The 72,089-nt window shown below is 26.1% G+C and overlaps 5 protein-coding genes and 2 long non-coding RNA genes across 11 annotated transcripts in view; 4 read left to right on the forward strand and 3 right to left on the reverse strand.

The window, feature by feature from the left end:
- Positions 1 to 1,403: 1,403 nt before the first annotated feature.
- On the reverse strand, positions 1,404 to 3,710 carry LOC126550314 (eukaryotic translation initiation factor 2A-like). Its single transcript, XM_050201586.1, has 6 exons — positions 3,558 to 3,710; positions 3,308 to 3,478; positions 2,886 to 3,221; positions 2,214 to 2,300; positions 1,865 to 2,034; positions 1,404 to 1,793 (listed from the first exon to the last, which is right to left on the reverse strand). Exons 2-6 carry the CDS (start codon positions 3,405 to 3,407, stop codon positions 1,668 to 1,670), a joined length of 819 nt encoding a protein of 272 aa, XP_050057543.1. The 5' UTR covers positions 3,408 to 3,478; positions 3,558 to 3,710; the 3' UTR covers positions 1,404 to 1,667.
- Positions 3,711 to 7,835: 4,125 nt separating this feature from the next.
- On the forward strand, positions 7,836 to 9,903 carry LOC114130688 (uncharacterized). 2 transcript variants are annotated; one of them, XM_027995716.2, is made up of 2 exons: positions 7,836 to 8,070; positions 8,632 to 9,903. In XM_027995716.2, the coding sequence occupies exon 2, from the start codon at positions 8,986 to 8,988 to the stop codon at positions 9,601 to 9,603; it is 618 nt and encodes a 205-aa protein (XP_027851517.1). In that variant the 5' UTR covers positions 7,836 to 8,070; positions 8,632 to 8,985; the 3' UTR covers positions 9,604 to 9,903. The 2 variants fall into 2 exon arrangements, with proteins under 2 accessions (XP_027851517.1, XP_050057374.1); XM_050201417.1 differs by having other exon boundaries at positions 8,636 to 9,903.
- A 23,694-nt stretch (positions 9,904 to 33,597) lies between these two features.
- LOC114130715 (uncharacterized) lies at positions 33,598 to 41,477 on the forward strand. 2 transcript variants are annotated; one of them, XR_007604058.1, is made up of 4 exons: positions 33,598 to 33,679; positions 38,711 to 38,778; positions 38,844 to 38,877; positions 39,615 to 41,477. It is a non-coding gene; the product is annotated as an uncharacterized LOC114130715 (long non-coding RNA). The 2 variants fall into 2 exon arrangements; XR_007604057.1 differs by lacking the exon at positions 33,598 to 33,679 and having other exon boundaries at positions 38,651 to 38,778.
- Positions 33,724 to 35,759, forward strand: LOC114130717 (uncharacterized). The gene is made up of 2 exons (XR_003592942.2): positions 33,724 to 33,831; positions 35,431 to 35,759. It is a non-coding gene; the product is annotated as an uncharacterized LOC114130717 (long non-coding RNA).
- A 14,112-nt stretch (positions 41,478 to 55,589) lies between the features above and the next one.
- Positions 55,590 to 60,448, reverse strand: LOC114130695 (maternal protein exuperantia). Its single transcript, XM_027995721.2, has 6 exons — positions 60,077 to 60,448; positions 58,391 to 58,667; positions 57,768 to 57,919; positions 57,517 to 57,700; positions 56,404 to 56,712; positions 55,590 to 56,316 (listed from the first exon to the last, which is right to left on the reverse strand). Exons 2-6 carry the CDS (start codon positions 58,661 to 58,663, stop codon positions 55,993 to 55,995), a joined length of 1,242 nt encoding a protein of 413 aa, XP_027851522.1. The 5' UTR covers positions 58,664 to 58,667; positions 60,077 to 60,448; the 3' UTR covers positions 55,590 to 55,992.
- A 1,586-nt stretch (positions 60,449 to 62,034) lies between these two features.
- LOC114130697 (40S ribosomal protein SA) lies at positions 62,035 to 65,677 on the reverse strand. 3 transcript variants are annotated; one of them, XM_027995725.2, is made up of 7 exons: positions 65,512 to 65,677; positions 64,861 to 64,997; positions 64,598 to 64,803; positions 62,758 to 62,916; positions 62,538 to 62,666; positions 62,245 to 62,466; positions 62,035 to 62,177 (listed from the first exon to the last, which is right to left on the reverse strand). In XM_027995725.2, the coding sequence occupies exons 2-7, from the start codon at positions 64,991 to 64,993 to the stop codon at positions 62,091 to 62,093; spliced, it is 936 nt and encodes a 311-aa protein (XP_027851526.1). In that variant the 5' UTR covers positions 64,994 to 64,997; positions 65,512 to 65,677; the 3' UTR covers positions 62,035 to 62,090. The 3 variants fall into 3 exon arrangements, with proteins under 3 accessions (XP_027851526.1, XP_027851525.1, XP_050055304.1); XM_027995724.2 differs by having other exon boundaries at positions 64,861 to 65,000; XM_050199347.1 differs by lacking the exon at positions 65,512 to 65,677 and adding an exon at positions 65,105 to 65,123.
- Positions 65,678 to 67,366: 1,689 nt separating this feature from the next.
- The window catches only part of LOC114130707 (SUN domain-containing protein 2-like), a 5,956-nt gene continuing 1,233 nt past the window's right edge, over positions 67,367 to 72,089 (forward strand). The window contains exons 1-10 of the mRNA XM_027995736.2: positions 67,367 to 67,534; positions 67,838 to 67,971; positions 68,038 to 68,222; positions 68,307 to 68,522; positions 69,232 to 69,429; positions 69,536 to 69,750; positions 69,833 to 70,093; positions 70,175 to 70,334; positions 70,479 to 70,649; positions 70,730 to 70,842. Coding sequence (XP_027851537.2) covers positions 67,871 to 67,971; positions 68,038 to 68,222; positions 68,307 to 68,522; positions 69,232 to 69,429; positions 69,536 to 69,750; positions 69,833 to 70,093; positions 70,175 to 70,334; positions 70,479 to 70,649; positions 70,730 to 70,842 — 1,620 coding nt within the window. The 5' untranslated portion in view covers positions 67,367 to 67,534; positions 67,838 to 67,870. The remainder of the gene's footprint in view (positions 67,535 to 67,837; positions 67,972 to 68,037; positions 68,223 to 68,306; positions 68,523 to 69,231; positions 69,430 to 69,535; positions 69,751 to 69,832; positions 70,094 to 70,174; positions 70,335 to 70,478; positions 70,650 to 70,729; positions 70,843 to 72,089) is intronic.

Raw genomic sequence — 72,089 nt, forward strand, 5'->3', positions numbered from 1 at the left:
CATGAGACATATAAATGCACTTATATAAATATTTCTTTTTCATTGCAACTAATCACAATCAATAAATTAATATTGTAAAAATAAGTATAATACGATTGTATCAATTAAACAATTGGTATTATATGTTGACTAGGTATTTACTTGCTACATAATTACAGGACACGAACATGCTCTCCGGATACTTAAATTTCTTGAACGAACTTAATGTTTCATTTACGTTTGGTTCTTTTAGTGAATTCGCTGTTGAAGAACAATACCGTCGTTTGCGCCAGGTCCATTTGAAAAATGACCGAGACAACATCCAAACATTGTTTTTTAAAATCATATTTTTATTTATAGTAATAGTACATAACTGCAGTTATAAAATAATTCTAATTGGCAGTTTAATTTAAATTTTAAAATCAATAAGTGACTAATAATAAGAGAGTAACAACTAACCAAATGTGCTCGTTAGTTATTTTTATCTCTGAATAGATGAAATTTAATCTATTCTGTGATATTATCAACACTATGTTATCAATAAGAAAATTTGGTTGAGTGATAAGCATTCCCTATTATCGTGCTATTATTAATATTATTATGTCCACTGTCTAGCCATCATCAAGATGATTTATAATTGTAGGCTATAGCCACAGATATATCTGTGGCTATAGCCAACCTCCAGTTAGAAGCTTTTTAGTTTTTTCTTAAATTATACATATTGAAATAAAATACAAATTTTTATAATTTATTAATATTGTTTATAATTGTAAATGATATTATAACATTTTTAATGCTTATATTCAACATTAAATATAGATTTCATTTTTTTAATAATTGATTAAATATTCATTCTTTAATACTAATTAATACTTTTTTCAAAATTCATCTCCTATCTATCAAGAGGGGTTAAAGTTAGTTAAAATAGGAAATGTTATTTCTTAGTCAGATTATTTTTAAAGTGCCTACATACCATTCTACATACTTTGAAATAGTTATTAAAATTGTATAATATAATATTGTAGACTGTAGTAGTATATTCCTATATTAAAATAATATAATTAATTACTCAAATAATATAATACATCTTAAGTTTTAAAATTCTAACAACTTCTAACCTAAAATTAAACTTTAAGGCGGTCGGTGCCAGTCATTTATTTAGGAGTACAATTTAGGCAATTCAATTCACATATTGTATCGGCGGCGCTTGGACCGTGCACATGTGTGTGTGTAAGTTTATATTAATGTGAGTAACCTAATAATTCTCACTCACCGAGCGGTTATCGGAATATCATAATGTGTATGTGTCTATATGATATATTATAAAATATCTTATTAGTCCACGCATTACTCTTTCATAGATGATAGATGTTAAGGATTGGAAAGGTCCCATCTACTGTTATTTAAGTAACTATTTTTTCAAATATAATTCGAAATTCTTTTTATATACTTATTTTGTAAATCTAAACATTACAGAACTACATTACTAGTAGTCATAAGCGTAGAATGATGGGGGCTAAGGTGGCTATAGCCTCTCCATATAATTTCATCACGCTATACATATGAGTACAGTACTATACAATATATTATTAGAGAGAATATTGTAGAAAATGAATAATTTATAATATTAAACGTAATAAATTAAATATTACATTTGATATTTTTTTTTTTATTAAATATATTTTTCTTTACAACTGTAATTGTTTAAGTTCAGCCAATAAACAATTTTCAAGCTTTAATCTTGCCATTTGGTTATTATCCAATTCTTTACCAGACGATTGTAAAGTTTTAAAACGATTGATACTTTTTAAATCCTGTAAGACAACAAATATAAAAGTACTATTTAATAATTAACAAATGATTGAATAACAATTATAAAACATACAGATTGAATTTTTTTAATCCTTAATAGTTTTTCGTTATCTTTGGGTTCCTCAATTGTTTTAACAGCACTCTGTTTATTATTGCTTAAATCGTCTACATCTTGCGACTGTTTTGCTTGTCGTTTAGCTTCACGCTTCTTTTTCATTTTTAAATATGCTTTTGATTGGTTTTCTAATAAATGTTTCAAATATTTTGTAGGTCATTATTGTTTTGGAAAATAAAATAAATTATAATTATAATGTACAAAATTTTCAAATTCTAATTTTGATTAAACAATGCTTTGAATTATTATATGAAATCCAAAAATTAAGCCATGTACTTTAACAAAATTACAGTTAACAAAATCATACTTGTTTCTAGAGACGAATCTTCATGTAAGCTAGTGGGTTTAAAATCAGTGTTTCGAGCATGTGGTGGTCGATAAACTTGTTTAGATGCTATAAATTATAAAACCAAAAAGAAATTAGATTTAATATTGAAATTAATTAATTGAGGTCTACATGGACTGAAAATTTGCAGCCCAGACTGCCCAATAATTTTTTTTTTTTTTGACAGCCTGGTAAAGTCTGAGTACAATTTTTCATTAGCAAGCCTGGCCCTTTGTAAAGGATAGTTTTTTCTTTTTTTTAATTGTTTAGATAGATACTGTTTTTCTGTATTATTATTATTATTTATTTTTTAAATTATTTAATTATTATATTTCAATACTATTATTGAATTCTTAACCAAAATGGGCCAACATCAGTTTTAATTCGTAATTGAATATGATGTTTAAAAAAACATGGTTTCAGTAAGAATTTAAAATTTTTTATACAGAATTTCGGCCTAGTCCATATCTAATTAAGAAATAAAAGATTTGGTCCAGTTTGGTTTAAATTTAGGAAATGTCCAGTCCAGTCCTAGCAGTAATATTTTTGAGAAAAAGGTCTGGCTTGAATTTTTTATAATCCGGCTTAGCCCATGCAAATCTTTAAACTATATAAATATTTAGCAATATAGTAAGAACAATTAAAATAACTTACCAATTGGTTGACTAGAAGCAATACCTTCAACAGCTTTGTAAACTATGTTGGGTGTTTTAAAAGTACCTTGAGGATAATTTTGCCAAACAACTTGATACAATTCATCTTTTCCCCAAGGTTTTTCATGTAGTAATGCACCACTATAGTGCCAAATTTTGTAGCCATTACTTACTTTAAGTCGTGGTGCAGTTGTAGCTGTTACAAAATGTTGACCATCCGGAGACCATTGAAGAAATGTAGTATCTGGTATTTCCATTTTTTTAATCTTTTTCTTTCCATTTATATCCCATAATTCAGCATTTCCTTGCACATTACCAAACCCAGCCAAGAGAAGAAGTGTTAATAGAGTTAAAGAAAATGATAAGAGCAACAGCATTCTTATTTAAAAATGTAAAAATTATATTTTAATATTTAAAGGATATTATTCCCAAATGGATTGTAGTAAACGGCATTAAAAGTTCCAGTTCCAAATTCCATTACAGCATCACATTTTAAATTATATAAAGTTGCTTTTGATGGCATAAAACCATAAATAACACAGAATTCATTGGAAGATGGACTCCAAGCAGCATTATATAAAGGTCCTTCTTTATCTAAATTGTAGAAAATAATAAATTTTTAGACACATTGAAATTTAAAATGTATTTAAATATATAATATTAAATTACTTACTCACTATAACCTGAGAAGTGTCTCCTTTTGAAGTTATTTTATTTTGAGGAGTAAAGGTGTCTTGTAAATGATAAAAATAGGTTTAAATAACAACAGGAAGGGCGAGCTTTATAATCGCAAAATAAAATTTTAAATTAATTTGTATAGTAGATATGGAGGCTAGAGACACCAGTTGATTGCCGTTTTCATATGTTTCTTATTTAACATAATTTTTCAATGTATTGATTGTTGCATGAATTTAAAAAATAATTTCGCGTGTTTATGAGCATGGCGTATTTTATATTAGTTATGATATCATTTTGAAAATTTTATCTTTTGCTAGTGTAAGGCTGGAAATACGTATTTCTGATCGTTTGGTGTATTTTTAATTTGTAAGAGGAATGAATGGTGATTGTCAAAATTAGAATTGAATAATCACAAGAACAACAAGCTTTATATTATATTTACAAAATATACACTTTGAATAAGTTAATTTATACAATAGAAATAGGGGCTAGTGGCTAGATAATATTCCGGTTCAGTTACGTGGCAAAGTGACAATTTTCCAGAGGAAATGAAAAATATACCAAGAGGTGGGATGGCTAACATAAATTGATATAATTAATGCATAATAATATAATACAACTAATTATAATTCAGATTAGTGTTGATTACTGATTGAGTACCAATAGTATCATATATATTACATTTACAATTAGAGGGCTAACTAAAAAACCACCCAATCCACTTTTTAAAAAAAATTGCTTATGAAATCATCGTTTGCCATGATGCCACTGCACATGTTGTTTCCCGTCATCGGGTATTTTTCATTTTACGTAATTTTTTAGGGGTAATATTGTTATACGAATTTTAAAATTTAGTTCTTCAATTAGAGGACTGATTTGATAACTGCTGTACAACAGAATGGTACCCACTTACCTACTTTTTATTTAGATTATCATAACTCATAATTTAATATGAAAAGGATTCAAAATATGAAAATATTATGAATAGTTTTTTTTAACTTTACTACGTTTATTTAACCTTACGTTTATTATACTCTATAATTTATTTAATGGTTGTATATTTATAAATTGTTGACCAAAAATAAATCATGAAAAGTAAAGTGACTATTTTTTCAAATGTTTAAATCGTTTGTATGATTTAATTTTAATTTTTAACCTATAAAAAATATAGTCATAATTATTATTATTATTTCATTTGAGTATTTTTGATGTATTAATAATATGAGTAATTGAAAGTATAATCTTAAACTTACCAACATCTTTTTAACTGACCAGGATGCAATAATCAATGATAGAGTTACCGATATCATTGAGAATATTTAACTGGCTTTGTGCAATTTGATGATGTCGATCAAGGAGCGGCTGTGGAAATCCCTAATTAGGTGCTCTTTAAGGACTCGGAAGTGGAAAATGTGTTCGAAAACCTGGTTAGCTGGTTAAAATAGTTTTCAAGCAGATTTCAAAAGTGTCTAGAAAAATCATAAAAAAGTGAAGGAAAAACGATAATTTTTACGCAAGATACCTAGTTTTCGACAAAATCGATTTTTTTATATAGTTGTATTACAAAAACTAATCACTGTAAATACTTTAATTTTTCATCAAATGTTTATTTTAGCGTTATCTGTACAAGATTGAATTTTCAAAATACTCTGGCTTTTTTTGAGCGATTTATAGACACTAAAATTTTCGGTTTTTTTTTGTTTTTTGAAATATTAAAAAAATTTGGATACCCAAAAGAACTTAAAAATTTAATACAATAATAATACAATCTTATAAGTTGTCCTTATTGCAGTTAAACATAATCAAAAATTGATAGTTATAGTTATAATTTATTATTATAATTATAGTTTATAATTAAGCGTTTCAAGTTCAGATTATTACGAAATATGTCAAAATCGTGAAAATTTACAAGTAATTTTGTAGTTGAAAATTCATAAATTTTTTAGTGTTTAGAATGGCTAAGGATAAAAATCCAATACAAAGTTTCCATTAGGTTTTTTCTTTAGATACAAAGAAAACTCGATCATCATTATAGAAAAAAAATGTTATGAGCGTCTGAATTTTAAATTTTTACGTAATCACACGTAACGATAACGATTTATTTTCAAACGATTTTAAATATTTGTTATTATTCAAAAAGTATAAGCAGGGGTTACTTGAAATTTTCATCAGTTATTTTAAGGCGATTTATAAGCATTTGAAATATTCGTTTTTTTTTTTTTATAAATGTCAATACCTTTTTTTTTGGCCTAGTCAAAATACTTGAAAATTTAATACTAAGTTTCTCATGAGTTAATCTTATAGTGATTCAAAAATTATAAAAATACATAGACACATTTTTTTTTTTTTTTATTAGAGTTTGAAGTTCAAACAAAATATTTATCTATTTTAAAATTTTACGAAATCAAATATGCACGCGTAAAATATAACGATTTACTATCAAATAGTTTTAAATTTTTTTATAGTTCAAAAATTAATAGTCGTAGAAACTTGAAACATATACTAGTTGCTTAAATTGACATTTTCTGTACATAATTTAGATCATAAAAACAACTACTTTTTCACCACCCAGTGGAAAATGTATCCTAAGTTGACAAATCATCTTAAAATATTAGTTTATTTTTTTTTGTTTCTATCAATATTTTTTAAATTCTATTTTCATAAGTTAAAAATCGCTAATCGGTACCTATCTTGGATGTTAATACGTTATTTATTTTCACCATTGGTGAAAAAAGTGAAAAAAGAATCTTCTACACAGTAACGTACCTATTTTACCTATACGTAACGCCGTGTTATAATTCATAAAGATGCAGCGTCTCAACGATGATATTATATAGGTTCAATGTAACCCCCTGATCTAGTCTAAAGATTAAAAAATAAAAATATTGTTAAGAGATCGTGAGTTATGATATCTATAATATAATGGACATAAAAAATATAATCATTGATGAATAGACAAATAGAATTTTTAAATGTACTCAAGGATTTTGTTTTAAGTTTTTTAGACAGGTCTTTATGTAATTTGTCTTGTGGTGAAATTCTTTTCAAATGAGACGTACCTTATTTTATTGTAAATTCTTTTTCTTTAAATTTTAATGTTTAAATAAATCGAAATTCTAACAAGAAGTTTCTGAAACCTTCAGTTATTATTTGTGATAATAAGTTAGATTAGGAGATATGGCGACTGTAATAATTTAAAAACTATAGTAATTAACTCTTTATTTATTAAAATTGATTAGTGTTAGAGTATAATTATAAGTATACTGAACGAAATATGTATAAAATATTTCTTTTTAAAACTTCATCATATTATTATGTCATTGTAAAAAAACACAGAGGTCGATTCGTCGAGGAAGACCGTTCACCGCGAAATATGCGTTACCAATGTTATCATAATCATAATAAAATCTATTAAATTATAATATTATTTAATTTATAGTATAACTTTATTGTTGTTTTTAATTATTGCGATATGCTTGCCCCGAAGCAAATGATACTTCGTTGTCTCATTGATGCCATTAATTTGAAATCGCGATCGTAACCGTATAAACATTATCAAACAACGCATCCAAACGAATCCTGATTTGAACGTAAGGCAATAGCGGTTTTTGTTGGTGATTTTTTTTCCAGTTCGATTTTAATTTTAATTAGTTTCTCTGTTTTATCCGTTGTATTAACGAGCTATAACTATATCACAGATTTTTTAACGGACAGAAATTCAAATACTAAATGTAACCAAAACGGTCATGTTTTTTTCTCCATCGATTACGGTTTACGGTTACATGAAAATCTGATTGGAAAAACTTGAATTTAAAACTAAATTAGTGAAATTAATTAGGGTCTCTAGATTTTTTGTTCGGCATTTTTTTGAACGTATTTGTATTTCGAATACGGCTTTACAAGATTACAAACAGAATGTTTTTTTTATGGTCAGGTTAATAGATTTTTTGAAAATTCATCGTCTTTATACAGTCTTTATGCATGGTCCGTAAAACTATATAAACTACCAAACGTTGAATCTTGCACACAGTTCGCCGCATTGCAGCAGTAGACCACCTTTCAACAAAAACAACAAACTTAATTACAATAATAATTTACGATACCTAATCTACCTAATAATTCTACGTATAAACCTACACGTTAAATAGTAAAACTAGTTATTTAAATTATTGTACATCGTCAATTTAATATTGACTTGACCTTGTGTCCGACGATAATAGATTTCCCCACCAGCCAGCCTAGTGTTTTTCAGAACATAGTATTAATTTATACTTGCATATAGGTATTTTATGTTGTACGCAGACGCATTCCGGCATTCGTGTACTTATTGCGCTGAAAACAAATTTTAAATAAAATGTAATCAGTAGCCACATTTGAGCTCACTGTTATGTTTGACTATAAATATGAGTACCTTCATAAGTGTTAGTTTAATATAGCCAAGTTGTATATTAGAGCAAATATCGACAATATCATACACCTAGATGAACTTTTGAGGATACAATTTAACTGTAAGTATTTATTGGAATTATCCTTTTAGCGTATTATATAATTTAATATTAGTTTATGTGCTCTCTATATTTTATTTTCAAAAATCAAATCAAATCTAACAGGGAATATAACTGTCAGAGCTAAAATGTAATAATTTGTTATATTATAATTTTAATCATAATAAATATCTAAATATAATCTAATACGAATATAAAAAATAAGGTAAAGTAAACTAAGATCCATACACAATTTTAACTTTTTTTTTGTATTTTATTATATGATTTGCAATTTATGATTGTTATTTAATTTCAAATTTTTATTAAATTAAACATCTTAAAAAACTCAATTATATAACATATTTATGTTTATTATTGTTTAATATTTGATTATCTTTATTTCTTAATTGATAAACCGCAAGTCTGAAAATATTATAATTTGGACTAAACTTCAAAATATTTACGTTATTTAATTTAAACGAAAAATAAATAAAAAAATGTGCAATTATTAATTATATTATACTAAAAGAGTGTAATAAATTGATTTATTAATAAAAAAGTTTAATTTGGAAAAAATTATTTCAGAAAGTTTTGAAGCGGATGACATAAAAACCAAGACTCGAATCGATTGCTGAACAAGGAGACCGAAAGCAAGATTTGGATATAAATTAATACGCATACAGTATTCAACCGAAAATAACATTGATAAGATATAATAAAATGTAAAAAATATCTGTGAAAGGAAAATTTTTGTTCAAGTATTGCGGTTGAGTTATATTTTTTTGTTTATAGATTCAGTGAATCGCACTTGATACATAGCCAGAGCTCATTACCAATAATTAACTATAGGATTATACATGTTTTTGTAGCAATAATAAAAACAATAAAACAATCATACCTCTTTAAATAAAAACTCAATTTAAAAATTACGTATTAATAATGATTTTTATAAATTATTCATTTTTGGCATTAATTTTTATTAATTTTCTGTTTTATGTCAGGTCGGAAAGTTGTAATTATATTTCAAATTTCTTCACGAAGAAAACTGTATTCGTTTTTAATACAGAGGAATCAGTAGAGTTTCTTCCAACTGAATTTAAAACTCAAAGTTTTGGATGGTTTTCATTGGACTTTGGAAATAATACTGTATACCCTAATCTTATTACATACAAAAATAATGATGTTGAAACACTCTCAGACTCTGATTTGAAAATTAATAATGACGATATGATGAAAGCCCTTCATAAAAGCCTCATTAATAATGAACGTTTACACGACGTAATAAGCGTTTTTCCTACTAGATATGTGGTTAGAATAGCAGGTTCCACAAATGTAAGGGTCTTCACATTTAAATTTGGCGTTGATGTTGAAATTGATCATTCAAAATGTGAAATAGATAAAATTCGATTTATAAAATCAGTGATAAAAGGAATGATTTGTAAAACTATTTTTGCGTCTGGCACAAGGTATAACATTAAGTGTGATACTATCACATTAAATTTACTGCCTATTGATGAAAGTGGTAAACTTGAAGTAGAAAAAACGTGTAAGAAATAATTTTTGTTTTTTGCTGTAAGGCTTGCTGTAAAAATATGAATTAACATACATTTATGATTTATCGTATACAGTTTTTGATTAATCATGCAAACAGCTAAATGTTATGATTATATATTTTATTGTAAAAAATGAAATTGTTCGTATTTCATAGTCAAAAATATTACCTAAATAAATGAAAGAGTGATTGATGCTAATATGTGAGACGATATATTTATGAACGTATAATAATATTATGTAATTACATAAAATGTAATATTGTATCAATTTAAATAATTATAAATAATTATTTGTCACTAAAAACTGTATTTTTTTATGTGAAATAGTAGTACAGAATGTTAAAAATATTTCTTGAAATAAAAAGTTGTACACATCTATTTTTGTGCACGGTAACAGTTATCAGTATTCTAAAACGTACTAATGACACCTAACAAATACTGATAAATAATATAATCTTATTATTATTTTACGATATGTCATACTTATACCATCATAAGTATTTTTTTAAAACAGTTACTCGAATTATCGTATTATACTATTATCTATCTATATATATATGTATGTGTGTATATATATATATATATATATATTTATAAATGTATGTTGTTTATATTATCAATAATACCTATACACTGACCAAGTGATGAAGAATATAATTAATGTACAATTAAATATGTGATATTAAATTATTTAATTGATAGTAAATACTTTATTTTCAAGATCATTGATTGAAATTAGAAGGTACATACACTCAAAGGATAAAAACTTCAAATTAATTAATTTTATTAAGGTTACATTAGGTTTAAGATATATAATTTAAGATTAAGATCCTTTAAATATTATTCGTCACTAAAACGTTATTTTTGTAAAAACTGTAGTTTTATTTTATATATGCCTTAACTTAAGAATAGATTACAGGACCCAGCGATATAATTATTGAAGTAAGAGGAGTATAAGGGTACTTGTACCTCACCTCGTGTGACGTTGCTTGGGCGGAGAAAAGTGACTGAAATTACACTAAAGAATAAATGAAACTATATTTTTAATTTGTATTTTAAATAAAATTAGTTTGGATTTTATTGTTTATTATTTTCTGAATAACTAGTTACAAAAAAGTTTTAAAGTTTAATACTATTTGACAATCAATATATCTACACTTAATTTTCAACTGATTTTATTTACAAACAATTTTTTTTTCAAACGATTAATTTTACTCAGTTATAAATCCTATGATATTCTGCTTACCTTTTTTCTATTTTTAACACTAACTCAGAAATAATTGTGTTATATTCAAAGCTACTTTCGTAATATAATGTTATATTATATTGTAATAATTAACAACATTTGTATCATATTAAAAAAATTTAAAGTTAATAAAAAAAGCGTCTGTTCACTAACTTCCGAATACTCACCTAGGTCACCAAAATTTCTATTTCGCTATTCCAAAATTCAGAGGTGTATTATTATTTAATTTTTTTATGATATAATTATTTTAATAGTTTAATAATACAATTTAAATTAAATAAATATAAAATGCATAGGTATGCGTAACATACATACAATTCAATTTGGTTTGAAAAATTGGTTTTTGAACGAGTTTGCAGTTATCGTTATACTATACTGTACGCTTTTTGTAGTCGACTTAATATTATTTTTAAACAAAATAGGAACTGTGTTAACAGATCAATTAGGTTATATCATCGTTTTTAATATGGAATGACTTAAACTGATTTAAAATTGTCAAACGAAAATCACTTTTTACAATCTTGTTTTTATTTTATTTACACCATAAAAAAGTCGGTTTTCTAAATACAAAAAATTATTTTTATAAATGTTTTATAATAATTCTTATTAGATTCGTGCCTATTATCGAAGCGATGAATACACAATTATTTATAATTTTTCAACAATGTGTGTGTTTTTTTGTCTGTCATCAACTTTTTAACTGTAAACATTTTTTATAAAATAGAAATGATACTTTTTTAATACTTTTAAGGGTCGATGTATAATGATAGCGATGTTTTGAAATTATACTCAAAAACTTATATTAGTGTAAGTAAAAAGGACTTTCATTAAGACGTCCATAGAAGTTTTGTTAACGATTTTAGAACAGTTTGTCATAAAAACAAGTGACTTCACAAATACACAGCCGATTTAATTAAATTTGGAGATGACTGATAAAATAAATTTTCTAAATTAAAAGTTTAAATTCTATATAATATTTCGCAGCCTCTATGAAAACTCCAATAACAATATTATGTTTATGTTACAAGAAATAAAAACAACAGTCAACATTTCGTGAAAAATGTATAAGTATTTATTGTACGCACACATTCCAAATTTGAAAGGTATTCGTCAGTCTTCATTTATCAATTATTTATCCCTAAAAAATAAAGAATCGATCATTATATTTAAGATTAATCTTTCATACAACTGAATATAATATTTTGAGCTGTTGTTACTCTACAGTTTAATGACTCAACAAAAAAAACTTAGAAACATATTAATTCATTCATCACAACAATAATTATAATTTATAATGTACCTATCACACATCAGCATACATATTTTATATTAAACCCCGAAAACTTGTTATTAAATGATTGTAAATTATTAACTTAATATAGGTATCTATATAATCTTTATGTCTTGACCTCGTATCTTAAAATAATATTTTTCGCCACCAGGCAAATCTGACACAACCTGAACATAAATAATATAATATATACTTGTGAAGAGTATTTTATAGTGTACTGTGTATGTGATGACTACCGAGTTGTTATTTTTCAAAATAACCATTAAAAAACATAATGTAAGTAATGCTATGAAGACGCAAATATAATTTTTTTCAAAAACACATTTATTCGTTGATATAATTATAAGTTTGACGTACCTATATTATACATAGTTTTTATTTCCTCATTCCCAACTGAACCTGTTCGATCAATTAGGATTATAATTTACAATATAATATGCGAATTATCTAAAAAGCGGATTTATTTATAAAGAATGAGCTGTTGGTTCATAAATAAAGATAGTCGATGTATTTATAGGTACATTATTGTTTTTATTTTGTTTGTATTTTAACAGGAATCCCATTGGTTTGTTCGGACTGAATGGGGATTTAATCAAATGTATAAGTGTTAATAGGTAATATAATATATTGTTATAAGTTATAACGTTTCGGCTACACAATAGGGCCGTGTTATAAACTCAACAGGTTATATATATTCACTTGCCACACAGTGTTTTATTTTATTTTTGTATTTTATAATAGTTCGAGAATGCTATGTAGTTTATTTATTTTTTTAAATTTAAGTTAATATCATGTATTACCAATATATGCTATTTCATTAATGTTTTTGAGATAGAACAAAATTTTCGTTATGCAGAGTGATATATTTAAGGTTAAATACGTATCATTTCGAAAAAAATTAACTTTTCTAATTTTTTTGTTCTTGAAAGTCTTGAAATTTAATAAAAATTGCCAATAATTAATATTCTTAGTATTTTAATTAATTTTTTTTGTGGTACAGACGTATAAACTTTGGTTTTTTAAACAGTAACACTAATATATTTTTTTATCAACTAAATTTCATAAAATTGTTAATTTATAAGAATTTTTACAGAACTTTCTGTTTAAATTTTTGCTTTATATTTAATTGTTTTTAAGATATAATTGAATCAAAGCACGATTATACATAGTAGTTTTTTGTGTGTATAAAATTATCGTTGTTATCTCACAGTCAATTATTCAAATTGTTGAATCAGATTAATGTACTATAAAAAAATAGCACTGTGGAGTAGTAGGAATAATTATAATTCATTTGTTATAACAAACATATTTAAAAAAAAAAAAAAAGAAAGGTAGAATTTAATAAGAATAATTAAATAACATTAATCATTAAGTTTTAATTTAAAAATAAAAATGTATACTTATTTTGCAACATATACTTAAATTATGCAACAGTATAGTACACTATAGATAGTAAATATTTATTCAAAACATGGTATTCATGCAGAAATTTAAACTCTAAATATTATTTTCACGCTTACATGTAAAATTAAAATATCACGTATACAAACACGTGTTTAATACCAAAATTTCATGCACATTAAATTGGTCACTTTAGCTATTCGCTGAATAATAGTATATGGTATAATTAATATAACTGGTCTATAATTTTAATATAATATTTAATTCGGATATCTGGTACCACTCACAATGATATGTGTGGAAAACAAAAATGCAAAAATTATTTTTTTAATTATTATTTCTTTATTACTCTTAACATATTCTATGTGAAAATAGTATAACAAAATATTCTGGTACAATATACCAAATATATTGTTAAAATTATAGATTTATTTATACATTTATGGTATGTAAGTTTACAATCAAATAAATAAACAATATATAATATATACTTTCAGACGCCGATCATCAAGTTTTTAGATTAAGGTTCTATAATTTAACAATTGAGTTATTAAATTGAACACTATTTTATATAATTACAATTTATACATATTTACATCATCTTAATCCTAATAACGTTATTCCAAGATAGAAAATATGTTTTCTATAATCTTATGGGTGCCAGGAATTCAGTGTGTATCGAAGAAGTGTAGTTGTAGATCATCAAGACTTTTATACAACTCAAAATGTCATGAAAGTTATCATGTATCTTGTTGCGACAAATAATTTATAATATATTAATAATTAGTGTTGGCCAACGATATATTTTTAATAATCGATATCGTCTTATTTTTTTCGATATCGTGTCGCGATATCGAAAAAATCTCGATATCGATATCGATTTGCGTATATTTATAATATTCAGTTTCGTCTTTACCCTATGGGCATGTGGGGTATGTGCCCAGGGCCCCCAGCCAAATCGAAATTACAATTTTAAATTGTAGGCTGTAACGTATTAATATTTAATACGACCATCTATAAAAAAATAATTCTAAATTTTGCAGTAAAATAGTTTTTAATTAATAAAGTAATCATATTAAATAACTTTTGATGTTTATATTCAACTTTTGTAGGCCTACTAAAAGGGCCTCTTAAGCTCCGGGTGCCCATGGGCCCCTGCAAAACTTAAGACAGCTCTGATAATATTATTAATTATATGTATATTAATTACTACTACTAATAATTATTAATAATAATTTATTATGTATTATAATGTAAATATAAATGTAGAAAATTAGGTTGTAATAAAAATGTTCACTCATTTTGTTTAACACAAAAATAAATTTAATAACAAAATAAAATGAATATGACGTATCACAGCAAGCAAACAATCAGAACTGAATTTTTAATTAAGATTAAATTGCTTGGTATGATGAACTATTTCTTTGAAATTTATCACAATATGCCATTAATAATAATATTATATTAATTAAGAGTTAATAATAAATAATTTATTAATATAAATTGATATAGTTAATCTTTAGAGTTTATATTAGGTAGATACTAAATAAGAGTTCCTTTTTGAATTTATTAATCTATTTTTTTTTTTACAAAATCTCAACATTCACCAGTGAATGTCTACATATCTATAAGCAGAAATTGATATTCACCAAATGTCGACATTCTCCTTAACATATATATTATATTATTATTATATTTCAATGTTGAAGGTTTCAAAAATGAAATTATCAAAGTGTACTCAACATTTTTGTGCGTTTAACTACCAATTTAAATTATTATAAATGGTTTAAAATTAAATTATTGTTTCAAAATTAAATGAGCATATAAGATACTTCTACACTGAACGTTATGTATAATAATTGAGAAAAATTAAGGTTTGTATTTAAACTTTAAACACGCCAGAATTCATAATAGTGTTCATTTTAATTTTATATATAGTTCATATAAAAGTTTTTTTCTTCGTATTACTGTTAGATTAGAATCGTTAAAATCCCTAAGTCATTATTGCAAAATAATAATAATTACGACGAGCGCTGCGCGACGCGCACCCGGCGAATTTCACGGCGCCTGCGCTCTTAAGCACTAGTGGTACGTCGTTTGGGAACACCTACTGCAGCATACATAAGTGTAATACGTATATACAATATTATAATATTCATGCAAAAAAATTCTTCTCCTCACAATCCACTCAATTCAGTAGTTAGTTTTGAAATACAGCGTTGCGTTCAGTGCTGTTATTAAACACAGAGGAACTTTATTTTGACGATATTAGATTGGACAATCATAAAATAATTACGAGTGGATTACGTTTTAATTTAATTTTTCTTTTTCATAACCAAACTTTTTATATTGAATATATAATATCAAACAAACCAAACGTGAGTACAAATTCGTTCTACTCTTAAATTGTCAACGTTTGTTGGATTTACAACCCAACGTCGAGAATTTTTAAAGACGTGAACCAACCGTAAGTATAACATAATATAATACAACTTAAAATACTGTAATTAATACTCAATTATCAGCGCAGGATAGACTATAATCAAAATCATTCGTTTCATGACGTTAAATTCTAATTTATGCAGGTTTTAAATTGAAATATCTAAACAAAAATATAAAATAAAACGTGTTTCTGTAATAGCTGGCATACAATAAATATTAATAACCATGATTTTTATAAAATGTTTAGTTGCCTTTGCGTCATTCATTATTATCAATAATATGTTCTCGGTTGGGTCGGAAGACTGTTCTTATATTTCAAACTATTTTAAAAACAAAGACATATTTGTTCTAAATGAAGCAGATACAGTTGAATTTCTTCCCACTCAATACAGTTATGTAGATTCCGGGTGGGACGATGTGTGTTTTAATACTACGAGTTGTAGTTTATACGGTAATGAGATTAAGTATAAAAATAATAGAATAAGATCGCTTTCTGACACCGAACTTGAAATTAGCGATGAAGACTTTAATAAGTCCATTTATAAAAGTTTCAATAACAACGAAATCTTAAATGATGTAATAAGTGTGTTTACCAATAGATATGTCGTTAGGACGCGCTCGACAAAGGTTTTAGTGTATTCGATACACTATGGCATTTCGTTTGATATCATCAGTCCAAACTGTACAAATTATCTAATCAAGTATCAAATGTCAAAAATAAATGGGTTAGTTTGCAAAATCAGTTTCGTATCGGGTGTGAGATCTCGAGTTAAATGTGAGGATATAGCATTATATTTAAATCCTATTGACGAAAACGGTAACATTGATTGCGAGACGAAATGTCAAACATAAATACATATTTCCCCTTAAAATAAGGGCGTAAACCAATAATAATAAATGCATTACCATTAATTCTTATCTTACGGGTTTTAACGAATTAATATTTTACTACCTTAATTATTATTTTATAAATTATAACTAAATGTAACTATAAATTATATGAACATTTTTAAATTTTTATTTGAAGTTTTTTTTCAGACATTGCTCAATTATTGTATGGACATTTAGACGTAATTTGTTATGATTCACTAATTTTCTATGCGTAAATTTAATTTTTAATAATTCCGCATAGAAATAGCTTTGATAATTGTTTTATATGTTCTTACAACGAATAATAAACTAAATAATAACAAATATATAAATAAAATAAGGAGTAGCGGATCTAAGATTTTTTTAAAGGGGGGTCGTTCCTATCGCTCAATTTCATTTCAATTCACCATTTAACATAAGAACCGAAGGTAAAATACGCGTTATAAAATACACGATTTCTAGCAACTGAAAATAAAATATTTTACATTTTAATTATTGTGAATAATGTATTCAATAACTAGTGTGAAAATAATCTATTTTGTGTTTATTATTATACCCAATAATACCACTCATGACCGCATTACACAGTATAATTAATGCACGTTTACCAAAGATGTAATTTACAGTGTATTAGACCTATTATTAGATCTACGATCTACTATAACATTTATAATATTAAATATTCAAGGAAATTTGTTACATCGTTATTTATTTATGATTCTAAGCAAACGGAATCCATAAGAGGATGTTTATTATTTTTGAGAATATATATTTTATACATGGCTATTTTTTGTAATTTTGACGGTTCGTGGCCTGTGGGTTCAATCATTGATTATAAAATAGATAAATGGTTCAAGTTATTATACACAAGTCGCAACACCATACTCTGAACGCAATTTATTAATTTTGGTTCCGCATTCAACGTTTGTATATATAATCAATCACTAGAAGAAAAAAGAATAAATGATATTACATATTATTATAATTATTTTCTTATGAAGTAGTTTTATTATTTTTATTAGAAATAATATCATAATACATAATAATAGCATATTGTTATAATATTATATACAATTACAAATTTCCCAGTAAATACAATCCCAATTAATTTCGCATAACCATTCGCATAAATCTTGAAACCAATACATCATAGTGGTCTAATATTGTATTGTATATGTAAAATGGTAAACGTTAAAGCTAAAATACAATGATTAGCAAATAATAATAACAAGTCATTATTACCTCTACAATCAAATATTAAAAATAAATATTTTCAGTTATTTAAAACAAAAATTGCTTCCTACTGTGTGTTTGTTTAAATCAATACAATATTTAAAATTTAACGAGTATATTAATCAAAATTTTCAATGCACAACTTCTTTCCAAAGTTAGATCTATGCCTGATTTGAAAATGGATTAAAATATTTTTAATTATTTATAATATGAAAATTTACAATCTGTACAATAAGAAAATCTGATGGAGGTGAGGAATCAGTAGTCCCGATGTGTAAATTAAGAAATCGCCCCCCCCCCCCCCCCCAATGGTGGCAACTCGGATTATAAAAGTCAAGAAACATAATATTATATCTTGTTATTGTTTTACATTAAATTTATACTTGCAAAAAATCTTATATTATTTGTAGGAATGTTCAGATTAAACATTTTTTTTAAATATGACATTATTTTTACCGAATAGATACTTGTATAAAATTATAGTCCTTAAATTGAACCTTGTTGAAAACTTTAAAAATTAGAACATAAAATAGCTATGGATATTTTTTTTTTGTGTGTATGAACCGACGGCGCCGCATGAACTGCTTTCGCATTACTTCTGCGGTGCTATGGACATTTTATATTTTTTTTTTAAATTAATGTTATTTTAAAAATATAAAACAATTATTGTTTTAATTATTTTGATTTTTTGATAAGCATTTATTGTACTGAGTCTCACACCACTTTCTATTTTAGTGTTATTTTATTTTTAGTTTAAATTAAAATTTTTTTTTTTATATTAAGGCTTCAATAACAATGATTATTATTAGTCTATGAAATGTATTATATTATTATTAATATTGTAGTTAAAACATAGTACACTGTTAAACACTGTAAAATCGTCATTAGTACTATACCCATGCTACTATTATTGTTATCTATTTTCCAAATTTTTAAGATATTTAATTTCTGTTAACATTAAGTTTAGACGACTATCTATCAGAGAAACTTAAATAAAAAAAAAATTGTTGAGTACTTACAAATTGTAATCAAACTCATATTTGTATAAAATAATTACCATTAAGTAGTCGACATCTTTATTTGTAGTTCAAATTATTAACCTCTGACATAATACATATTTATTATATTAAAATAGTTGTTATGTAGTTAACTTTATGATAATGATCTTATTATTATTCAAATTGTTCAATATTATTATGATAGCAAGAGAAAAAAAAATATTGTTATGATAAAATATTAATATAATGTGTAAAATTATTTAATTATCAAACATTTATGTTCTAAATAAATTATTGTATGACAAGAAAAACTCCACATTTCATCAATTCAATATCTAACACTTAATAAAACCTAATAGGACGTGACCGTGTACTTGAATGCTTAATATTATAATAAGCAAGTATTATACTTGACAAAATGTGTGCCATTTCAAAATTAATGAAGAATAAATAAATGTATATACGTTATTAAACTCTTTAACAAGATTATAAGAAGATTGTGAACAAATAATAATAATAATATAAAATAGAAGAAAAAATTTAAGTCAACCGAAGTACCGAACAGCCTTCAAAAACTAAAGAAAAGCTAATTTAATATTCATACACTTCTTATAAGAATAAGTATATTCATGAATCTTAAACTCCACTTGCACAAAATTTAAATGTCATTAGTTCAATATTTAAACCATTGATGTGAAACACTCGTGGCCGAATTATAGGTTGTGACCAGTGACTAAATTGAAAAGTTTAATGCTATAATTATTAAACTTAACAGAAATTTGTTCGCTTTATAACTTAAATCTATGTAATAAATAAATACATACATGATACAAGTAATAAAATGTTTTGGCACTAACATAAGAAGAATGTATCATATACAAAACAAAAATGTGTAAACTACCTATTAACTAGAAGAAAAAACGTACGTAGTAATTGAATGATCTTCTAAAATTCAATTGTCGATTGAATCTACAACAACAGAATATTGTGAAAGTAAACTATCAATATCACTCCTATTTGATTCTATAAGTGTAAAAATATGAATTACAGTCAGTTGAAACATCAAGCACAATGCAAAGCTCACAATCATCTTATCTTCAAAGAAAATTACGTTAAATAATACAATTGTGTAATCAAATAATTGTTTGAATAATTTTTTGTTTTATATACCTATTTTATAAGTTTAATATAAGTTTAGCTATTATAAACTAAAATTTAAATACATTACTATACTATTATTTGTTTTAAAATAAAATGATTGAACATTTTGCTAATTGAAATACTGTATTGTGTTAGTATTCTATAATTACGTATATAAATTATTTAGAAATAAATCCTTTAAGTTTTACTTGATTGATGAGTAAAATCTAATTGTGCTAATTACACAGTTTCATACTGTTATAACTTCCTAATTACTTTATAATAATATAATTGTAACGTCAACTCACTCGAGGCAACGAAGCATTTTTTATTTAACATAGAAGACTTCCACAAAGGATAATGGCTCAGCTACTGTGTATGGCTTTGATCTAGCCACCTAGGGTTACTAAGACTATATAACATTTCTTACATACTATTTATATATATATATATATATATATATTATATAATATATATAATATACTATGTACAAACTATATCATTGATTAATATAAAATTACACATTAAACACTTTTTACACGTCCGAATTATTAATTAGTATAGAAAAATGACACACAGCATCCAGTTCAACATTAATCATCAATACGAGCGAACTCAGCAACACTTATCAACAGCCATCTCCAAAACAGTAAAGTATTAATTTAGTATAATAATTATTTTAGATATATAAACCAAGCATATATAATTATTATTGATAACCTCATACACAGTGCTTTAACCACCATCGTTGGAAAACTTATCTTTAAGAAATAGAAAATATCCTCTGAATAACTACTATCATAACAAAGTTTCTTCAACCACATTACATCTGAAATAAGACAAAATAGCATTAAGTATAAATACATATTGTCAGAAATAAAAGGGTTTGTTTGCGCGAGTAGATTTTAATCCAAAGTCAGGAGTTATTTCAATTGACGAAATTGGTTAAATTTATTACGATAACAGACTTATAATTTACAATTAAAAAATATTACCTTGATAATAAACTTATATATGTGTAATATCATCCAATTATACTATGTTAATCAATATTTAGTATTACTTTATAGTTATTTTACAATATTTCCGTATAATGACTATGTATTAAATTGTCTTATACAGTTATAATGTAGGTACTAAAAGATACTATAATATAGTAAAAATATTATATACCATATTATATATTATAATATTATACTATATTATGGTTTATTAAATTTTACGATAATTTAAATACATTATTTAAATAAAATATAAATATTATTATTATTATAAGAGAAAACTTTGTTATCATCAAAAGTCGTGTATCTCTGTAAATAATGAAAATAAATCTATTATTAAAATAATTATATTAGGTATTTTTTATAAATTAAAAACCCAACTATTTTCGAAAAATACCAAAAAATGTATTAATCCGTTACACGACATCCCACGTAAAAAATAGGTATTTATCATAATATGTACGTATGTGTTGTATAGCGACTTGTTCGTTGGTGGTTTGGGTAACGGCTGGGTACGTATTTTCGCACATTTATGGTAGGAGACAGTCGTAATTATATATTATTATGATTGGTTTTCTGAATTTGAAATTAAATTAATGAAATTAATTATAGTTTCTAGATTTTCGTTCGGCATTTTCTTGAAACACATTTGAATATGACTTTACACATTACAAGATTACAAACAGGACCTTCTGTTTAAATTATAGCAGCCGCTCAGTATACACACCAGCCATCGACTATGTCTTTTTCTTTAAATTTTAGTAACTCGAAATATTATATTCCCATTGGTCTATGAAAAAATTATCAAGAAATATTAAAAATTTAGTATCATTTGTGTAAAATTATAGGCATACTCGTAGGTACTCTCTTTTATAGCAATGCATATATCAAAGACAGTTTTTGAGTGAACCAAATTTGAAGAAAATAATCTTATATTTTCTATTGTCAGGCATTGATAGGTTTTTTGAAAATTCATCATCTTTTAGTCTTTATAGTCTTACAGAACTATGTAAACTAAACGTCAAATTTTACACAGTTCACCGTACTGTAGCAGTTGACCATCTATCAAGAAAAACAACACTCTTCGTCACAATAATAATATTTAAGATACTTAGCCTACCTAATACTTCTACATATAAATGTACATGTTAAGTGACCAAAACCTGTTATTGTAATTATTGTACATCATCAACGTAATATTGATATACCTATAATGATAGCCGGTAGGTATAGCGATACCTAAAAATAATAAATATAGGTATTTATGTAGGTAAGTATATTTAGGTGTGTGTATATGTATACAATTTATACCTATATATCTACCTAGTATACACTTATTGTACAATTATTAATTTAACACTATTTATTTTTAATTTTTTATAGCACATGATTCAATGGTAAAATAAATTATAGTTTTAAATTTAAAATCAATATATTTTCGGTACTTTTAGATTCTGAGCGTAGCATTACGGATGAATGAATTAATTTTACAATGCTGTATAACGTGTAATGTGCACACATTTAAATTCGAAAAATACTTCGTTTACTACTTTGAGGGTCGTTTTTAATAGAAAATTTTATTCAGTTTGTACTTTGAAGAGGTCAAAAATTCCCAATACTTTTTTTTATTATCGAGGAAAATAAAAATAATTTCATTATGTTTACCTATATATAATTTTATATTAACGATAACATTTTAAAAAATGTTCATTTTATGTATAAGTTTTGAAAAATGAATATTAGATTTCTCATAAATGATTCATATTAAAACTTTAAAATAAAAAAAAAAATGTATACTGTAGAGTGACATTTATTTTACCAATGTGTTATACTTTATACTATTATATACAACATGAAAATCAGAAAACTGATTATCGGCGGTTATCGTTATCGGTGGGTTTGGTTATTATTTATCGGCGGATATTATTTATCGTATCAAATAACGTGTCAAGTAACAATAAGCATCTCCTGCTGTCGAGTGAAAGACTGGTGTTGAAACAAAAATGCATACAAAAAAATAAAATAATGAATAGGACAAAAATAAGATAGAAAACAATTATATACAATAATATTACATTTATTCGAAATATCGAGAATTTCAAGTTATCAAAGTTCGAGTTACCTAGAGTCCACTGTATTTGGAATTTTTAGTGTGTATTTTTTATACATTTTGAATTTTTTGTATATATATATTTTACCTGTCTTTGGTGCATAAATACATACATATTTATCACTCTTTAGTGCATTAAATTCACAACCATAGTTTTAAGTAGTAACTTATTAACTACTTGCTACAATTATTATGTATGTCGTTTTTTTTTATATTATTTTAAATGTAAATAAAAATAACTTACTATATTTTTACAATATCTGATAGCTGGGTATCAAAAATTACCAATGAAAAACTGTTTGTAAATGTTGTTAATAATATATTATGTTGTACCTATGCACTTTAATTTTATTTTCCCAATATAAATAACAAATATGTAAGAGATTATTTATCTATTATTTTATGTATTTTTCTTTTTTAAAAAAACCACATACGTCATCATTTTAGCTATATCATATAGACCTATAGCTATTATTATCTAGTATTTATTTCCCAGAACTTCCTGCATATTAGGTACGTGAATTGGTCTAAAATCCTTGAGGTTAGTTCTGAAACATGGCAACATAGCTAATTAAATACAACACGATTTTTTAGTACCTATTTGTATTTCATACCTATAATATATGAAATATAATTCAGATAATATACTCGTATTATTACATAGTGCCTAATAACACTGTTTATAATTTAAAATATATGGATATTGTACATCGTTAGTATAAGACGTTGGATTACTTTAAATAAAAATGTCCAACTTTTTTTGACATTTTCATTATGCTACGATATTTTAATTATAATAAAAATATTCAAGGTACGAAAAATCATACTCTTCATTTTATTTAATTTTATTGAACTTAGTATTTAGTAAATTTAATAATAACATATAGCTTACACTACAATACGAGCACACACAATTATTTTCAGCGAATTAAAAAAAAAAAACAGTATTTATCGATTAATTTTTATCAAGAAATATATTACATAGAGAATAATTGACAATTGACATAATGATTTCTGTAAAATATCTTTATAAGATATAAGTACTTAATATATAAAAATGATATATTGGCATCACCATAGTTTTATTGAAGTTATTAATAAATTGTATTAAAATTAAAATATAGATAATTAAGTATTGCTAAAAAGGTTTACTTCACTGATCATGACACAAAAGACTTAATTTCATCCGCATATATGATATATATATATATATATATATCCTATAGGTATTTATAATTATGAATTAATTTTAATTTTACAATAATAGCATTTAATGTAAATTTTATGTATTATTCCCAAACTCAAAAATGTATACTTTCTTTTCTAAAAATAAGTACATATTGTATAATAGACTTATTTTTTTTCGTAAAAAAAAAGAAAAATTTATAACAGTAAAATACCACAATGATAAACACAGAATCTTTGAAAATAATTAAATACCTATAGTCTAAAATCAATAAATAAAAAAAACACTTACTATGTAACTAATATTATATGACTTCGGTTAAAAAAAAAACGCATTTCCTGGATTCTATATATTACATATAGAAAACTGAACATATATTTAAATTAAATAATATACGTAGGTATAGAAAGGAGAGTAATCAATTTTAATAATTTACATTATGATACCAGTTACCTATTTGTGTCAATGATGCCAAATCAAAACTCACGACTACCCAAATTATAATTACACAAAACATCCTCCTCCTGTACCTACATATTATGGAACCGTTAAGATAATATGTGAATTATTTTATTTTCTCTATATACGCTCGACTGAAACAACATAATATACATTGTATCAATAAATAAACTTTAGATAGAACAATATATTAATGTATATTATATATATATATATACAGTTTTCAAGGAAACTGGTTGATAGAAGGTAATGAAAAATAAATACGTATATATCTTAAAAAATTCTGCAAATATTATCATTAGTAATTACAACGATAAATCAATTCGGAAGAACCCAACTACGTCATAACTCACTAACAGTTATAACCACTTTGGCACTTTACATACTGTTTCCGCATTCCATAAACTTGCTTTTTATCGTCAGAAAACAAAAAAACACTACATTTATCAAATAATAATATAAATCGTTACTTCTGTTTTCTGTATACACGAATGTAAATAATAATTTGTAATTATAATAATGTTGCAGCGTGTAGATAAATTTTGATACAATTTACTATAAAACCTTGCCGTTACTAAAAATCGTTATGTAAAGATATAAATTTAGTAAATTTAGTTAAACTTCTTTAATTTAATTCAGTACTTAATTAGTCATGACGTCTTTGTATTGATGAATTTTTAGACAAAACTCAATACACGAGCTAAGGAAGTACATTTAAAACTATAAAAAAGACACATCGGTGAAGCTGAATAAACAAATACAATTAAAATATCTTAATCATAATGGTATTGTTTTTCTCAACATTGTCAAGTCCAGCATACTCCATAATCATTATTAATTAATGTAAGACTTCTAGTAAACAAAATGAACGTCCTCTTAAACGACTTCAAACTGCGAAACCGAGGAAAATGAAACAACTTATGTAGATACAAAACTACAACACTGATTCCAAGTGAGACAGATTAAGCTAAAATCTTAAGGGGTAATAAATACGTAAAATAATGTTTATGATGTATATTGTATATGCATATTTTGTGGAAATCGCAATAATATTATCACCACGATCCGCACCTCATAATATAAATCTACAGGTTCATGGGTACCAATTCATTTATGCCATTATAAAAATTGTTTATAGCATACGAAATTATTATTATTTTATACGTATTTATATTATGATAATATCAATAGAATTCGCATATTAATATAAATATGTACATGGTGAATATATCGTGAGAAATTTGATTAGTTTTTGCAGCTCGTACGATGACGAAACATGAACCAACCGGTTATGATAAACAGAGAAGATCATAATAATGGATTAATATCGTTGTTGTCTTAATTTGAATGAATCCTATATAATATACAATATACATGGCACATGCCATATAGCGACACAGCGCCGACGCATCGACCGCAGTTGTCACGCCCAAGTCTACGTGTATACACCTACCCTGAAGTCGATTGGAGAACGGCACGCTTAAAGTTTTGTTATAAATACGAGTACAGAGTATACACTTATCTTAGTGTCTCGATTAGAATAGCGTAACACATACATCTGATACAGTGTTGGAACTTTAACTTTGTGCGTGTTCGTTTTTTTATGAATTGAGACTTCTGTTTACGTGTGTCGTGTACAATATTCCATAGTGATCATAAGTACGGCGATCAAGGACGGAGGAGTGCGATTTAATATATAACATCGTAAATCGTTTTAATAAAATACATCTTGACGTGCGTATCACGCAAATAAAATACAGTGGAAATATTATAAAAAAGGTAACTACGAAGTATTATTTTCCGTTTCGGCGTACTTTGATTTCGACAACGCATACATAATATTACATAATAAAAATAAAATATAGTATTATCATAAATCATGGCTTTTATGGACAAATGGATTTCGTTTTTTATTGTATTTTTAATCAACTGCATACTGTCCGTCAAGTCTGAAAACTGTGATAGTCTCATAAGTTTGTTCACTAACAACAAATTGTATATTCTAAACTCAACGGAATTAGTATCGTTTTACCCAATCGATTTCAAATTCATACTGACCGACTATGGTGGCGTCACTTGCTCGACCGGTAACTGCTCTACGACAAACGAAGTAATGTACAAGAACAAACGAATATTATCGCTTGAAAATACAGATTTGGCAATAAGTGACGAAGAATTATCCGTAGCTATTTATAGCAGTATGACCACTAACACGCAGTTGAACGATATTATAAGCGTATTCCCCAACAGATTTGTCATGAAATCTCGCACCGAAAAAAATGCCTTTTTAGTTTACTCTACAGTGTTTGGTCTTAATATAGATATCACAAATCCGGGATGCGATAAAACAAAGTTTAAATACAGGTCAAAAATAGCGAAAATAAGAGGAGTTGTGTGCAAGGTTCGTTTCCTAACTGGCATCAGATATAGCCTTGATTGTGGTGACATTACGTTATATTTAAATGCGGTAAATGAGGAAAGTGTGCTTGACCACGAAACAAAATGCGAAAATTAAAAATATTATAACTTATTTTTCATTATTATTTCAATTTTCATCGACGAAAATATACAGATATGTTGATGTCAGCAATATAATCAAATTTAAGACAAATCTTAGTTGTTATATTTAATATATGTTCGATATTTTTTCATAAACAACATAAAATGTACTTTATGTACTAATTGCATTAAGTAAGTAATACGTTAAGTTATAAGTAAAAGTAAGCTGTACATATTATTCAACATCATTATAATTGTAACGAAAAAAAAACAATAATTAATTAAAAATAAATATAGTTAATTATGTAAAATCGGTATTTATATTGAAATGAGTATTGTTATACGACTATAAAATAAGCTTCAAATTGTTAATAACAAGCAATTGGAATCTAATATAGATGAGAAATGATTATATTTAAAGCTATAATTGTATAACTATAATTTGATAGACATTACTTGTTTGCATGAATATCGGAATCATGGATGAAATAATAATATTATTATCTTTACACAAGTAAAACTACCTACGTTACAATTTTGAACTAATTCGAACTGTACAAGAAAATCTACGACGCCATAACGATGCAAACTAATTCATGCTTCAAAATATTACGTATCAGTATAAAATAATGAATAACGACGAATAAATGTAAATTATGAAGGAATACCATTCAAATTAATCAAATCGATTAACCAATATTCAATGTATGTCTGGAATATAATAAAAATGAAATAAAAATCACAAATAAACCGTCAGTGGTGAATAATAAAAATATACAGATAACACCACATAACCTATTTAGGTTAATTGTACAAAGACATTAATTCCAATTATTCAAATTTTCGAACAAAAGCCACTGGTTGCATAATTCTCTCATTGTACGCAAGAGATATATGATATGAACCTATTTATTTATTATTTTTCGTTAGTAAAATTAGTATATGATATGTATTATAACTTAAGTTTATATTTTATGTATTGTATTATTGTCATTTAAACATTATATAATTAATTTTTTTTGCTAATTTATTTTTTGTTATTCTATACAAATAACTTAACTATAAACTTTATTTTAAATACCTATATAGTATATAAGATGTTTAACTGATCGATGGTAAATATTTATATGAATAATATAAAATAAAGAAACCATAGCCACCTAAAAACAGATAGGTAATTTAATCATTTAAAAATACTGTGTAAAAATTGTGTTTATAAAAGAAGTTATTTGTAAACAAAAATTCAAAATTTGAAAGCAACCTTTTCTTTTATTATTTACCATTAAATGATGAAAGATAAATCGTTTTACTTAAAATTCAAAAATCATGTTACAATCGATTATGAGCTACTAAATTCAACGGTACAGAAATTTCATTGGTAAGATTTTACAAAATCCCAATTATTAATTTATCAATAAAAACTAAAATGTTCATCACAATATTAATCACGATGTTCCTGCCTATCAGTACTATTAAACGCTAAAGACATTGTTATTTAAATGACTGTTAATTATTAATATGATAAAATGATACATAATATTAATTTGATCTTATGTCTTAGGTCTTACAATATACATAATCTTCCCATCAGACGTATTTTTTTTACTATAATTTATACTTTTAGATATTTTTGTCAAATACTGATTAATTATTATTGCATAGAATTGCAGAAAATACATCATAAAAATAAGGTAAATCACACTGAAAATATTTTTGTAAACACAAATTTCTTCCTTTTTTATACAGTTAATATTTCTCCGTTAATCACTTATTTATTTTAATATGCACAAGGTGTAACATATTTTATTACAAAGGATACCGGCCGAATGATTAATATACCTGAAAATTACAAATACCAAAGTGAGTAACGCTCTGCTGTTTAGTAGGTTATTATAATTTATGTATTCGATTTGAATCCAATAAGATGTATAATATTATTATTGTACACGAAAAACGATTCTAAACAGAGATGATTTGTCAGCCTAGCATATAATTTCCAGTGGTTGGTAAAAAGGTGGTTTATGTTTTAATGTTCCGAATACATAAAAATTTAAGTTATTGTATAATTATTGTTAGCCAAACTTATGGAAAATCTTGTATTACATTTCAAACTTTTAGTTACAAATTTTTATGAATTATACCTACAAAATAATTTGAAAATATTTATGATTTTGACGAATTTTTATTAATATTTGAACTTTAAATGCTAATACCAATAATATTATATGTATGTGTTCTAATAATTTTTGAATCAATATAAGACTAACTTATGACGAAAATTTTAATAAATTTTCAAGTATTTTGACTCAACCAAAAAATGTTAAGCGATATTAATGAAAAAAAATTAAACAAAAACGAATATTTCAAATGCCTATAAGTAGCATTAAAATAAGTAAAATATTTTGAATATTAAATTATGTAAAGAAAATGCCAATTTAAAGAACTGATGAAATTTTCAAATATATATGACTTATATTTTTTTTATAATAACATAATATATTAAAAATCGTTATCGTTACCTAACCTAATCTCGTGAAAATTTAAAATTCAAACACACTCAACATTTTTCCTATAATGATGTTTCGAGTTTTCTTTATAGCTATTTGAAGGAAAACTTAATGTTCAAGTTTTTAACTCTTAGATATAAACACAACATTTTTTATGATTTTTCAACTACAAAATAACTTGCGAATTTTCACGATTTAATCATATTTCGTACAAAAAAAACAAACACACATCATTGTAAAATTAATAAATTCAACAATTCATTCAGAATCTAAAATTAATATTTAATATTACAACACTGATTCCAAGTGAGACAGATTAAGCTAAAATCTTAAGGGGTAATAAATACGTAAAATAATGTTTATGATGTATATTGTATATGCATATTTTGTGGAAATCGCAATAATATTATCACCACGATCCGCACCTCATAATATAAATCTACAGGTTCATGGGTACCAATTCATTTATGCCATTATAAAAATTGTTTATAGCATACGAAATTATTATTATTTTATACGTATTTATATTATGATAATATCAATAGAATTCGCATATTAATATAAATATGTACATGGTGAATATATCGTGAGAAATTTGATTAGTTTTTGCAGCTCGTACGATGACGAAACATGAACCAACCGGTTATGATAAACAGAGAAGATCATAATAATGGATTAATATCGTTGTTGTCTTAATTTGAATGAATCCTATATAATATACAATATACATGGCACATGCCATATAGCGACACAGCGCCGACGCATCGACCGCAGTTGTCACGCCCAAGTCTACGTGTATACACCTACCCTGAAGTCGATTGGAGAACGGCACGCTTAAAGTTTTGTTATAAATACGAGTACAGAGTATACACTTATCTTAGTGTCTCGATTAGAATAGCGTAACACATACATCTGATACAGTGTCGGAACTTAAACTTTGCACGTTTACGTGTGTCGTGTAAAATATGTCAATATTCCATATAATGGTCATAGGTACCGCGATCAAGGACGGTTTGCGATTTAATATATAATATCTTAAGTCGTTTTAATAAAAAATATCTTGACGTGCGTAACACGCAAATGAAATATAGTGGAAATATTATAAAAAAGGTAATTACGAAGTATTATTTTCTGTTTCGGTGAACTTTGGTTTCGATAACGCATACATAATATAAAATAGTAGAAATCTAATATAGTATTATCATAAATCATGAATTTTATAGACAAATGAGTCTCATAATCAATTTTTTTTGAATTTTTAGACCAAGTTTAGTATTGAGTTGCAACCAAAATGCTTTTAACTCGATACTTAATTATTAATAAAAACGTAAAAAAGTGCAAAAAATTTATAAATCGAATATATTGGCTATTTAAACAAAATATTACAAAATACGTAATTTTCAAAGTGCTATAACTTAAAAACTAATGATTTGCCCCAATTTATTTTTGCACCATCGTTTTTAGAATGTCAAAATACATGGGTTTCAAAAAAACAATTATCAAAAATTAGGGGGTCCGGTAAAATAGAAAAGTTCCTGATTCTATTATTTTTAAATGCCATAAATGAAGATAGTGCGCTTGATATCGAAACAAAATGTGATGATTAAAAATATTATACTATATTTTTCATGATTATTTCACTTTTGATCGACGAAAATATTCAGATATGGTGATGTCCAAAATGTAATCAAACTTGAAACAAGTCCTAGTTATTAAATTTAAAATGTATTCGATAATTTTTTATAATCATAAAATGTATTAATTATATTATTAGGTAAGTTATACGATATTTTATAAGGAAATGTGTACTGTGTATAGGTATATTCAATATCATTATAATTGTAATGAAAAAAAAAAACAATAGTTTATTAAAAATTAAACATAGTGAGTAATTTATGTATAATTCGTTAAAAATTAGTTAAGATTCTGCTTACATGGAAATCGCATTCATGGACAAAATTATAATATTATTATAACAACACAAGTAAAACTATGCATAATTTGTTTAATTAATCGTACAACTGTACAAGAAAGTCTACGATGCCGTGACGACGCAAACTATAAACACATGCATCAAAATATTATGTATCAAAATAAAATAATGAATAACGACGAATAAATGTAAATTAGAAAAGAATACCGTTAAAATTAAATAAATCGATTTACCAATATTTAAGTAATATCTGGAGTATAATAAAAATGAAATAAAAATCACAAATAAACCGTCAGTATGGTGAATAAAAAAAATATGTAGATAACACCACATAACCTATTTAGGACAACTGTACAAAGACATTAATTCTAATTATTCAAATTATTATTGCATAGAATTGCAGAAAACACATCATAAAAATAAAGGTAAGTCACATTGAAAATACTTTTGTAAACGCAAATTTCATCCATTTTTACAGCTCATATTCATCCGTTAACCACTTATTTATTTTAAAACGCACGAGGTTCAACATACTTTATTACGAATGATACAGCCTGAATGATTAATAAACTAGAAAATTCTGAAAAAAAATATTTTATATGAAATAGCAGCTGTCAATTGATCAATTTCACTTATGGGTAGTCGATAAGAACTATTGGATGCATTCCAGATTTATTTGACTGCAAATACAAATTCGACATGTTTACGTTCAGATACATCATTATTTTTTTCTTATCTTTAGTTAATTCCGGTGATTCTTAAAGACTAGGTATGCTATTCGATGGATCGTAAAATATTACAAATGAAACAAAAATAATTTAATAATATTTAAAATAACAAATATCAGAATTTGAATAAATGAATAACTAAAGATAAAAAAACGATGGCCATGGTTAGGAAATTACTTTGTAGATAGGTATATAATAAGAAGTATTACTTACGACGCCCACTTATCACATAATATTATACTTAAATTTAATGTGATTATAGAATTTTAGTGTATTAGTGTTAATATATGGGTCTATTATATTTCATTGTAAAATAAGTAGAATAAAATATGTCGTTTACATGTTATATTGTTGGAGTAAGTATAATATTATAATGCACTATACTATTACTTGATATTTATTTGATACAACATCTCATAATCATTCTACCTACCAAAAGCTGACATAATCATAAATGTTGTTCATTACAATTAATAGCATACCTAATATTATTATAGTTATTACGGTTTGTACATTAAGAATATTGTTTGTTAATGGTATGTATATACGATGTATAAAAACAAATGCAATCATTACAAATAAATTAGCATTGGTCGGGCAGTAGTAGGTACATATTAATTATACATTATATAATTCGTGTAAGGTATTTACAAAAACACAATGATATATGAAAGTAAGTATACGATAATAATTGTAATATATAGTTGAACTACCTATTATTATAGTTGCCAACACAATTTTTCCGGATTTATTTTCTCATGTAGTCATGCACATAATTATAATTTTAGGAAAATTCTCTGCATACCAGATCTATATTTGATGTATCCAAACAATTTGCAATAGTAAATAATTGTTACTATGTAAAATATTCAACAAAATTTAAAATGAGAAATTAATTGATTAAAATTAATATTTTGGAATTCACGGGGTTTATTATAGTTTAAGTACATAGAAATAGAATTATACTATACTAACGCTTGAAAATAATTGAATAAGAAAAAAGTGGAAGGACTGGAAGTACTGACTGCTATGCAAGGTCGATTATAAATATGAATAGAATCATTATAATGTTTAGTGTCCGTTTAGTAGCCGTACTACTTGCAACATAGAAGTATGCGTAATCTGCTTACAATTTAATTCTTTAATATTTTTAGCCAAAACTATTCAAGTACTGACATATGATTTCATGTAAGTATTTATTATAATATAGTACACACATATATTTCCAAATAATGCCAACAGAAAACAGATAAAAATATATAGTAGATGTAAAACAGAATAAATTTAATACAGAAATGTATAATTAAGTTTAAATTTTGATATTTTTATTTATAAAATATTATCGTTCGTCACTATCGTAAATCATAATTAGCTCTTAGCATTTAATTTAGCTAAGTGAATTCGTACATACCTACATCGGTTTTAAATATTTTCAAATAGGTAGTTTGTACCTACAAAAAAAAAATATTTTTTATTATTTTAAACTGTTTAGGTATTATTAGTATTGATAATGGTTTTAATAAATTATTTTTATTCGACTTTATTTTTTATTAATTTCTTGTTATCCGTTGGATCACAAAGTTGCAATTCTGTTACAGAATTTTTAAAAAATAATAAATTTTTTCTTTTAAATACACCGGAATTTGTTGTATTTCTTCCAACTAAATATAGTTATGAAAATTTTACGGATTCTGATTGGGCGGAAGATAATTGTTTGGGTATATTGGAGGAGTGTACTACACAAAATTATGTTAGTTATAAAGGTGAAGATCTAACATCACTATCAGAAACTGATTTAAAAATTACCAATGATGAATTAACTGATGCCATTCACGACAGTTTTCTTAAAAGTAAACAAATACCCGAAGTAATAAGCGTTTTTTCTGATAGATATGCTATTAGAACGCGATCCAAAAAAGTTCAAGTATTTTCAATTAATTTTGGCACTGAAATTAACTATAGAAATCCAAATTGTACCTATACATCTCGTACCGAGGTATCGTTAATTGATGGAATGATTTGCAAGACTAATTTTATCTCCGGTATAAGATATGGTCTTCAATGTGGTAATATTAAATTAAGTTTGAGACCTCTTGACGAAGATGGTAACCTCGAATTTGAATACAAATGTAAGCCACAATAGTTAACACTTATATTAATTTCTGAATAATAAGTTATGTTAATCAAACTACATTTCCGGATTTTTTCAGTATTTATTTTCAATTTTTATTAGCTAATTTTATACAACCTGAAACTAAATTAGATATTTCACCACCCAAATTATAAAAACTGTATTTTGTATAATAATGGACTGTAGTATTAGGTATTATTATATAGGTAATTACGTTTAAGAATCAATATGTCCGCATAATAGATTGTTTACCTATTCTTATAGTCTTGTCTAATTATTATAATATTTTACCCTTTTAATTTTGTAGCATCAAAATTATTATGTATAGAACCCATTAATGTAACTATTTTAAGGTCAGTGTCACGAGCACACTGAAACTTCAGTCCAAGTCGGTAATTATTATTTAATACCATGAAGCATGACGTGTGCGGAAAAATCTTTGTTAGAATTTATATTCTTAATCCTTTCTTTCTATTCCTTACCCTCAACGCGTTAGCTGTACCTGCATTTCCTGTATAATTCTTCAGCACGATGACTGCACTTTTAGCCTTGCACTTGATTAACCCTTTGTATTTTTTGAACTCGCTATGAAAACAATGGCTGATATCGCGACTTGAAGCCTTAAAGTGTCGCATTTTTTTACATACTCTGAACAGGCATAGATCTTATACTACATCAGGCATCAAGTCTCTTGCAATCTCGCAATAGACCTTCATTGAAAACCATATTGTCCACGTCAAATCATTTTCAAATGTTGGTTTTCTACTCTGCTGTAATAATTACATAGACGATGAAGATGAGCAAACGGTGTGCTAGAACAATGCCGAAGAAAAATTTCATTCCACTGCTATCAAAACTGCATCACCACCAGCGTTATTGTTATGTATATTGTTCTTTCTTGTACCAGTTTAAACTACATGATCGTTGGACAAACATATTTTTATATTTAAGTATAAATATATTCATGTTATATTGTATAATATAATATTGACAGTTTCCTATCCCTCTTGAAATTCAATTTCAACTATCTAATTCAACTCATATTTTTATTTTATCCATACCTACATATTAACTACAAGAAGCATAAATTTATCTAAGTAACGAGTTAAAAGATGAAGTGCCCGGTAACTCACATGTGGGACCGAGGCGTCACGTCGGCAACGTCCAAACACTACGCTTTATTTAATGAATAGTAATCATTATGATTGTTACTTATTACAATAGTAACAAAAAAAACAAATCAAAAAAAGTTATATATATATATTTCAATTGTTTTACAGCGGCGGCCGGAACTTAGAAAAAACATTATTGCAATATAGTAGTATAGTTAATAAAAATATATTTAATCCACATTTATCTTATCCTTAATCACGCTGTCGTTTGTATTAAATAGATAAAAAAAATGTATTATTTTATAAATCAGATTTAGGAAATATTTATATTTGTATTTTATATGTTTGTCATACTCTATTTAATAATATGTGATTAGTGATTACCTAAAAATTATTTTATTTTTATTTATACCTAATATACATTATTATATATATTTATTTCCATAGTAACAAGGATAACATTTTTAAAACAACTATATTATTTTTTATACATTGTATATTTACCAAAAACGTAATGTTTGCCTAAAAATGATTTAATATTTGTATTTTATTTACAGCAATATATTTTAACATGATTACCCATAACAAAGTTTTTTTATTATTTCATTCACGAATGAAATAATAAAATAATAAATTATTTTTGCTATGTGCCTAATGCCTATATTTAAATATTATGTGTTGTATACTTAACCAACTTGCCTCTATTGACATCACGCTACTTGGCTTTATTCGCTAATTAAATCGTGCTCTTATTAACCAATAGGCATACAGTATGGCCTAAAAAGGAGGCTAATATTCATAAACTATTTTATATCATTATATAAATTATATTTTTTATAGGTATATGCATTATAATATATATTACCTATGTATAATTATATATATTTTTTTTATAAATACTCACTGCGTTTGGTATATACCAAATTGCGTATATATACTGAAAATAAAAACTAATTATAAATTATAACTTATAAGTCTGCTATATACAAGATGTATTAATTTTATCCAATTAAAATGAATAGTAATTATATAAGATATTAATTATGTATAATTGTTTATGCTGTTGATACTTTTAATTTTAAAGTTGTGCATTTGGATATGTTTGTAATAAGAGTATAAGACTGATTCATAAATTTAGTTTTTTTCCAACATATCTATTTTTAATTTTTTTAAATTTTAAAATTTTATATTTAAAACTCAAAATTTGAAAGCATCCTATTCCTTTATTATTAACTCCTAAATAATGAAAGATCGTCTTGCTTAAAAATCAAAAAAAAATCCCTGTTACAATCGATTATCGACTATTCAATTCAACTTTATGAAAATTTGATTTGTAGTAAGATTTTACAAAATATCAAATATTAATTTATCAATACAAGAACTACAATGTTCGTCACAATATTAATCATGATGTTCCTGCTTATCAGCTCTATTAAACACCAAAGACATAAATATTTAAATGACTGTTAATCATTAATATGATAAAATAATACATAATATTTATTTGATCTTATGTCTTACGATACAAACACTTCCAGACGTATTTTTTGTACTATAATTTATACTTGTAGATATTTATATCAAATCTTTCTTACCTAGTTATTATTTCGCAGAATTGCAGAAAACACATTAATAAAATAAGGTAAGCAATACTAAAAATGTTTTTTACAACACAAATCTCGTCCATTTTCTACAGCTCATATTCGTCTGTTAACCACTTATTTTTTATTGAAATCTGCTATATGCAACATATTTTATTAAGAAGGATACCATCCGAATGATTAATATACCTAAAAATTACAAATAATAAATAAACAATAAATATTGAATATTACAAATAAAACAAAAATAATGGGTTTTAAGTATATTTTAAAATTACAAATATCAAATTTTGAATAAATGTATTACAAAAGAAAAAAAAGGATGACTATGGTTAGTAAATCACTTTGTAAATAATTAGAAGCACAACTTACTACGCCCACTAATCACATTATATTATACTTCAATTTAATGTGATTATAGACTTTTAGCGAAGAAGTGTCCCTATAGGTTTATTAAGTTTCATTGTAAAATAAGTAGAATAAAATATGCCGTGTATACATAATACATTGTTGGAGTAAGTATAACATTATAACGCATTATAACATTTATTTGGTACATCTCATAATTGTTCTACCTACCAAAAACTGACCTAATCATAAATATTATTCATAAGTCATAACAATTAACAGACAACAGTATAATTATATTATTATAGTTATTACGATTCGTATACAGTACGAATATTGGTTGCTAATGTACGAGTATAATATAACGATTGACGGTATGTATAATATACCATCTACCAAATACGATATACCTATAAAAACAAATAAATTAGCATAGATCATCCAGTAATAAGTACATTTTAATTACATATTATATTATTCGTATAAGGTATTTACAAAAACATATAGATTAATGTTATATGAAAGTAAGTATATGATAATAATTGAAATATATAATTGAACGATTATTATAGTGGCCAACACAATTTTTCGGATTTATTCTCTCATGTAGTCGTGCACATTTTAATTTTAGGAAAATTCTCTGCATACCAGATCTATATTTGATATATCCAAACAATTTGCAATAGTAAATAATTGTTACTATGTAAAATATTCAACAAAATTTAAAATGAAAAATCAATCAATTAAAAATGAATATATTAGAATTCACTGGGTTTTTTTTTAGTTTAAGTATATAGAATTACACTATGCTAACGCTTGAAAATAATTAAATAAGAAAAAAGTGGAAGGACTGGAAGTACTGACTGCTATGCAAGGTCAAATATAAATATGGATTGAATCATTATAAAGTTTAGTGTCCGTTTAGTAGCCGTACTATTTCAACGTAAGTGTGCGTATTTTGCTTACAATTTAATATTTAATATAATATTTCTTTGATTATATTTCTAGCAAAAACTGTTCAAGCACTAACATATGGTTTAATGTAAGTATTTATAATAATATAGTTCACATATATATATATATATATAAATGTATATATATTTCCAAAAAATACTAACAGAAAACAGATGAAAATACAGGAAAAATACAGTAAAATATATTGAATTAAATACAGAAATGTTTAATTAAGTTTAAATTTTTATACTAGTATTTATAAACTATAATCGTTCATCATTATTATAATTAATAATTAGCTCTTTAGCAATTTATTTAGGTAAGAAAGTTCGTATATACATGGGTTTTAAAAATTTTCAAATAGAAGTTACCGCTACCAAAAAGAAATATATATAGGTATATTTTTTAATTTGAACTAAGTATTTAGGTATTATAAGTATTGATAATGATTTTAACAAATTATTTTTATTCAACTTTAGTTTTTATTAATTTATTGTTATCCGTTGGATCACAAAGTTGCAGTTCTGTTACAGAATTCTTAAAAAATAATAAACTTTTTCTTTTAAATTCACCAGAATTGATTGTATTTCTTCCAACTAAACATACTTATGTTAATTTTACGGATTCTGATTGGGCGGAAGATAATTGTTTGGGTATATTGGAGGAGTGTACTACACAAAATTGGGTTACTTATAAAGGCGTAGAGTCAACATCACTATCGGAAACTGATTTAAAAATTACCGATGATGAATTAACTGATGCCATTCACGACAGTTTTTTCAAAAGTAAACAAATACCCGAAGTAATAAGCGTTTTTTCTGATAGATATACTATTAGAACGCGATCCAAAAAAGTTCAGGTATTTTCAATTCAATTTGGCGCTGAAGTAAACTATAGAAATCCAAATTGTACCTATACATCTCGTATCGAGTTATCGGAAATTGACGGATTGATTTGCAAGACTAATTTTATCTCCGGCATAAGATATGGTCTTCAATGTGGTAATATTAAATTACGTCTGAGACCTCTTGACGAAGATGGTCACCTCGAATATGAATACAAATGTAAGCCACAATAGTTTACACTTATTTCTGAATAATAAGTTATGTTAATCAAACTACATTTCCGGATTTTTTCAGTATTTATTTTCAATTTTTATTAGCTAATTTTATATAACCTTAAACCAAATTAAATATAAAATAATGGGCTGCAGTATTATTATTACATAGGAAAATAAGTTTAAGAATCAATGTGTCCCACATGTTATATTATTTACTTGTATAGTCTTGTCTAGTTGTCAAGTAATTATAATATTTTATACTCTTTATTTATTATCGTTTTCAAGCAACATTTTATGTCAAAATTACATTATATATAGCACTCATAACTCTTGAAAGGTCGGTGTCACTTGCACACTGAGATTTGAGTCCAACTCGGTAATTAATATTTAATACTATTTGTTCTTAAGTCACACTTGCATAGCTTAATTTGACGTAAAATTGTATTCTTCCACGCGACGACTGCACTTGACCCTCTTTTCAACTCGCTATGAAAACAACGGCTGATATCGCGACATGAAGCATTAAATTGTCGCATTTATTTACGTACTCTAACCAAGTATAGATTTTATGCTCCATCAGGCATCAAGTCTCTTGCAGTTTCGCAATAGCGTTAAAAACCACATTGTCAATTCCAAATCATTTTCAAATATTGGTATTCTACTCTGTTGTAATAATTACATAGACGATGAAGATGGGCCAACGGTGTGCCAGAACAATGCTAAAGAAAAATTTCATTCCACTGCTATCAAAACTACATCACCACCAGCGTTATTTTAATATATTATATTATTCTTTCTTGTACTCCCCGCTACTAGTGTAAACTACATGATCAATTGGTCAATCATATTTTTATATTTAAGTACCTATAAATATATTCATGTTAGGTACATTGTATAATATTATATCGATAGTTTTCTATCCCTCCTGAAATTCAATTTAAACCATCTAATCCAACTCATATTTTTATTTTATCCATAACTATATTAACAAAAAAAAAAAAAAACATTAATATATCTAAATAATGAGTTAAAAAATGACGTGCCCGGTGACTCACAAGTGGGACCGTGGCGTCGGCAACGTCCAAACACTACGCCTTATTTAATGAACGGTAATTATGATTATTACTTATTGCAAATAAAAAAAAAACCATCAATATATATATAGGTATTATATATATATATAATATATATATATCAATCGTTTTACCACGGCGGCCGAAATTTAAAAAACACATTATTATAATAAGGTAATATAGTTATTAAAAATATATTTAATCCACTTTCATCTTATCCTTAATCACGCTGTCGTTTGTAATAAATACATTAAAAAAAAAAATGTATTGTTATATTATAAATACGATTTAAGGAATATTTATGTTTGTATTTTATATGTATGTCATAAGTATTCCATTTAATAATATGTGATAATCTAAAAATTATTTTATTTTTATTGGTACCTAATATCCATTACTATAAATATTTATTGTCATGGTGACACGGAGAACATTTTTAACACAACTGTATTATTTTATATACTGTACATTTACCAAAAACTTGTAAAATGTTTGCCAAAAAATTATTTAATATTTGTATTTTAATTACAACAATAAAATATTTTAACATGATTACTCGTAACCAATTTTTTTATTATTTTATTCATTATCTTTACTATGTGCCTATATTTAAATATTATGTATTATAATTATATTATACCCCTAACCTACGTGTCTCTATTGGCATTGCACAGCTTGGCTAGGCGTACAGTATGGCCCCTAAAAAAGGGCTGACATTCACAAGCTATTTTCTATCATTATGAATTGTATTTTTTTTAAGTATGCATTCTTATATATATATATTATACATACTATATACTTGAAAACTATATAATATATTATATAGTATAATATTATAAATACTCACTGCTTTAAACTGAAAATAAAAACTAATACCTATATATTAATAATAAATTATAACTTATGAGTCTGTAAAAATTTGTTTCCATTCTTTTTCCACCATATATATTTTTAAACTTTAAAATACTTAAAATACTTAGTTAATAAACCAAATTCGAAGAAAATAATCGTAAATTTCTTCTTTTGTCAATCCTGTCGATATTTTAAAATTCATTTACAACTTAACCTACTATCTTTTACAATCTTATAGGTCCTTAAACCAAATTTTGTACAGTCCGCCGCACTTCAGCAGTTGACCACCTATCAACAAAAACAACACTTTTAATCATATTAATAATTTACGATACTTAACCTACCTAATACTTCTACGTACAAACATACGTGTTAAGTGACCAAAACCGGTTTTTTAAATTATTTTACATCATCAATTTAATATTGATAATTGATAGTTTTATATTGGTAAATAAAAATATTAAATATATTCATGTAAATACCTTTATACATATATATAAATACATTTTTTTAAATTATTAATTCAATACTATTTATTTTTAATTTTATAGCACATGATTTAATCGTAAAATAAATTACAGTTCTAAATTCAAAATCAATATATTTTAGGTACTTTTAAATTCTATGAGTACTGATGAATGCATTAATTTTCAATTCTGTATATTTTTGTTTATTTTGCAATTACGAAATATCTAAAATCTATTAACTCAATATTTTTTTTATAAAAATGTAATGTTAGAATTTTAATAAAATTCATACAAACTACGAATTTGTAAATTATTTTGTAGTAAGAAATCCAAAAAAAAAATTTTTTTTTACAATTTTTTAACATATATATATTTAAGATAAATTATAATTAGGTATTCAATAGAACATATTATTTGAGTAAGAAACTAAAAACTTAAAGTTTTCTTTAAACTTAACTTAAAGTTTATTTAATATATTTTCACATTTGTAGTACATTTTTTATAAATTATAACTCCCTATTTATGTATATATATTTGTATTTTATTACATAAAATTCTATTCTTTAGTGATTACAAATTATAAATTATATAAATGTGCTATGTATAGTAGATACTTACACCGTATTATAGTAGACCATAACCGAGTAAAAATAAACTGATCACTCAAAATTATATTTTATACGAAGCAAAATTTTCATTTTGAACAAATACCACAACCGCGCGGTATGTAAAGATAAAAAATAAATACAGAAATTAATTATATTTTGAGATTATGTTCAACTCTATTTATTTGCTTGGCTGGAAACAAGATATTTTTTTACTGTAAACCGGTATAATGTTTTGTAAATAGTTTTCAAGACCGGTTGAATACTTTAATTTTTAAAAAAAATTAATGGAAAAATATTTACCGAAAATAACTAAATGGTGAAAAGTCATGCATTATTGTAACAATATATTGATTTAGGTGGGCTTAAAACAGCGTGCCGTGTGGCTACTATAACACGCTTCTAATTATTGAACTACAGTGTTATATGAAAATAAATTTTTAACTTCTAGACAAAGATAAGATTCGGTAATTATTATCCAAATGAAATTTTTTTTAATATAGCAAATATTTATCAAAAAATAAGTGCTTGAAGTTTACTGCAAGTTACACTAGAATCTTTTTAACTCTCGGCAAATACGACGCCAATATGTATTTTACCCAAGACTACGTTTACTTATAATTTTATAACTAATAAGAATAACATTTAAAATATGAAATTGATAAATTCAAGAATTTAAGAATGAAAAATATATTTAGGTTATAGTGGTTTATTTATAATATAAATGTATACAAATAATTACTAAAATAATATTAGTGTTATGTATACAATTTATACATAACACTAAATATTTAATATATATTATATATTTTGCAATTATAAAATATAAAATACCTAATTATAACATTCAGAATACAAAGAAATATTTAAAAATTAAATTTTATCCAGATAAATCTATTTATAGATGGTTTAATGATTGATCTTGGATAACGGTCCAGATAATTCATTTCCTATTTATGTGGATAAAAATATACCTATCTAAATAAAACACATTATTGATTTTGAATCGAAGATATATTTGTCAGATTAATATTAATCGCAGCCGATGCAAAAAAATCGATTTGTAAAGATAAATTCAATTATTTACTTTTTACAGTTTAAGTGTTCAGACTATTCAACAATCTATGTCGCATATATATTATATTCTACGTTATATAAAACACAATTTATCACCAACGGGTCACTACCGAATTTCAATTGAACAGAAGTAGGTATATTAACATCATAACATCAATAAATTATTCACAAATTTTTTATTTTTCTAAAAAGTAATTAAGATTGAACCATTTGATAAATAAAAGTAATAATAATTAAGGATCCAAAATACACAAAATCCTTTACACCCTCTAAGCAATGTTCACAAATTGTAATATTTTATACCCTGAAACAAAGCTCTACCAAGGTAGTTTAGTTTTCTCTTCGTTAATTTATAAATTTATACATTTATATATTTTTTAATCCTAGTATATTCTTCGCTTATTTTGTATAACTACGCAGTAAACTTTTCTTATGGAATATTTGCTTCTTATTAATTCTTCTTCCTATTCTATTACAATTAAATATTGTCTGCAAAAGCGAAGATTTGACAAGACTTGTTGATAATAACATAATTTATGTATTAATGTGTATTTATATTTTATTAAACCAATATAATTTTGAAAGCACACAGTACACAGACACAAAGCAGAATCGTCATGAGAAATTGTTTAAGTCGTTTTTGCGTTGAACGTTGTTCATATACAACAACGTCAACAACTTAACCAAACCAGTTATGATTAACTATTTGAAATTATACAACACAAGCATATAACTTATAAATAAAATTTATTATCGTCGTTACCCAAGTTTGGACGAGCCGATACTCTACAAGCATGTCCATAGTATAGAGGTGGAATAGTGCCCTTCCATCTATCGTCAAGTCCAAGGATTCACTTACAACTCTAAGCCAATTAAAAGACAACAATATAAAGTATTGATATAAATACAAGTGCTAATAAGTCTTAATAATTTTAGTGTCAGTTAGAAGTTAAAACTGTACACTTGAGTACTTTTCTACCTCATACTTTCAGTATCAGAATCAATCAAGTACGACGCCGTGCATCATACCGTAAGTCATTTTATTATAATATATCTTCATATGTGCATCGTGGAGACGGAATAATAGAGATAATTAATTTCGGTTTCGGTGAGTTGTTTTGTTTTGATAAAATCCATTAAAATATTGTAAGTATAATTAATATTAAAATACAACAACAATAACCATGCATTTTATAGACATATCGGTTTCGTTTTTAATTGTATTTTTAATCTACTACATATTGTTTATCAGTTCAGAAAATTGTAATAATCTCGTAGATTTAATCGCTACCAATGAAGTATACGTCTTACATAAATCGGAAACAGTCACTTTCTACCCGACAGATTTTGAATTTCTTTTGACTGAATATGACGGAGAGTGGTATTCGTCTGGTAACTGCTCTATGACAAACGCACCCTTATTCAAGAACAACAGACTAACATAGCTTTCCGATACGGATTTGGGAATAAGTGATATAGATTTGACCATGGCTATTTACAATAGTATGGTTATTAACACGCAATTGAAAAACATTATAAGTGTTTTTCCCAACAGATTTGTCGTGAGATCCCATACAGAAAAAAGTGAATTTTCGATTTATTCAATAGTATTCGGTATCGAAATCCTTCTCTCAAAAAAGCCAGCATGCAATTTAACATCGATGTATAGAGCGAGAATAGAAAAAATAAAAATAGTGGTGTGCAATACTCGTTTCGTTTCTGACATCAAATTCCACCGCAATTGCGGCGATATCCTTTTAAGATTAGGCGCCATTAATGACATTAATGAGCATGAGATTGAATCAAAATATGAACCTTAAAACAAAATTTATCTTCATAATGACTCCATTGTTGATCAGTAGTCAGCCAAAACATATAATTGTTGTAAAAATATCTAAGTTCGTGATCGATATATTTTAATGTACGGCGAATGGTGATCATGTTTATTTATTTATTATTAATGAACAGGCTGGAGCCCAATAGTACAATACAATATTCAAACAATAAATTTTAACAAATAATATAATAATTACGTAAGCAAACGCCAAACAATACAATGGAACAACATACAAATGGCAAATATATAAAAACAAAAATAAAAATATTAACAAAAAATGAACAAAGGTAAAAAATAGGAATAACAGATTGCAATACTATTAATAAACGTTTAAGAGAAGTCTAGGTGCTCATTACAAATATGCATCATACGGTGAATAGGATTATTTCTACCATAGTTGGTGCTGTGAAATGGAACAACAAAGGAAGAATTTTACCTAGTTAAGAGAGTAGGAACTTTAAAGTTAATTAGAGAAAGGAGAAAGGGACCATCCATACGTCCGTCAATCAGCTTATGTAAAAACGCCAAATTAGCTTCAACTCTTCTATCAGCTAGAGACAAGAATTTAGATTATTCATCACTGGCCTATAATCATGCAATAGATGCGGAATTTGGAAAATAAATGACGCCGACGAAGAAAAACGCCCCTGGACTCTCTCAATGCAAGAACAGACAACAGCCGTATAAGGGTCCCAAAGAATGGAAGAATATTCTAAAAGAGGCCGTACGAGAGAGCAATAAAGAGCTTTGAGAGAACAAGAGAGCTTAAATTATTTTGACGTGCGTATGACAAAGCCAAGCATCTTTAATGCACGACAGCAAACTGCCTCTATATGGTAATGGAAATCGAGATTTGGACAGAAAAGAATACCCAAGTCTTTCTTCCGAGTAGTAATATTAATGCTTGATCCATTTATCAAGTACGTGTAGTTAATAATATTTATATTCCTGGCAAAAGACATGGATTGGCATTTACCTACATTGAAGCTTAGTCCCAAAGAATTGAACCACAAAACAAGAACATCATCATCATTTTAGACCATTAACCAATAAAGAAAACAACGAGGGGGATAAATGCCACTCTTGAGGAACACTTGAAAGTACCGCGACTGCTTCAGATTTACATCCTAGGATTTTGACACATTGGACCCTGCCAGATAAATATGATTTGAACCAAGATAGGATGGGCTACCCAAATCCAGCTTTATATAGGAATTCAATTAGTATTTTATGATCAACACGATCAAACGCTTTGGAAAAATCCGTAAAAATAAACATCCACCTGAGTCCTTTTTTCAATGGTCTCCAATAAAAAATTATAAAATACTAACATATTTGTAGTAGCAGAACGGCTAAGCCTAAAGCCATATTGTTCATCAACTAAGATAGAAAGAATTAACCGATGGCTGAATACACTTCAGAACAAACTGCTCAAAGAGTTTGGCAATATGATTTTAGATCGAAATAGGCCTATAATTCCGTACATCAGTTTTATCACCAGACTTGTATATAGGTGTGACTGAACTAATCTTAAACATAGATGGGAAAATTCCCGTGTCAAGGGAACGACGAAATATCAACCACAGGGAAAAACAGAGAGCGGATTTTATGTTAAATAGGAACGTCCCTGACAGACCATCAGGACCAGCTAATTTTGAAGTTTTTAACATAGATAAACCCAATTCGACATCATTAGTGATAAAGAAACAGTTATTTGGTAAATTAAAATGAGAAAAAGAAATATCTGGAATTTTGTTGGAAGAGGGAGTGGCGTATACGGTTCTGAAATATGAAGAGAATACTAGGCTAGAAATTGATTCAGTGCCAGAACCAACCTTTTCATCAAAATGAACAGTATATGGAATTCCATCACTGGATTTATTCTTCCGAACAAAGTCCCAAAAATACCGAGGATTGGTTTTTAGCTTACACTCAGTTTGAGCTAAGAACGATTTATAGCAACTTTTGTATTCATATTTATAACGAGCCCGGAGATTAGAAAACGGAGATTATGTTAAATAATACTTATGATATTTCAAACTTAAAACAAATCAGTAATAATAAATGTTATTTTTAAAAAACCTTCTAGAATCTTATGTAAAATATTAAGTAATTACTATGATATAAGACTGACTAATTTTATTTTTTCATTAATAATTCATAATCACATTATATATTTTTAGTAAACATACATAATGTTGAATAAATTGATTTATGTTGTTACATTATTAAGACTCATGTGACCATATTATGAGGTATACGTTACATATTATACACATTACTATATTATATTTCATTATTATTATATTTTATTCACTTTCAAGTAATATTTATCGTAGCTTTAGAATTATTGCTTATAGAATGAAGTTTAAGTACAAGATTAGGACATCGCATTATATTCAAAGCAAAAAATTATCCATAAAAAAACATATTTGTATAAAAACATTTATTTATATCTATTTAAGATTAGTATAAGACTAAAATAGTTTGCTATTCATGTATATTGTTGATATTTAAACATATAATGATTCATGTAAAATATGTATCTTTGTTCGTATACAGGTACATTACAATATATGTTAATTATTTTATTTAACAACAACTTTTTACCTCATCATATATACTTCCCGAAAATTACATTATTAAAAAATATATGTTTTTACTTGTCAATTTATATGACGTTACTGTTTGGACAACCTTATTAAACAGTTGCTCAACAAATTCCAAAAAAACTTTGTTTTATTGAAATACGTTTAAAAACTAATAATTTAAAACGCCTACAGAGTGAGATTTCCTAACTTTTTTAAATTAATTTACATTTATTATTTTTATTATTTGAATTAAAGTAATTAAACTGTTATTTCGATACGAAAACTATAAACATTTATTTATTGCTGCTATTGCAGCCAGTTATAGTAAAACTATATACGTATAGTGTTTAAATACATATAATTTGTTTCCGTAATACAGTTATTTATTATTACCTATAGCGTCATAGTTACGAAGAATTCTTCGAATAAAGAATAACATATTCTGCTCTAAAAGTATTAAATGTTCATTAACCTACCTACTGTAAAAGCGTATTGACGTATATTATACCTGCTACGTAATCAATCTCGAAAACTATTATTATGTCTGATGTCAAAATCCAATCACCGTCTTCTACAGCCAGTTCAATGCCTAACATTGCAGTGATGTCTGGTGCGAATGATGATGTATTTGAATTAGAAATACAATCATTGACTTCTGCATCGATGCAGCAAACATCCGACGGACCGATAATATCGGAAGTTGCGAAGGATAAATTCGCCTGTCCACCGAAGAGATTGTGGTGCTCGATGCCAAATATTTATATAGAGTTTGACGCAAATAATACGACTAAATCTGAATTCATTCCGATGATGCGAGTTTTGACCAACACTGAAAATGGATCAATAAAACCGACATTAGATGATCCGATAACCGACCTTAGTACTGTCGCTGATGAGCTCACGGCAGTGATATCTGGTGCGAATGAAATATTGGAAATACAATCCTCGACGTCTGCACCGATGCAAAAAAATTCCGGGAGACCAGTAGTACCGAAAATGGCGAGGGAAAAATTCGCCGATCCGCCAAAAAAATTGTGGTGTTCCATGCCGAACATTTACTTGGAATTCGACGAAAACAATACGACTAAATTTAAATGCATTCCAATGATGCAAGTTTTGATAAATGCTGAAAGTGGATCAGTAAATCCAGCATTATATCCGATTACCGACCTCGGTACTGTCGCTGATGAGCTCACGGCAACCACGGTCGAAAAAGGACTCCGCCGCCGTTCGTTGTGGAAACGAACGAAAAAATTTGTCCGTCGTATGTTTTGTTGTACAAGACACAATAACAATTGAAATATAATTTATAATTTCCTAACATATGCCTGCACGTTAATTAAAATGAAAAGCAATTACTTCACTTCAACGTCTTCAACTTCGACTTAAAACTTAATATAATATTATAATGGTTATTATTTATTATTAGCTTATTATGAAAATTGTATTGATTTACTCAATAAATAGTTTTGTTATGTTACTTAATTGATTTGTTTTTTATTTATTATTATGTATTATTTATTAAATAAGGTCAACACGCATTTGTAAAAATGTTGACTTTATATTATTATAGGTATAAACTATAACTTTAACCGATGTAAAAAAAAAAACCTGTGAGAACCTTTTATATATTGAATATATTTTAAGTTTTTTGACAAATTACTTCTATTCTAGCCTTAATAGTTAACACATGGACTTACTACACATACTGGAGAATGAATCACACAAATACTTTAAAATATGTATGTATAGGAAATACCTAATACAAACTAAATTATTTTTTAATTATAATAATTTGCATTTAATTTGAATAAAAAGTACATTATACATTATTATTCTGTGTAGGTAACCTATACTCCTTAGGTTAATGCTTTTTAAATACCCCTTAGATAATAGTCAATACCCAAGTTTCAGATTTAAATAATTGCCAAAGTGCCAGAACATTAAAAAGTGTATTAATATCGGCTTTTAATAGATTAAGTACCTATTTAATTTTAAAAAGAAACCCGATACCTATCAAGTGGATTGGTAATTGAATAAAGCCATTATAATAAGGATAAAAATTGTTTGTCACACACTTACGCCTACTTCGAAAGTTAAGTTTTCAAAGTCGCAATAGTCGACGGTCCGCTGTCAAAATTTTTACCATCTAATCAAAATATCAAATAGTATTTTCAGTTAAATACACCAAAATTATAAATAGCTGGACAGCTGGTAATTGACTATCGACTTAGGTACGTTACTCCAGTAATATTCTATGAATCAGTTTGTAGAATCTAGACGCCAAAGGAGGAAAGAACTATTATAAATTACTGTGATACCAGTGGAGATGGTATTTTTTAGATCAAATGGTAATAATTAATAAGTAAATACTTAGTTTTTATTTCAAAGTAATTAATTTTAGATTTTAAACGGAGCGATGTATGCATTGGCCTTACAATGATGTAATGCGAAAGCTTCGGACGAAAAAATGCGCCTTAGTGAGCAACTGTAACTCATTTGTTAGTAAAATTCGAGAAAACTGGCTCAGTTGTGTCCAAAGATCGTCCGAAGCTTTCACAAGGTTTCAGCAACATACTCTCCACACTTGTAGTACATTTTCACTAATGTTACACGTTGTTTCACTGTCAACCTCTCCATAACGACGAATGCCAAAAACTGCTTTGCGATGAAAAATTTACAAATGGGAGATGTTATAAAATAAGAAAAACATTGAAACAAAGCAGCCAACCCAGATACAAAAAAAACCTGGCGTCCTTAAAATGTGCGCTTCTGCTAGGACACCCTATATTATGACGATACATTTTGTACATGGTCAAAAAGCTTAACAATTTAATATACGAATAACTTTCTAAATGTATAAAATTTTCAATTTTTAAGCCAAGGATTAAAAATTTAAAATAAAATTAAAAGTTTTTCATAATTACTCGTATTCATATTGACTATACTGTAAACAAATTTTCTTAAAAATTTGTTTTTTTTTTTTATCCGTTTTCTTTATTAAATTAAACATAAATAATAATCGGTGAAACCTGAATGAACAAACACTATTCTCTTCCAATAAACCAAATTATAGGTATTTCTGTGTACATTTCACCAGTCTAAAACATACCTTCCCTTTCTATAATGAGCACGGGTTGTAATTCTTATATCGGACATCTTGATAACGGACTACAATCTTCGTTTAAAGTTTAAGCCAAAATATAATTGAATGCGTAAATGCGTGAGTACCATACTACCATATATAGGTATCATAGGTAGGTTATTACGTGTCTACTCCACATTTCCGTTCACCGTTTACGACGAGGCACGTGATAATGTTAACGATTACATTAATTGCATTTATTTATAATTATAGAAGTGTACTTATAATTAAAATATATTATTTTTTAGACGTAGTTTTTTCATAAAAATGTAATATTTTCATTAAATATAGATACTCAATATAATAATACTCAAGCCTCATGCCTGTAAATACAACAGTTAACTGCAGACACCTGTCAAATCACCGATAGGTAGTTGATAGTTTCCGGTTTCACTGTATAATTACGAATACGCGTTAATATCATTAGTCATAAAAGTTTATGAAATAAAACACGATGTAATACTCAAATTCCAAATAAAAAAAAAATTGGCGAGGTGTGATAAACTAGATTTGTTCCATTACTTTTTGACTGTAGATATTATAGATGTATATTTTAAAAGTTCATGAGTTGTACATTTACTGCTTTTTAATTAACCTTTATCTATGGCTCCATCGCATCATTAGATTTTCATAAACATATTGCGTAATACAACCGTAGTCCAAAGGCATAATATACAATAGCATTGTAACCTCTTAGGTTATCAAATAGTAAATAATCCAAAATTTTAGATAAATAAACTTTGTAAACACGTGTAGTGACCCAAATCACAATACATACATAATATCATGATTTATTAATTATGTACCTATACAATATTGTATTATTTTCAAAAGTTAAAAATGCTCCTTTTCAAAGCTTGCGGGGAGGTGGAGTGTACCTAGCTATTTATTAAATCTATTTAATATTTTAGTCCTCTCACATTTACACGTGGTAAAAATATCTGCGCATAAAATACAATATATTATAGAAGATAGTGCATTATAATTCCCAAGGACTGTCACAATAAGGTTACGAGCACTACAATCTATTTTGTATGTAGATACCAATAAAAAAAATACCCGTATTAAATTATATGTTGACTACTCAATAATTTTGTAACCAATATTATCACTAGGGCACGGATTTATATGTTCTAAAAACCTAAGGAATATGCACTCAAAAATATGCAAAAAAAATAAAATAAAAAAGTATTTTATTTACCTTATTTTTTATATTATATCTTTTGAAGTTATTTGAACATATTTTAATTTCAATCTGAAAAATTAATATTAAAAATATTTGTATTAAATAAATTATGTGGCTAAACATACCAAAAGCATTCGCATTACATTGTACAATTGTACGAAAGTTTTTTTCAGATTTTCGAATGAAAAAAGAAAACGACTTCATCAAATTACACAGACTAAAAATATAACTGTAAATCCTATGTTATTTTAACAAAAATTAGCAAAATATTACATATTGTGTATTAAAAAACGTGTATGTGCATTTAAGACCCGTACAAAAACAATAAAAAAATCAAATAAAAATAATAAATAAAAATTTTAATTTACAATAAAAATATGTAATAAAAAATAGTAAAATACAGAAATATGCAGTACATGTTAAACAATGACAAAATATGCATAAATATGCAAAACAAAATTTTATATTTCAGATCTACTGACTTTAATTCAAACTTGTAGCTAACCTAGCAATGTTTTGGACTATTCAAAAATAACATGCAAATGCATAAAAATCCGGGCCCTAATTATCACATCCATAATGAACGTAGGTTAAAGATTTTCATTGTATTTTAACACAATGCACTTATTGTAATGGACCAATCTTATGAAAATTATAATATAGCGTTAAACAGCTATACGAATGTTATCTTATAAACCTACATAAATTAGTAGGTACCTACTATTATAATTCCAATAAATAGATGAAGATTAAATATTCGGCATGTAGTATACAATAATTAATAATTATTAAAAACTGATATCCACGACCTCTGACATCTGCTATCATATATTGTCAATAAATGTATTTTACTAAGGTCTAAGATATAACTTGTTTCGTGTTCTAATATACACCACGTTTTATTCTGGGTGTTAAAAGTTCAGCAGATAAAAATTACACGAATGCCCAAGTACAAAGTCGTATACGAGGGAAGGTCAACAACGACGTAACAGTGTATTTTTGTTAGTTTATCCGTTCAAAATAATATGTTCTATCGTTTTATGTGATTTGTAACATTTATACATTATTATACTTTTTTCTAGTAATCGTTATTATAGTCATTAGGTAATGTCTATGCAACTGAAAATTGTATAATAATAAAAAAAATAATAATTTAAAAGATTAAATACAACTATCAGTAAAAAATATACCATATTATACAAATTAGTAATCATATTCTCTATTCGTTATACCTATAGGTTTTACAAGATCAAAATTTTCAATATAAATTTATAATTCATAAAATATTTGTGCGCACTAATATTTTATTACACTTAAAATACAAAATAAAAAACCTACAATATACTCACTAATAAAACTGTTATGTCACAATAAATCTGACAAAACCTGTTGAAGAGAGGTACACATCACAGCAATAAATAATATTAACTTCGATCTTAGTGACTAAGACGTTAATGTTGACGGTATTAAAATCGAATGATGTATTAGGAACACATATTATATTATTATCATTATACCATACCGTAATAACCATCACATGCCAAAAACACTTAATCGAGTTGACGACATTCAAAAATCAAACACCGATATTAGACATGATACATTGTAAAAATCGTTAACATAGTCGTCCCCTACAGACTGTATAGTTTAGCCAGTTTCACAGCTACGTCGTCCGAGTACAAAAATTGAGCTTGGCCCAACTTGCGGTAGATCATGGTTAGCGACTGATACCATGATTATAAAGACCAATCAGAATAAAGTACAGGGAATACGAGATGACACTAACCCAGTTTTAGTTCAAAATGAAACTGTACGTCGCTATACCGTTTAAACGGTATAATTAAACAATAACCAGTATACCTACGGAATAAACCGTCAACCATATTTAGAAGTCTATGTACCAAAGACAAATAATAATAATAATAATAATTAAAGAGGAATTAATTGAAAGCGTAGTAGAATATAATATAAATGATGTCTTATAATATTTACATTCTCTGGAGTCTATAGATGCCCGTTTCTGGTGAGACGACTGTGAAGGTATTGTCAGCTTGGAACAAAACAATGGTTTGAAATGGATAAACATTGCTGTTAAATGGTATATTTTCCATTTAGTACTTAACTCTTGTAAGTTTTCAGATATTCATACATAGTTACTGTAGACTAAATCCTATTGAAAGCATGAGGTAATTTATTTCTATGAATTAAGAATAGTATTCATAACTAAATTGAATACCAAGATGATTAAGCAGACTAATAGGAATGTGATATTCAGTACAACTTTACAATAGCATAACAATGTTTTAGCACGTTAATGTTAAATGTTAATTATACCTTCGGACTTAATATTGACTGATGTTACCATATTTTATTATTTTTCATTTATCCTCTTGGAAAATATCCATTATATATGTGATAAATAATATATTGTGTAATTTATAATTGGGTCTCAATTTGCCAATAAATATTATAAATAGAACTAAGATTGTTTTACAAATGTTAATAATCAAATTATACATTAAATTAATATTTAAGTGAAAATACGGGCAATTTCACAATTCTCTTAATTAATAAAAGAGAAATAAAATAAAATAAAGAAATACTAAAGGTAAATTTGCTATGTTACACACTCGTAAAATTGAGATAAAAAATGTGGGTGTAGCATCCTCATAAAACTTTAATATTATTTGAGCAAACAGTAGTTTTCTATAATAGATAATAATAATGAAAATTGTTTTAATGAAATTTAAACATTTCAATTAGAATAAATAAATTTTGGTGAAAAGCTTATATTATTGTTTTGTTGAAACAACAGAGTAATTCACTTAACACTTAAAAAGGCCAACAGTAATTCAACAAAACATATAACTTTAATTAATAATATCAATAAATTAAATAAAATAACTGTTGTTGTTATATTCTTTGTTTATTGTTTTATAGTTATATATATAGTTTTATCTTGTAAAAATTATTACATGTAATATAATGACCTCAACTTATTCGCGTTCTTACAAATTAAAATAGAAATAGAAGATGAAGAAAAATAAATATTAAAATCGACTTGATTTTTTTAAATAAAATTATAAAAATATTATCCATATGGATAATAGTTAATTGAACGCGAAAAGTGGTTAAAACTTTGTTTTTGTTTCGTACAGTCAATTTGTTTTAGATTTAAAAATTATTATAATAAAACTTATAAGTAGTCTATGAAGAACAACAAAAAAACTTAACGTATTTTTTTAAATTTTTTTTTTAAATAATACTTAATACTTAATACTTAAAATGGTAATCAAACTTTGGTTTTTAATCAGTTGTTTTCACCATTTTCATGACTTTTGATAATTTCGTTCTGGGGCTTTTCTGCTTCTAGGTTATGACCATTAGCTTGGTCAGTTGATTTTGGCGAAAGAGAGTCAGCATCATTTTCAGATAAGCTCTTTCTGTTGTCCTTGTTACTGCTGCTGCGTCTCCTGAATCTGCCACCATACTTTTTACCTCCTTTAGGCGGAGGAGAAATAGGTTCAGGATTTTCAAAATGCATAATAATAGTAGTAACAATGTTTTCTTTATCGTCATCAGAAAGTTCTGGCAACTTTTCTTTAACAGCATCTTTGAAACCATCTTTATTTTCCTAGAAATAAGTTAAAAAATAAACTATAATTATAACAAAATTAAAAATTTATATAGTTCAGGAGAAAATAAAATAAATTAAACTAACAGTCCATAAAGATTGGAGTGTCATATAATCAATGTTAGCTTTGGCAATGGAATTACGATAACTTATGGCTTTCTTCCGATCTAAGGCTGATGTTTGGTATGACAAAGATTTATGGTAAACTGTATTTAGTGACTTTTGTCTTGCCAACAATTCCTGAGTACTATGCAATGTCTGTACTTCGGAATCTATGCTTGTAAGGAATGTAGATAATGCCTTGGCCTTGGTTTCTTCAGAAACTTCACTTCCGGTTACTACTTCTTTTCCATCATCATTACCACTTTCCAAAGTTACACATAAATGCTGAACAATCTGAAATAATTTTAACAAATAAGTTAATAATATTATGAAATATCAAATTATTTGTAATTTAAAAAATGATAGAAAAATTACTTATAACTAGAATACAGATTTTTAATAAGTGTATGCTGTTTAATGGGAGTAAGAAATGTTTGCGTTTCATAACCTGCAGAATTTATCAAAAAGTTTTTTTACATACTACTGCATATTTTGGCTTAAAAGAATATTACAGAATATTTTAGTTTTCAGTATATATTAAATATTATTTAAGGATATTTTCGGTACAATAAATTAATTTGAGGGAATATTTTAAGTTTTTAACTTAATGCTATAACTTCAAAAAAAAAAATAAGGGATTTAAATAAATGTTACAAGTTTTTAAAATTTTGTCTGGGGACAATAACATGACACTTTTTCAAGATTTATCTCCTAATATAGCCACAGACCTGAAAACGCTCATATAATGTTTGTTGATGTTAGAAGATCAGTTTAGCATACATAAGACAATAATCACGGACTGCCATACCAACTTAACTCCAGAAAATTTGGAACAATATAATATTGTGGTATATTTTTCTTTAAAAACATTGTTAATATTTATTTATTTCTAATGTTAATGTATTACTTATAAATAATCATAATTACATTGCATGTTTAATTTAACAAAATAATAAATTTTAGTTAAATTAATTAACTATATTAGTCATATTTTTTTTTAAATATTTAAAAAATATTTCAATTTTACTGCATACAAACATTTTAACATAATGTAAATCCAGATTCTTCTTATAACAAATAATAATAAAATCAACTCACATCATAAGCTAGTTTAGCACGTTCAGTAGCCTTGGAAGTATCAATGTGATCTTTATCCAAAAGAACCTTTGATAGAACTCTAAGTGAAAACATAACCATAGTATCTTGACAATGAGTTTGAGCAAATGAATGGCAATTAGCAAATCCTTTAACTACTTCGGAGAATTTATCTAATAAATTATAGCTGTAATAACAAAATAAAACAATATATTACTAAAATAAACATAAAAAAATACATTTAGTTTTCTTACGCAAGAAGAGACTTAATTAGAAGACAAGTGTTGAATTTGCTAACTTCATGACAAACTAAAATGGCCATTTTTTTACCATTGTCTTTCAACATTTGTTCTAACCATTCTATAAATTCAGCTAAAGCAGATATTTCACTTTTTGATTTTAATGTCTAAGAAAAAAAACCCATTAAATAAATATCATTAAACATTTAAAATAAATGAAAAGAATTATTATTAATAAAGAAATAGGATATCATTTATATCTGAAATTTATTCAAGTGGTAATTTTTATTATTATAAACATTAGAGGAATCTTTTAGCATTATTATTAATTCCGTAAGATTATCCCAAGTATAATACTAAAATAATCATGTTTTGTATCCGTGAAATTATATTATTGAACAAATGTCCATCACACCCAAATTAAAGTACATATATAGGTATATTAAATACATATTAGATGAAATTTAATTTTTATGATTAAACCTAAATATTTAAATTTAATTAATATAGTATAAAATAATTTGAATATTGAAAAAAGTTATATGACACTTTATAATTGATTAACTACAAAATACATAAAAACATAATAAAGTATAAATATATAAGTAAAATACGCTTATAATTGTTAAATATCTTACTTTATTATTTTTGATATCTTTTAATGCACGGAAACGTCCCATTGTTATAGTACACAAAAGATGACGTCTTCTTGCAACTTGATCAATGTCATTATGTGGCATTATATATTGATTAAATGTTGAGTTTGGTGTGTGACCAGCAATATGACAGATTTCGTCCAATAAACGACGTCCAGTAGTATCTATATCCCAGCCAACAACCATGTAGTCAGACAAATTGTCCAACGTCACGGTGTTGTTACTGGCATCTACAATTTCGGTGTTTTGAACCATTTTACTAATAAATTTAATATTACAATTAATAAGCATTATAATTTATAAATAATCCTAAAAATAAATGTACATATAAATTTAAAAACTTTCTGAAAATTGGTAATTTTATTGATATATTTGCAATTTAAATTACTTTAACACTATTTCTAATTAGGGTATGTGCACAACTAATATAAACTACCTAGCATTAAATTCCTAATATTGTTGAGAATATAATAAAAATTATTAAAATATTAAATTTATATTGATTATGAAAAAAATAAAAACCCATTTATGTAACACACACGATTTTTAAATAGTTTTGATACATATTAACATATTATGTATGTTGTTTACCTATTTAATTGATTATTTGTGCAAGGTAAGTATACACAATTTTAGTATTATAAATTAAAAATCTATCCACTGTTCCCACACATGCCTATCGAATTATCTTAAAATGCAATAAAATCACAAAAATGTGGATCCACCGTAACACCGAGAAAAACCTCTAAGACTCGATATAAAAAAAAGTATTAATAGATTAATCGTTTTCATATCGACACCGATACTATTGACTATAACATCTAAACTCCAAAGTTTATTCTTAACGACCATTTAGAGGATCGTAAAATAGTGTCTGCGGACTCGGAAAGCGGTTTTATCGAGATAGCAGACAGGTTAATAGCGACAAATCAAGATAACGCTATGAATATCACACGATAATATCTAATTATGATTATTTATCGCGTAACATACAGAAATATTCGAATAACTATAGAATGAACTGTAAAATGGTGTAATAACCCCGTATAAAACGAGAACGGCGGACGAAAATACAATACGCACGATCCCGTTTGCCGGCGACGCAATAACGAGTTTCCGCCGAGTGACCGCAATGAAAGTTCCGAGGACGACGAGAAACGGAACGTCGTTACAAACCAAATATTATTATTGCATAATGATTAATATAGGGAAATCCAAAAATGCCTCAGGCGATGGCTATATCCAAAAGAAATGTGACGTAATCACTAATTAAAAAAGTCTGACAGACGCACTTGAGTTCGAGATAAAAAGACTCGGGTACAACAAAAAAAAAATGAAAAAATAAAAAGCATATTTTATATAAACTTTTTGTACTTTTTTTGCCATCCAACTTTCGTTTAGCGCGCGTCCTTGCGCAATCGACTGCACTGGTGCGCGTATCGCACATTCGCACATGTCGTGCGGTCACGGCCTAACCCTTTCGAAAAATACGAAATCAAAAAAAAAAAAAAAAAACCAGTAGACAACAAACGTAGAAGCGTTCAACTACTTTTACATACTATATACTATACCAATATAATACTCGGTACTTAATGTGACAAAAAAAAAATAATATTTTATTAAAGCATTAATCTCTAAAGTAATATTAAAATTCATTATTGAACGTACCTGATCTGGCTAGTTATGATTTGCAATTATAATACGATGTATAGCGGTGTTGAAAAACGTAGACTTCTATACGATATTACACGTGCGAAACTGCAGCAGCTCTCTGTCGACGGTGGATAAAAAAACGTGTGTGGCGTGTGTGCACGGTGCAGGACGGGTCGGCCTCTGAATTGGATCCGGTAACTCACTGACGGTCGCTGAGACGTGTGCGCGTGCGCTCATCCGGCGAAGTATCAAAATAATAATAATAACGTAATAGGTATAGTTGTGAAATAACGACGTCAAAGCGTGACTGCGGGTGTGTGTGTGGTGGGGACAATTTTATTGTAGGAGTCGGAACGACAAGTTTGAAGTTTTCAGTTTTTTCGGGGACTGTTCAGACTGTCGGGGCATGGAGGGAGACTGTGGCGTTGAATTCAAATGCGACAATTTAATAGAAAAAGCTACCTAATAGATAATATTACTTTATTAGGCATTGTGGAGTCAAATTTTATTTTCATTATAATAAATCATAGACCTATTATTATAGGTCTATGAATAAAATAAAAATATTAAATTTCTTATCAAAAATCAAATCGAGGTATTCAAACGGTTGTACCCGCGGATGAGCAGCTGCGATCTCGACTATCTCGATCCATTGCAAGTCTCTCCCAGAAAACCCCATTACCACATTAATATTTTATTTCCTGTACCTACAGCAACTAAAAACAGTAATAACCGATAATACCCAGTCTCTCAGTGTGACGTACACTTTTACTTTTTAATAATACGACGTAATTAATAACCAAACGTCTTAGCACGTTTATTTAAATTATAATCTGACCTATTATGATTTTTGTAGACCTTTCTAAAATTTAGATCGTATAATAATTATCGATGACTATTGTGCGACGTATGCCGATCATAGTAATTACTAATTTATTGATACCCAGTTAGCCTATCCCACGTACATCCTGTAATTTTTGTCGCGACTCGTGACTTATCAATATTACATCCACATGGCCACATGCGTTTAGCCGGGTCCACGTCGTCTCCTGCGTCTCAGGCGGGGAACCAATGGCAACGGCGTCGCTACATCCCGGTGTTGCCAATCCAAAAGCTCCCTACAGCAGTACGGCACTGCGACATCACTCTATAACTCGAAATTTTCGTACATAGATAACTCTTCATTATCTATGGTTACGTACGCACATTGCAATCTCATAAACATAATAAAACAAGATTACTGAATTTTAAAGATTTAACCACGGTTCACAACAATAATGCCATGAAGGCACGAAGTACTAATAATAAATGATCAATGTGCCCAATAATAATCCCCAGTTAGTTTTATCCCTACTAAATAAAAATTATCCCTTTAAAATTTAACACCAATTAATTCATTTTTGTAGATTTATCATAGAATTTATTCTAATAATGTATTACATCAATCAACAAAATTGCTAGCAGCGAAAGGCAACAGAAATAAAATCTACCTAAACATACCTTTGATAACTAACAAAAATTAATCCATTTTTTGCTTTTTAAATTCAATAATAAACAACTGACAATTTAAATAATAACATATAAGTATTAAAATATACCATTAATGATATTAGAAACCAAGATCTCGACATCTTAATGGTAGAAATATACTGAAATACCTTACATTAATTTAAAAATAAAATATATTATATTATATTTAAGATAATTCAAAATTAAATTATTTATTTTGGTACAATCAGAGCAATATAATACATTATTATTCAAACATGTTATATTTGAATATTAAATAAGCTCAATAACTTACTAATATATTTTTGTTGATAGAGGATTATCCTATTTTAACACTTCAGTAAAATTAATTTTTATAAATTACAATACTTACTTCATAAAAATACATCATGTTTAACTCTTTGAAGAGTAAAACAAAAAAAGGAAATAGAGGCACCTGATGATAAAATAAGAATGATAAATAATTCAAATTTCAAAAAGAAGTTTTTATTCTTTAAGAAAAAAAAAGTTTTACATGTTGTTAGACGTTAGACCAGTTAGGTGCAGAACCACCTCCCCAGTTAGTATTGGCTGCACCAGTAGCTGGCGCAGCATTCCATTCTTCAGCCTAAAAATAAAACAAATTATAACAAAATACATAAATAATGGTGTTAAATATAACAAATAATACAAACCGCCCAGTCAAGTGCAGGAGCAGCAGCAACTGGAGCCACTGCCAATGGTGGCACAGGAGTTCCATCTTCAGCCCAATTTTGTGGAGCAGTAGCTGCTAAAGCACCCTCATTCCAATCAGCAGCTGTATTAGATAACGAATAAGCTTCTTCTACACCAACAACTGGCTTAACAGCTGAAGCTGCAGGCAATGCTTCTTTGGCAGCAGCTTCTTCTTTTTCAACCTAAAAATCATTAAATACGCATTTAGTATCTAAAAGTAGAATAAGAATAAAAAAACAAAACAAAAACTTACATCTTCAGGATCTCTGTAAAAGAACAAGTCAACAACAACATCCCATTTACCATCACGAGGAATAGTTCCCCTAAGACGAAGAACTTCACGGGCCAAGAACCACCACATAAGTCCAATAGAATGAGGAGACTATAATAAACAGTAAATAATAATTTATAGTAAAATAAATAAAATTTAAATACATTATTATTTTTAAAACAATTAAATAAGTATAAATTACCTTATTATTACACGGAATGGCAATGTCAACATATCGTAATGGAGTATCTGCATTACATAAAGCAATGACTGGGATATTAACATAAGAAGCTTCAGTGATTGGCTGATGATCAGTGGCTGGATCGGTTACAACGAGTAATCTAGGTTCACGGAAAGCAGCCTAGTAAAAATAAAAAATAATCTGTCAATATTTACATGAATATAATGCATGTATGAAAATATAACAATTTTAAATTACTTAAATATTGTCAGTATACAATAATTTATCAATCATTAATTTTCAGATTGACTGGGGTGTATAGTCATCATTTAAGTAAAAAGTATTATTTCATTCTGTTTAATATATTGTAATATTAACTAAATAGAACATATTAAAGCTTTAGAATTTATATTAATTAGAATAAGAACATTTTCTCATCAATTATTAAATCCAAAAACTTAGTTAACAAGATTATTTCATTATATGGAATAATATATTATTTGTACTATTTAATTTTTTTATCATTGCACTTAATATATCAATAAAAATGTATGACCATGTTATATGGAAAATGAAAATAAATCAGAACCATAATAATATATTAATCATTAATATTCAGATTGACTGGGGTGAATAGTCATCATTTAAGTTTCATAAGTATAAATAATCAACATTATTTGTTGTATAGTAATATTTATATTAAATAGAGAATTTCACTAAGTTTAATAAATTTATTAACTAAAATAAGAAGGATATTTTTAATTATTTCACCTGAATAACTTAATTAGTTTATTAAAATGCATATAGATCATTATTAACTATTAAGTTTAGTATCACAGAATTATTTAAAATATAAAAACACACATACAAGGAAATTAAAAAATCTTGTGTCAGAAACTATAGATTAATCAATCATTATAATTCAGATTGACTGGGGTGTATAGTCATCATTTAAGTTTCGTAAGTATGATTAATCAACATTATTAATTATTGTATGGTAAAAAATAAATTAAATGGACAATTTCACCAAGTTTAATGAATTTATCAACTAAAATAAGATAAATATTTTCAACAATTTCACCTGATTAAGTTTAATATCTAAGAATGACTTAAATTATAAAAACATACATTTAAGGAACTTATAAAACCTCATGTCAGAAACTATAAATTGATCAATCATTATAATTCAGATTGACTGGGGTGTATTAAGTCATCATTAAAAAAAAAAAAATAGTAATATAGTAAGAAATATACCTACATATCGTAACCTATAATTGAGTCTTGTTTTACAAAAATTAAAATTAAAGACAAGTAGGTTGTAATTTACAATATACTTAATTCTAGACATTGTGAATATCTTGGTAGGCACTATTTTTTATTTAAATTACAATTAAAAAAACTACTTAATACCATCTATTACCACAATTCATCTTTAGAAATATTTAAGTGTATATTTATAATATATAAATACATGAGATATCTCAAGTAATGAAAAATAGTACAATATTATACTATTTGAAACATGGAACATTTTAAGATTAGAGCAACTAGCCTTGCCTATGGTTATCATATGATGTACTCAATAAAATATTATCTAATATAATCAATAGGGTAGTATACAAGTAACAAAATATTTAAACTTTTTCATTCAAAATATAAATATAGCTAATTTAGTGGGTACTATATATTAAATACACATAAATATTAACATGTAAATAAAATAAAATTGTTTGATCATAAGTACTTAGTATTCTGTCATAGTAATTCAGATTGACTGGAGCGTACAAAAAAAATCATATCAAACAATTGAAGTTGAAAAAATAATCCTAGTATGTAGTGTAAATAAAAATGAACAATTTACTTGAATTTGATTAGTAAAAGCTCCTGGAGTGAAACGACCAGCAATTGGTGTGGCACCAGTGTAAGCGGCAAACTTCAATACAGCACGTTGTCCATAAGGCCTAGAAGAAATTACGAAAATTTCTGATGGATGTTCAACAGCAACAATAGCCCTAGCTGCTAACAACAGTTTTTCCCATGTCTTGTTCAAGTTGAAAATGTTTAATCCTAAAAATAAAATCTTAATAAACAGTGTTCTAAACGCCTTATTCAAATGTAATTTACCGCGGCTGTTTCTCTTATAAGCATATTGCTCCATTTGAAAGTTGACATTTTCAGCACCCAAATGGGTGGTGGCAGCCAACATCTTGGTGACATCATCTTCTTTCAAGCCCAATACATCAAGTCCTCCCGACATGTTGCTGCTTAAAAATTATAAAAATTATTTTAATTATTATAAAATATTGTGTATAAGGAACATATAAACATTAAACTAACACAATTGATAAGTATATAAAAAAAATATCACCTGAATATCTAACGGAAAATAATTAAATCTTATTAAGTTATTGTCTACAAGAGTAATTCAGTCGAACTTCAAAAATATGAAAGGATAGACCAACACAGGTTAAAAAACATAACCTCAAATAAAAATATCATATTTTTAATAATTTATAGTTTAAGAGCGAGAATTCTCTAAAATAATTAACCAATAGAACCGGAAAACTTAAAAACGGGACAAATAGAATTTGGCACAACTAAAAATCTGTTCTCAAGTTAAATTTATAGAATAATATGCCACTTTACATGTGACCAAAAATTTGTCATGACGTTAAGCCAAGAGACGGTGGTTAAAATGTTTTACATCAGCCTTAAATCTTATAAATATTGTCTTAGCGAGTTGCAATAAATAAATATTAATATAATTATACTTACAGTTGGTCAGACGTCTAATTCAACAAGTTTTATTAAAAAAATTAACCAGAAATATTAAGACTTGAAAAGAGTCAACGAAAAAGAATCATTTTACAGAACGAGAGCGCCGCGTGAATAGGCGGAGCGTGCACGTCTATCGCCGCAGTGCAGCCAACAGACGCACAGGCAAACTAAAACTTTTTTTTCTCTAAATAATATTATTGAATTGGAGATTTTGAGTTACCGCTTACCAGATAAAATGGGATCAAAAACAGATACGCAGAATAAAATTATTTTTTATTCTTTAATATTAAAAAATAAAAATATTAAATAATAATTTATTTTATGACATATTTAATTTATGAGCTAAACCGTAAAACTATTCGAAATACTTTATGAAAAAATATGAAACCTAAGTAGATACCTACTCAAATTCGAATTTAGAATTTTTATTCATATAATAAAATAAAATATGTTACTTATTAAAAAACATTTTTCTGATTTCTCCCCTATATACCCAAAAAGCAGTTATAGATTTGTGGTGACACAATTTTGTATAATTATTTTATTTTAACTATCTTTATAGCATTTTTTGTACTATTACAGTATTACTGCTATTTCTAGTACCTATATGTTATATTATACAAAGGCATCTATTTAATACTTAGGTATTTGTGTATTTGATTTTCAACTAAATTAGCAGGAAAAAAGTTAATATTTTTAAAGTATTTTAATTCGTTATTTGTAATATATATACATTTACATTCATTAATACGTATTTATTTTGAAAAACAATTAATAATTAATAAACAAAATAAAAGTAGCCAATTGGTATGTTATTACTAATATTACTTATTAGTTTTACAAAATTGCAAGTTGTCCGTGCTGAATAAAATAAAATAGAACTTTTTTAGTGTATAAATCTGCGTTTAACAAATAATTATTTGTATTTTGTAACATTCTATCATAAATTAACACCAGATGATTAATTTTATACTCACCTCGATAGACTACAGAAATCCAAAAATACAATATTGTGATCATCGCTCGATCACTGTAGTCTCTCACCACCCCAAATGGGCGGTACAATTATTACAATATTGTATGATTGTCCAACATTTACATGTCCAATAAACATACTAGTGTAAACAGTAAAGTGACTAAGTCAAAAGTATAGGTACCAAAAAAATATATTTCGCGTTTAGATTGAAAAATTATCATAGCGTAATATAGCAATAAATTAGAAAAAGTATTTCATTATATAATTAGTATTTTATTTTTGAATTCAAATTTAAGTATTAATTATAATAATTCGATGCTTTTAATTGCACTAATAATTATTATCGTAATATAATTATTATTGATGTTGTGCAGTTTCAGTGGTAATTTTTGCACACCGATAAGTGCTTAGCGCAGTACTGTTGTCTGTTACTGAGTTACTTTATAGTTAGTAGTTACGTGCAAAATCTTATAAATTGCTATTATAGGTTTAAAATAAGTATAAGTAACTTATTGTTGTTGTCACTTGTCGTCAGTATAACAAATTATCAAAATATACGTAAGTGATTAATTAATAATTACTTAATAACTGCAATTTTTTTATTAATTTAAGACAAATGTTTTTTAATATTTTAATTTTACAGTAGGGTCTAGGGAGACTATAACACCACGAAACGACTCAACAGTCAACAGTCAACAATAACAATCGAACAATAATATATTTATCAATATTATGTAATACAATATCATACAGTGTTTTGAAGGAGTAGTATACATTGTGAGTATTTGAACATGGTGCAACAAGGCTTGTCACAAATCTGCAGACGATATTATTATTATGTATTAAAATTATTTTGTTTTCTTATCTAACCGAAATTTTTGTAATCAGTAATCACAAATTTCTCTCAAAACAATTTAAATTTAAAACAGTATTTCAAGTTATTATTGTGTATAACTATTATTAACTACTATAATATATGAATTAAAATTATTGGAAATATACCGTAGCAAGTTCGATGGTGCATAAGTCCGATATTTTTTACAGGTACGTAGTAATAAACTTTCATAAAAGATCATCCCCTGCAGGGATATGTATCAGGTTTTATTGTATTGTCTACGTACAAAAAATGGTGGAAATAAACTACGTGCAACTAATCGTACACAATATCGTTTTCTTATAACGTTTAAAATGTTTGATGTTTCTTTAATTTAGTTTATTTGAATTTTTTAAAAAAATTACAGTAAAATATTTATGTGAAATAAAATTAAGTTTTTAATACTACTCCACCTAAGTTTAGAATAATACATTGTTCATTTAATCTTTAACTTTTATTATTAAAATATTTAGGTACTGTCATTGATTGTAATAGCTCTATACTACATGACTGAAGATTTAAGTTTCACTCTAAGGCCTTCATCTGGCCCGTTCAAGAGTCCTAAAGAAATAGTACAATTTTATAACGATTTTGACGGATGGCAAGAGTAAGTATACCTGTATAATTTTCAGATCATTATTATTTTTTTAAATAAACATATACTTGTGTCCAGAATTTTGCCAAAGACAGATAACACCTATTCACCTGGATCTAAATACTACAAGTATGAAGTATCTCCAGGCATTCCTCTCATACCAAATATGTCAAGACTACCCCTTAAATCTTATGACAAAACTCCTCTGAAACTTGATTTTTCTGAAGACGAAGCATCTCATATCTTTAATTCTAGTCATATAAGTTTGTTTATTGATTATTTAATATTAATAATATGTAAGTTAGGTAATTTAGTATTTATTTTATTATTAAATTTATATTTTACAGAAAAAAAATTATTTGCATCTACAACTTATAAACATTATAAAGTAACAAATCACAACGAAACAGAAACAGAAATCGAAGAAACCTCAATTACTACTCAAAAAAAAACTGTAACACTTGTAAAGCAGGTGTCACACTCAGTTCAAATATTTATTAAATCCATAATTTCATATTTTATTTTTATTTCTACATTATCTGAAATATATGAGTCTGTAATGGGTAAGATATAAGAATGTATAAATAAATTTGTTTTATTAGTTTATGATTTAATTATGTATTGTGTGGACCATTGGTTATTTGATATAAAACAGTATAGTACAAATAAATTATTAAATTTTATATTTATAAACATAAAAATATAAAACCTATAAAATATTAATTAGTAATTACTATTTTTATATTATTCTTACTAATAGATTGTATGGAAATAAAAACAATAATTTAATGATGACTTCATAAAGTTTATTGCATAATGCATTATGTTATTTTTTATGAATACTTAAATCTATTGTTTAATGAGAATAATTAGACACTTAAAAAAAAAATTTTATAAAGTAATATCACAGATATCTAAACTCCTTGACAGATATTTTTTATTATTATTTTATACAAATTTGTCTTCATATTGTAATACTATGTATTCATATAACATTTAAAAATAAAAATATTTATTTTATTAACCTGTAGTGTTTAAATAATATAATTTAAATATTTTATGAAATAAACTTAACATAACTAATTTCAAGCTACTTTGATCAAAATTTCTTTTGAATAGCTCATTATTCTAATTCTAATACAAAACTGTTCAAACATTATCTGATATATAAATTTATTATTTATGGTTAAAGATTAGTGCCGTATTTAAACCATATGATTTTCTTTACTTCTAATTTATTTAATTAAATGTGTTATTGATTTATAATTTTAGAGATTGGATCCAACATAATTAATACTACTATTCGGAAGTTAACTAATTGGGTGCATTTGGCTACTATTTCTATGGTGCACTATGATTTGATTATCATTACAACTATAAGAAAAATAATTTATCATTATTTTGGACATACCAGAATAAACAATCTGATGATATCCATTTTGATTTCAACATTGATAATATTTTTAACTGGTAAAAATGCATAATTTTATTTTATGTATCTAGTATCTACATTTTTTTAGTATATTAAAAATGTAAAACATAAATAAATAATAATATTATTACTTGTGTTTTATAGTTGGTGTTTTAAATTACATGGCAGCTTTAGATATTCCAGTATGGCAAGATTCTTGGACACATTTCCTTCTATCACCGTTTATTAGTATACTCAATTTGATTACATCAATTTGTCAAGTGTTTTCTTCTACTTTCCAATTTGTATTGGATTTAATAATAGTGATGTTTGCTTCAACAATGGTTGCATTAAAATTATTTGGGCAATTATTTTTTAATGTACGTAACATAATTACATAGCGGATTAAATTTTATAAAATGTTGCAGTTTATTAAAAAAATTTTAATCATTTTATATACAGGTGTTTCGTAATATTAATACTGTTGTGGACTCAGCAACTCAAGTCCACACTATTCCCGTTGAACAAAATCAAGGATTCTTAGCTTTTGATTATAATCTGTTAGCTAGAAAAATTATAGCTTCTGAAGAATTTCAACATATACTTATTAATCAACTAAATATTTCACAGTCAAATTTAGTAAAATTACATGATCAAGAATTTCAACATATGCTGAAGAACCAATTAGAAAAACTGAACTCTGAGAACTTAAATTGGATTAATGTAAATTTTTGTTATGTATACTTGTAAAGTAATTGAATCACTTATTGTTAACATATAAGTATAAAAATATTTTTTATCTAGAACCAGTTAAACAAACAAAAAATTACATTAAACAATGTCAAGAATGAAATTGCTGGCCAAGAAAAAGAAACTATTCATTTAATGGAAAAGAAAATTTTAGAACTACAAAATATTGTTTCAAACTTAATCAATAGCTTTGAGGATTATAAATCTAAACCAGGTGAATAGCATAGCATAAATAATTAATAATGTTGAGTATATTTAATTAGATTGTTGATTACTTATGTGTATAAATAATTAGTTAACTATTTGTTATAAATTAAATATGAAGATATTTAAAATGTGTTTTCATACTTTTAATTAGCCATATTAAAAACAAATACTGAATCTGCATCAAAAGAAGCTTGTTCTAAAAATGATTGGAATTCAATCGTAAATTATATTGAACAGTATGTCAATATAACAATGAAATCTACATTAAGTGTTTATGATGCTGACAAAACAGGAATGGTCGATTACGCTTTAGAATCTGCTGGTGAAAATAAAATTACTATTTCAAATAATTATACTTTGCTTAATATTAGCTAACATATTGTTTTTAATTATGAATTTTAGGCGCAACTGTATTAGGGACACGTTGTACCCAAACTAAGCCATCAACAGCTGCACTAACAATGTTTGGGATACCTTTGTGGTTTATATCAAATGGACCAAGACTAGCTATTCAAGTATTTAAATTCACCTTAAGTTACTTTAACGGGAGAATCAAAAATTTAATTAAAATATTGTCTCTAAAAATCAAATTATAAATCAAAATAATGTTTTTATAAAAATTACATGTAACTTATCTTTGTTAACGAGATTAAATATCTTATGTGAAAAATTGGTAAATTCAGGTTTTGATATTACTTGATTCAGAAAAAAAGTTATCATTAATATGATTAAAACTCTCATGTGCTATTTTTCTTTTATGATTAATGAAAATCTCCTTTGTTCAGGGCTTACTATAAATGTTTCTGAAATATCTTCAACTTGAATACTTATTTTCCTCTGTCACAATTTTTTTTTTATTTTAAACCTTAAATATAATTTAAAAAATTGTATATATTATGACAGAATTAAAAAAAAAAAAATAGAATTTATTATTCTGATATATTTTTTAATTAAATTGAATAATAGTTAATTTATAAATAAGACTCATTTTTACTGCAAAGTAGTTTAATTTCACGTAGACCATTAGTTCCCATAAAAAATGTTATGATTTAGGTACTGCAGTATCTACTTTATGGTTATCTACTGCATAATCATGATCTATTTCAGTTTGGAAGTCATCAAATTGTTGCTATGACTCTACTATATAAGTTTCTAAAATGCTCTCCCCCCTATTAGAGTGCATTTAAATGCTTATTATCATATTATTATTGTAAATTCTGAACTCATTATTGTCTTACAAATCTGATCTTTCTTTTTACTTTTAATTATATTCAAATTAGGTTTAATAGGTCTAATATTATATCTTATAACCTATGTTAACGGTTAAGTATTTAAAAAAATATATTAAAAAGACTATTTTGAAATTCTATTTATATTGTTATAATTTATAATGATGCTTGTATATGTCTTACACAAATACAAAATAGCATATAATATGTTGTGTTCAGAAAAGTCCATTTTGTGTTAATAGTTTTAATTTTAAGATCACTCGCCTATTATAAAATTGAAAGGAAAAAGTATTATCTGTATTCTGTTGTTGGTTTTTTCTTTATATTAATTTCAAAACAAGTTATGACATTTTTAAATTTTATTATACATACATTTGAATTTGTTTTAATTAATTAACTATAACATTAAAACCAACAACATAAAATGGATTCTGCTTAGTCCAAATAAGTTATTTAAGCTATTTTATATGTTTATTAAGACTTGGATAGGACGTAATTTGGGCATCAAGTCTTTTTAATTATTATTTCTGTAT

The sequence above is a fragment of the Aphis gossypii genome, chromosome 2 (assembly GCF_020184175.1).
Source record: "Aphis gossypii isolate Hap1 chromosome 2, ASM2018417v2, whole genome shotgun sequence".
Lineage (NCBI taxonomy): Eukaryota > Metazoa > Arthropoda > Insecta > Hemiptera > Aphididae > Aphis > Aphis gossypii.

Coding starts and splice junctions, on each gene's coding strand:
- LOC114130695 (XM_027995721.2), bottom strand. CDS start 58,663: ATGGTTCAAAACACCGAAATTGTAGATGCCAGTAACAACACCGTGACG. Junction 57,920..58,390: donor AAGATATCAAAAATAATAAA/GTAAGATATTTA, acceptor TTTTTTTCTTAG/ACATTAAAATCAAAAAGTGA. Junction 56,713..57,516: donor GTGCTAAACTAGCTTATGAT/GTGAGTTGATTT, acceptor AAATTATTTCAG/ATTGTTCAGCATTTATGTGT.
- LOC114130688 (XM_027995716.2), top strand. CDS start 8,986: ATGATTTTTATAAATTATTCATTTTTGGCATTAATTTTTATTAATTTT.
- LOC114130697 (XM_027995725.2), bottom strand. CDS start 64,993: ATGTCGGGAGGACTTGATGTATTGGGCTTGAAAGAAGATGATGTCACC. Junction 62,917..64,597: donor CTTTTACTAATCAAATTCAA/GTAAATTGTTCA, acceptor TATTTTTACTAG/GCTGCTTTCCGTGAACCTAG. Junction 62,467..62,537: donor TTTACAGAGATCCTGAAGAT/GTAAGTTTTTGT, acceptor AATGATTTTTAG/GTTGAAAAAGAAGAAGCTGC.
- LOC126550314 (XM_050201586.1), bottom strand. CDS start 3,407: ATGCCATCAAAAGCAACTTTATATAATTTAAAATGTGATGCTGTAATG. Junction 2,301..2,885: donor TGCTTCTAGTCAACCAATTG/GTAAGTTATTTT, acceptor TATAATTTATAG/CATCTAAACAAGTTTATCGA. Junction 1,794..1,864: donor GGATTAAAAAAATTCAATCT/GTATGTTTTATA, acceptor GTTGTCTTACAG/GATTTAAAAAGTATCAATCG.